Below are 72,089 nucleotides of genomic sequence, written 5' to 3'. Positions count from 1 at the left end.
ACTTTTTTTTTCCATTTTCACATATAAAGCTTGTCAGTTTATTTCATGTCAGCCCCTCTGTGTATCTTTACTTCTTTATCTACTCATCCACCTTCCTCACCTCCTTTGAAATTGATCTCAGTTACTATGTATTTTTCTCTAGTCTCTCCTGAATTTCTTCAAGAAAGTTCTGTATTATGGTATCTAAAATTGTATTCTTCCACAAGTGAATATTTCTTCTCTAGATTGATCATTTCAAATCTCCTTATAATTTTAAACCCTTTGATCAGGTAATCTCTCAGTTCTCTTTCGCAGAAAAATGGTCAGTTAACCTGTTCATTGTTATAGTCTCTGGGAAACCCTTGTGAGAATCCTGGCTTATTATGTTGAAATTTCTGTTGTATAGTGGTCCTTTTTAAAACATTGCCTGTCAACCTCCCCAAATATTACCTCATTTCTTTAGATGCTCACATTATCCCAAGCTTCACAGCTTTCACAAATACAGTAATGACCCCTATTTATTAGCAGTTAGTTAGGTACCAAGAGGAATAGACAGAGTGGACAGTCAGTGCCTCTTTCCCAGGGCACCTCTGCTCTCAGTACATGGCTTTAAGTTAAGGGGAGGGAAGTTCAAGGGGGATATTAGAGGAAGGTTTTTCACTCAGAGAGTGGTTGGTGCGTGGAATGCACTGCCTGAGTCAGTGGTGGAAGCAGATACACTAGTGAAGTTTAAGAGACTACTAGACAGGTATATGGAGGAATTTAAGGTGGAGGGTTATATGGGAGGCAGGGTTTGAGGGTCGTCACAACATTGTGGGCCAAAGGGCCTGTAATGTGCTGTACTATTCTATGTTCTATGTTCTACCAGTCCACTTTACCTGTTTGTATTCACAGTAACTTGAAGCGGCGAGAGTGGCAAGCTTCTCTTCAAAATCCTGTCGTTCCTCAACAGAGAGCAATGCATGTCTGCACACCTCCAAGTAGGACCATTCCTTTCCACAGCCTTCATTTGTGTCATCTATTACTGCAGGGCAGTGGAACTTGAAATGACCCTGTAATAGAAATTGAACAAATATTGTAAAGCATTCCCATTTATAAAGTGAATTGAGCATGAGATATAACAGAAAGGATTGTTGGTGATATCCACCTCGCTGATACGGATCCGACACCATTCCGTGAGTGAAATGGGATCCACAGTGTGTCCACAGGACATTTCCACTCTGTAAACGTTTGGGTCATCATCTCCTGCAATAGAACATTTTGTTGGAATTACTACAAAATTTGTTTAAGGATTTAAGTATACACCAACCACAACTTCTTGAACAGTGCTTTCATTAAAAGTATTTGCTTAGATAAAATAAAATGGTTCAATAAATTTGATCTGATTGATAAAGAGACTACTAGAACTATGAGTGAAGAAATGAACAGATTTACCAATGGTTACAAAACATTTATTTTCATTTTAACTGGAGTGTATCTTGAGGTGATTTGAAGGAGCTCTGGGTTGTTTTCTGTTATGGAACATAGAAAAGTACTTAACAGGAAAAGGCTTATAGGTACATCTTGACTGCATCAAGCATGAAGCCAAGTTAAACTCATCGCATCTGCTTGGGTCTGTGTTCTGCCAAACTCTTCCAGTTCATGTGTCTGTTTAAATACTTCTGAAATGGTGCTGTATTCTGTTTCTATCACATCCATTGCAGCACGTTCCAGACATCTAATTTCTGTGTTCTCCCTGAAGTATCCAAGGGTTTTAAACAAAGGCAATGTAATAGTATCATCTTAAGTTTAGTGTTTATATTTTTTAAACATTAGAAGCAAGAAACATTTGATTAAGGTTATTATGATTTGAAAATCCTTTCAAATTATTAATAGTGACTGGTATGTCAAATTATTTCTGCCATAATTAGGCAAAGAAATCACAATATCTTTCTCTATATATGCTGACTAGATCTCAATTTCCCACTCCCCACCCGAACACAGCTCCCCTGATAATAATCTAGGGACCCTCTTCCCTTCCAGGATCTTATTTGGTTTGTGTCCTCTTGTCATTCAGTGTGCCAAAACCCTGCAGGTCAAGTCTGCATCACTGGAAGAGGGGATTGTATTGATGGTTGGGACATGAGGTTGGAATGTCAGAGCTGTTATATAATGATGATGTATTCCTACCTGAAAGTATATTCGTAGAACATTGAAATCTTAGCAACATTGCTGAATTCCCATCAAATATAGCAGACTTTCCTGGCAAATACTGCATCATAGGTCTGTGACTTAGGATATAGGACTGGGCCTTTTCTGGGCAGAGGCATATAGTTAGGAAGCCACACCCAACCCAAAGGGACAGATTTTTGAACTTTGTTACAAACCATAACTGACATCTCAAACGCAACAGGCTTTCCATTTTACATTCAGAAACAAAGAACACCAGATGTAGCATGGTAGGGTACCACAGACACAAGAGGGATGAGTAACTCAACATAAATCATCCATGTTTGATTGCTAATCCACAGAAGGACAAGTACAAGTACCAAAAATAAAACACACACAAATTAGAAATGATAACAGTAAACAATAGTTCGCCTAATACTTGATCGAGTACGTAAACCATTAATGGGTTTATTGACCTATAGGCTATCATGCGGTTATTGGGAGAATGTACGAACTCCTTCCAGGGGGAGCCCGAAATGAACTCGGAAGTTCGACGCCTTAAACTGTAATAACTCGCGCTCACCGCTAAGGTACCGTAGCGGCTTCAAGTTCATGAACAACATGATCTGCGAAAACATCAACTTTCACTAAGACAATGATAATAAACTGATTCGGATTTAACAGGGGAAACAAAACTCAGAAGACTTAAAATGCATTGGAAGCAACTCAGGGAATGTACAGTATATTGAACTAATTCCCGGAGCTAGCAGTTAATCTTTTGAAGACAAGTTGAACAGTCGGTGGTTTGTCTGTACTGAGTTCAGAGGAGCATGTGAGAGGGACTTTAAATATAAAAAATCCTGAAAGACCTTGACAGGATGTGGAAGGGATTCTCTTGTGGGAGAATCGAGAACTGGTGTGGGCGTGGGGGTTGCTATTTAAAAATAAGCGTTGCCCGATAAAGACAGAAAAAAAGATAGTTTTTTTTTCTCAGACTTTTGAATTCTCTTCACTGAAGCGTAGTGGCTTCAAAATCTTTGAATATTTAAGGCAAGTTTAAATGGGTTCTTAACATACAAATGATTGAAAGATTACCGCCGGTCGATGGGAGTGGGGAATTGTGGTAACAATTTTTTTTGCGTAGCAAACAAAAAATAGTTCACGTATACGTATCACAAAACATTTCGGATTTTAAGAGCTCGCTAAACACACCGACCTCTCACTATCCAAGCCGACCTACTTCGATCAGCCAAAGACCCACCTAGAAACGCCCGTACGCTTTCCGCTCCGAGCTGCACCGTAATCTGGGACAGCAGCAACTTGTGAACGAGCACTAGAGAGAGTTTGCCCATCCAAACTCGGCGTTGGGGTGGGGGTCTGTCCTTACTTTACTCATGATGTGATGTATGTTTTACCTGTGATCTCGTCCGGTCGCTTAACAAATTTCAATCTGTAGTCAATGGAATCACGGCTCATTCCTCCGCAGTTGTTCCTATCCGATGCACCTACGCAACAGGGGAGTTTGTGTAGATCAGAAACTACGATTGTAGGTTACGCCAAACAAGTGCGCTGCAATGTAAACCCTCTGACCACGCTCTCGAAAAGGAGGCGGTTAATTCCTTTAAGTGCGGTTAATTCCTTTAAGTTCCTTGCTGGTGCAATTTTTCTCCGGATTATCCCCTTGTGTTTAATATTTTATTTGGACTCACTTCTTGTTGTTCTGTTAAAAATGCAGGAAAGTTTGCCCTGTTTTATGCCCACCTCTCCCAGAGATATACCAGCATTATGCCCCCTTCTGACATTGACTTCCTGACCTCGTTCCCCTAATCCGGTTTACAAAACATCGAACAGCCCAGCCCTTCAGCCAGAGTTCCGTAACGCAAGTGAAACTAAATTCAGTTCACTTAAACAGACCTTCACGGGTATTACAGCAGCAAACGAAGTTGTTGAAACCAAAATGGGAAAGATCTATCAAGTGTGCGTTATTGGTTTGAAAGGCGAAAGAATTATGGTTGATATATCGGAGTCGGAAGCTGAATTTAATGCGATGAAGATCGTTAACTTAAAAAAAAAGCTGATAACCACAATACCATCTTTATTAGGTACTTGAATAACATACCATGTCAGTTTCTGAGGTGAAAACTGGTTAGATAGTCTAACGAGGAAGTTGACAATGGGCATCTAGATATTCCATGTAGCTTCGCCGATCGAGGCAGAATTGTTTCCTTTACTGTGAATTCAGTTTTCAGGAGTCAATTCTGTACATGAAAATGTTTAATTTTAAATCTCTAACTATTTATTAATCAGGGTTCCTTAACGGTTCGCTCTTTTCTCAATTTCTCTATTTTTAAGGTCTCGAGAATGTGGATGATTTGCGCCTCATTTTTAGTGACAAGCAACTGGAAAACGAGAAATCATTCTCCCATTACCAGATCAAGGACAAATCCACAATACTCGTCATAATAGAACTAGTTGGAGGAGCAACAGAACAGAAGATTGAAAATGCACTCTGAAGAAGAATTGAATTGTAGTGATCTGTGTTTATATCGCATGTGATATTATTCAGAGACATGAGACGCAATCCTGGCTTTAATGTGTTTATATAAACTACTGCTTCCGAAAGCAAATTTGGTTTATATTCTGCTGAGGGATCTGGGCCCAGAACGTCGACTATTTGCTCCTTTCCATAGATGCTGCCTGACCTGCTGAGTTCCTCCATTATTTTGTGTGTATTGCTTGGTATAACTTTAGTGTTTATGTTGTCCTTAGTAATGAGAAATTGGGTTCAATTGAACACTTTGTGTAGAAGAGACGAAAGAGAGCGCAGAGGGTGGAACCTGGACCCATACGGGGACGGGGTGTAAGGTGGGTTGGAGGAATGCAGCGAATCAGGCAGCATCTATGGAAGAGAATGAACAGTCGAAGAAATCAGAAGAGATTGTTCATGTGGAGTGTTCTGTTTTTTTTTTCTTGTGCAAATCTTTGCTTAGTTATGACTAAATGTAGTTTTTATGTCATAATTAGAATATTTTCCATGTTTTGTTTCTACAGTTGCACATTTTCAGAGAGGCGGTGACATTACTTGTTTGGTGTGTGATGGGTGCTGATACATCCAGCTGAAATAAGTGGGGAGGGGGTTGATGTTCTGCTGCTGTTTGTGCATGGGAGGAGAGAGGGAGCTTTGGGTTCTAATGTTTTACTGTTATTCATTATTTGGGGTTCTTTTCTGTTTTCAAGGATGTCTGTGAAGAGCAAAAATTTCAGGTTGTATACAGTATATATTCCCTGCTATTAAATGAAACCATTGAATCATTTTCCTATTCAATTTTATTACTTCAATCTTGATTTTTTTTGTGTGCAAAGGCTTTATTTTCCTTAAAAGGCAGTGAGTGTTGTGTTCCAATGTGTCTGGCAACTGGCGATTTGACAAGAATGGGCCAATAGGATTAATTTGGATCCTAATTTAGATGGTGCCAATGGGATTGTTTTCAATCCTAATTTCCTGGATGGAAATGACTGAAGTCTCAGATTCCACTTCAGCTCTCATCTTCTATCGGATCTGAGAGTCAGTTCCCCAACGCAGTGCTGGAGAACCCAAGCAAGGCTGGTTCTGTAGCTGCATCCACTGTGAATTAGCAGACAGGTGATTGATAAGATGTCAAGAAGGAACATAAAGGAAAACTGGACAAAGGGGACAAAATATCCTGTAAACAATCCCGGGAGCGCAATGGGCAATGTGATTTGGGTTTTATTTTGTTCTAAATGGAACCTTCTCTTGTATTATTTAGTATCGTTTATGTTTAATATGTTTTCCCTGTGAAAGTTTTGTCTCTGATTTTATGTGCCGCTAACACAGCTGCAAGTAAGCATGTGCATATGTATACTTGCGCATATGATTGACTTTCATAAAAATAAAACATTACTTCAGAAGCCTTGGGCTTGGAGATGATCTGCTTGTGTTTGAAGCTTCTGTCTGAATACACTATTGGTGGAGCATTGTTTTTCAGATTGGGTAACTGTTCTCCAGTGTTATGCCTCAAGATTCAATGCAGGATCCTTTAAATTTCATCAGATATTTGAGTGACTTGTAAGAGAATATAGGTGTCATGATTGGAAAGTTTGCAAATGATACTAAACTTGGTGATATTGTACTGCGAAGAATGTTGTCTATGTTTGCAAAAGGATCCAGATCAACTGAAAAAGTGGGCAAGGGAATGGCTGACAGAGTTTAACACAGACAAGTGTGAGGTGTTGTATTTTGGTTGGGTAAAATGTGGCTGCACCTGCACAGTAAATGATAGGGCCTTGGAGAATGTTGTAGAGCAGAGAGACCTAGAGATACAGGTACAAAAGTTCTCCAAATGTGGTAACACCGGTAGACAGGCATGAAGAAAACATGGGTATGGTTGTTTTCATTAGCAGATAATTTGAGTAGAGGAGTTGGGACATATTGTTACAGTGGGACAAATCGTTGGTTTGTCTACACTTGGACTATTGTGTTTAGTTCTGGTTGCCAATGTACAAGAAAGATGTGATTAAGATTTGCAGAAAAGATTAATTGAAATCTTGTCTAGACCAGAGGGTGTGAATAAGAAAGAGGGATTGGATAAGCTGGGAACAGTTTCCCAGGTGCAAAGGAGGCTGAGAGGTGATCTTGTAGAGATTTATAAAGTTATGAGAGGCATAGATAGTGGAGATAATACAATCTTTTTCCAGGGGACCTGTGTAAGTGGTGACAGGAGAAAGATTTAAAGGGGATCTGAGAGACAAGTTTGTTTTACAAAGTGCATGGTGGCTATGTGGAACAATCTGCCAGAAGAGACTGCCATTTGAGATACTGGCCAAGGGACATAAGGTGGCAGCAATCTGTGATCTATTGAAGTTGCTTCTTTCTTTTTGGGTTCATGAAGATGATTTTGTGCACAAAGAGGGAAGTGAGGGATCCGGTTTGAGTTTAGAGACAGAGATATGGGGTAATTAGAGGACAGGCTAGATTCAGCAGTCCCTGCTGCACATTGAAGGGCCAGAAATGTGAACTTGGGGCACCCACAGGTTGGGCCGGAGAGTCCAACCAGATGTTGGACCAGCAGGCTAGTGTGGACAAAGCCTGGTAGCATCACCCCCACCCCCAGCTCAGCGAGTTCTCACCGGGTTCCAGAGTTGGGATCCCATGCAGATGTGAAGAATGAGGTCGATGACCCGTTGGCTGAATAGACCAAAGTTTGAGGCCTAGTATTCAGGCTTCTGACATCAGTGAGTGCAGAGATCAAAGCCTGGTGTTTGGTGATTGGTGGGTTCTGGGATCAACGATGAGGATCAAGCCCTGAGGGTTCAATCAGAGCTCCAGGGTTTGAGGAGCTGTGAATTGATGCGAGTCCACTGGGGTAGATGACGACCCAATATCCGAGTCTGAACCTGGGTCTGCTGGAGGCTGAATGCCGATGAAGACGGACTATCTTGGGGTTAAAGGATTGTGTTTGTCTGTGGATGGGGGGGGAGGGCTTTGTTGTTGTTTTGATGATGTTGTGTCATTGTTCTGCCAAGCTTTGTGGGCATTGTACGTTGGTGCCCCAGCACACACTTGGATGTCTTGGTTGTTAACACAAATAACACTGCATGTGTCAATGTACATGTGATAATAAACTTCAATTTTGAATCATGGCCTTTACAAGCTGAGGCACTGAGTGTAATTATTGTGATGTCCCATTACAAATGTACAAAACTTTAAAGAGACTCCACTGTATTCTGTATTCTGTACAGTTCTGGTTGCTACATTGCAGGAAAGATGTGATAGCCACAGAGAGAGTGCAGAAGTGATTCACCAAATGTTCAGTATCTGGATGCAGTATTTTCACCCAAAATGCTGACAATTCCTTTCCTCCCACGAATGCTGCTCGAGCCATTGATCGGAGTCCTTGTTACTCCAGATTCCAGCAACTGCAGTCTCTTGTGTCTTCATCAATCGTTGCCTGAAATGTAGGACTGTCATTATAATGGGAAAAAGGAGAGGGTGGGTTAATTCCCATATGAACGTAGGAGGTGGGGGCTGATCTTGTAGAGGTTTATAAAATTATGAGGAGCACAGATGGGATAGGTAGACAGAATTGTTTTACAAGGTTCGGGTAGTCTGCTATGCAAGTTCACAGTTCTATGGAGAGAGAAAAAGAAATTAAGGACAATCTGATGAATAGATAATTCAGTCAAAGAGTAGTGGTTATTGGAAGATGCTGATGAGGAGATATACAGGCATGAGGTAGTTTATTTGGCTATAACCTTGCACAGTATCAGTTAGATCAAAGAAGTGATTATGAACTTTAGGAAGAGGAATCTGGAAATCACATTCTGATCCTCATTGAGGGGTCAGCGGTGGAAAATGTGAGCAGTTTTAAATTCCTGGGCATCAGCTTCTCAGAGCATCTATCCTGGACCCAAGACTTTGATACAATCCTGAAGAAAGCAGGTTGACAGCTGTGCTTCATTGAGATTTGGCATGTCACCAAAGACTCCATCAAGTTTCAGGAGATGTACCAAGGAGAGCATTCTGAGTGGCTGCAGTCAGCAGCGCATAGTGAGGAGGTTTCTCGCAGATCAGCAGCGCTCATTTAAAAGGAGAGTTTCACTGGCATTTGGTCTCACTCTGACAGCCCAATCAGCGGTGGGAGCAGCTCACAGTAAGTAGGTTTCTCACAGGTAGCATCAAGCTTTGGATCAAAGGAGGCTTCGACTCTGGGTAAGTTGTATGTGTAAGTCTCTGTTTTTCCCCTTTTTTTGCTGTGGCGGGGGTACTTAGTGTAGTTTAAATGGACATCGTTCACTTGGAGACTTGGGAGGCTCTGTGTCTCCCAGCGAACTACATCTGCAAGAGGTGCATCTCGCTGCAGCTCCTTGAATTCCATGTTAGGGAACTGGAGCAGCAGCTGCAAGACCTTCAGCTTGTACAGGAAAGTGAGGAGATCACCGATCAGAGTTACAGGGGAGTGGTCACCCCTACGTTGCAGGAGGTGGGTAGCTGTATGACTGTCAGGAGAAGCAATGGGACGGTGAATAGCTAGTTAGTGCATAGCATTCTCTTCAATAGTAAGTGCACCATTTTGGATACAGTTGTGGGGATGACTTCCCAGGGGAATGCTATGGAAAGCAGGTTACTGACTGAGCATGGGTCTGTGGTGCAGAAAGAACAGAGGGGGAAGAGGGAAGTGTTAGTGATATGGGACTCGATATGAGAGGAATAGTTAGGTTCTGTGGACCTGGACAGGACACGGGATATGTTGCAGCTATTTAGGACCTTGGTCAGACTCCACTTGGAGTACTGTGCTCAGTTCTGGTCGCCTCACTACAGAAAGGATGTGGAAGCCATAGAAAGGGTGCAGAGGACATTTACAAGCATATTGCCTTGATGGGGGAGCATGCCTGATGACAATGGGTTGAGGGCACTCTGCCTTTTCTCCTTGGAGCGACGGAGGATGAGAGGTGACCTGATAGAGGTATACAAGATGATGAGAGGCACTGATCATGTGGATAGTCAGAGGCTTTTTCCCAGGGCTGAAATGGTTGCCACAAGAGGAAACAGGTTTAAGGTGCCGGGGAGTAGGTACAGAGGAGATGTCAGGGGTAAGTTTTTTACTCAGAGAGTGGTGAGTGCCAGCAGCGGTGGTGGGGGCAGATACGATAGGGTCTTTTAAGAGGCTTTTAGATAGGTGCATGAAGCTTAGAAAAATAGAGGGCTATAGATAAGCCTAGTAAATTTCTAAGGTAGGGACATGTTTGGCACAAATTTGTGGACCGAAGAGCCTATATTGTGTTATAGGTTTTCTAAGTTTCTATATGTTGCACCCCAGGTGCCAGGGTCAGAGACATCTCAGATCGCATCCACAGCATTTTGGAGAGGGAGGGAGAGCTACCAGATGTCTTGGTATATATTCATACTAGGCACCTAGGAAAGGAAAGCAAAGAGGTCCTGATTAGAGAATTTGGAGAGCTAGGCAGAAAGCCAGACCTCCAGGGTAGAGATTTCTCAATTGCTACCTGTGGCATGTGCTAGTGAGGGTAGAAACAGGATATCTTGGCAGATAAATGTGTAGCTGAGATGCTGGTGTGGGGGTCAGGGATCATTGGGATCTCTTCTGAGGAAGGTATGAGCTGCACAAAAGGAATGGGTTGCACGTGTACTGAAGGGGGTACCAATATTCTCATGGACAGGTTTGTTAGAGCCCATGGTATTACAGGAAAGTTACCAGCATGGCTAGAGCATTAGCTGATTGGTTGGAGGCAACAACTGGGGAAATAAAGGATCCTTTTCTGGTTGGCAGCTAGTAACTAGAGGTGTTCTGGAAGGGTCGGTGTTGGAACTGCTTCTTTTTATGCTATATGTCAATGATTTAGATGATGGAATATATGACTTTGCTGCCAAGTTTGCAGATGATATGAAGATCAGTGGAGGGGCAGGTAGTGTTGAGGAAACAGGAAGACTGCAGAAGGACTTGGTTTTGGAAAATAGACAAGAAAATGGCAAATGAAATACAATGTTGAAAAATGCACAGTCATGTACTTTGTTAGAAGAAATTATGTGCAGACTATTTTCTAAATGGGGACAGTTTTGGGCTGTTATTTAAGAAAAGATGTGTTGGCATTGGAAAGGGTTCAGAGGAGATTCACATGGATGATTCTGGGAATAAATGGGTTATCATACGAGAAACATTGGAAGGCTCTGGGCCTGTACTTACTGGAGTTTAGAATGGTTGAGGGCTGATCCCATTAAAACCTTTTGAAAGTTGAAAGTCATAGACAAAGTAGATGTGGAAAGGATGTTTCCCATGGTGGGGGAGTCTAGGACAAGAGGGCACTGCCTCAGGATGGAGGGGTGTCCATTTAAAACAGAGATCTTCAAAAAATTTCTTTAGCCAGAGGTGATGAATTTATGGAATTTGTTACCACAGGCAGCTGTGGAGGTCAGGTCGTTGGTTGTATTTAAGGTGGAGATTGATAGGTTCTTGATTGGCCATGGTGTCAAAGGTTATTGGGAGAAGGCCGGGGCAGGGGAAAAAAAGGATCAGCCATGATGGAATGGCAGAGCAGACTTGATGGGCCAAATGTCTAAATTCTGCTCCTATGTTGCATTGTCTGATGGTCTTATCACCTGCTAGTGTAGAGTTTCCAATACGCATGACTGGAAAAAGGTGTGGAGGGTTGTAGACTCATCCAGTTCCATCACAGGCTCAGCTCTCCCACCAATGAGTATATCTTCAAAAGGCAATGCTTGACGAAAGAGGCATCCATTATAAAGGACCCTCACCATCTGGGACATTCCATCTTCTCATTACTAACATCATGGAGGTACAGGAGCTTGAAGACTCATAGTCAATGTTTTAGGAACAGATTCTTCCCCACCACCATTGATTTATGGATGGCCCATTAATTTATGAACTGTACTTTATGATTTCCTTTTTGCACTATCTATCTATCTATTTAACTTTATAGACCAAAGAACACAGAATGGTAGAGCCATGGTGCAGACCATTTGGCCCACAATTCAGAGTTGAACCAATTAATTTAATGAGACAAGTGGCTAACTGAACTATTGTCTCCTGCCTGCACAATGTCCATATCCTTCCATGTTCCTCACATTCATGTGCCTTTCTAAATGTCTCTCAGCTATCTCTAATGTTTCTGCCTCTACCACCACACAGGCAGAACATCCCAGGCACCAACCATTCTCTGTGTAAAAGAAATTGCCCCTCATATCTACTTTGTCCCTCATATCCCCCTTTCACCTAAAATGCACAACTTCTGTTATTAGACATTTCAACCCTGGGAAAAAGTTATTGTCCATCCACTCCATCCGTGCCTCCCTCAATCTTGTAAATCTCTATCAGATCTCAGATCATCCTCTGCCGTGCCAGAGAAAACAACCCAAGTTTGTCCAAACTCTTGTGATAGCACACGAATCCAGGCAACATCCTGGTAAACCTCTTCTGCACTCTCTCCAAAGCCTTGACATCCTTCCTGCATATAAACTTGCCTACATATCTGTTCCTCAATATCCCAGTGACTACTGTGAGTCTAGTACAATCCCATCAGAGTGACTCCTATTTTTTAAGTTCTACCCATTTATACGAGCCCTCCATTATGTCCCCTCTGAGTTCAGCTATGATACTGTTCCTGATTAGTCATGCAGCTCCCCCTCCTCTTTTATATCCCTCTCTATCTTTCCTAAACCATTGAAACCTTGGGATATTAAGCACCCATTCTCTCAACTGAGTGTCTGTAATGGCCACAACACCACAGTTCCAGTTACTGATCAATGCTAAAAGTTCATTCCCTTTATCCATAAATTTTAATCCTAGCATTAAAATACACATATTTCACACTATCCATCCCATCTTATCTATTACTATGCTCCTGTCCATTTTGACTTGCCTTCCTCTCCATCCCTCCACTTTCTGATCTGGTGCTCTGCTTCCCACACCCGGCTAAAGTAGTTTCAGACCTCCCCAATAGCATTCATGAACCTCCCAGCTAGGATATCGGTTCCCTTCCAGTTTAGTTGCAACCTATCCATCTTTTACAGGTTAACTTTGCCCCAGAAAAGGTTCCAGTTATTCAAGAAACTGAAGCCCTGCCCCCTGAACTCGTTCCTCGGCCACTCATTAATCTGTTCCACTCATCATTCTATTCCTACCCTGACTAGCACGTGACACCGGGAGTAATCCAGAGATGACTACTTTGGAGGTCCTGCTCTTCAGCCTCTTCTCGAACTTCCTACACTCACTGTGCAGAATCTCTTCAGATATTGTGACTATAGTGACTGTTCACAACTTGCACTGTACTGTTGAAACAAAACAACAAATGCCATAACATGTCAGTGAAAATAAAACTGACTCTGATTCTGGAGGGAGCAATAGAGGCAGTTTCAGTTACAAAGCTTAAACAAATCATTTGGACAAGCTGCTTGGACAGAACAAGTATTGAGGAATACAGACCTAAGATGGACAAATAGAATTGGTATGGATAGGCATCATGATCAACATGGATGACATGGGCAAGAGGCCTGTATCTGAGTGATATGATTCCAAGAAATCTCATTTATCTGGGCTTCTCATTAAGTTACTTCAACTGCACCTTCTGAGCCAGTGAGTTATACCACTCAGAAGAACAAATACAGCATTTAGCACAAACAAAGTCCTGTTTCTAGCTAATGTGATATCACCCCTTATTTTCAGCACCACCTCAGATTCATAGGGTGGGAAACTTTGCATCTGGCTGAATGGTCGGGACCTTCTCAAAGTCCCATTCCATGTTTGGTACTCTCCTGATTTGATCAAGAGTGAAATTTACTGAGGATCTGCAAACTTCTGAACAAACTTAATGAGTTGTCAGAATTGACCCAGGACTTCAGCCCACCAGCCCGGTGTTTTTGTGCATAATCAACCTTGGTCGCCTGACCGTACGTGCGCCATTTGCGGTCTGCCAAGTTTTCAGCTCTCTGGGGAGGTTGTCTCACCCCTGCCAGTTGTCAGCAATGTCCTATCGGCCAATGAGTTTCCTATCCAAATCGCTTAACTTCCTTCTCGTTACAACTCGGCTGCTAGCACTTGCAAGAGGCCCAGAGATAAAAAGACTCACGTAACTGCATAAGATTTGTGTGAATAGATGCACTCAAAGGCAGGTGGGGTGGATTAAAGTCGCCCTCCGCTCTCACACACGGAATTGGATGGCCAATACTACTGGGTCCAGGACATAATCGATGGGGTCCCTGCTCCTGATATCCAAATCAAAACTAATTGGTTTTAAATCCCACCTGAAAAATCCGGCGACAATCACCTATAAAGCAATATTTCTCTGTACAACATGTTTGTAACAAGCACAAATGGGCGCCATAGTATACTAAACCTGTAACTTCCTTGTTTTTTCTGCTCTGTAGAGACCACCCCATGAAACAGAAAGTGTAAGGTGCTAACAAGAGACAAAAAGGCATTAGTAGAGAAGTAGATATCCTGAATGAATGTTGCAGCTTTCAACTCGTAATTCATGATGATGCCCTTAGAGACTATTAACGGAACTTTGCAGTGACTCCTATGTTGCTTTTACAGTTGGATACCTGCCAGTGCCAGGCACTATTTGTTTAACTGGTTCCCCTGGTTCCAAGAGTCTTTCAGCTATCAAAGTATGAAGTGTAAATCACCAGTAGCCATCCACGTATTACTGGAAAGACAAATCTTTTGGATTTGAGCTCTTGATAAGATGAAATCTCTGGTTGAATTTAAGCATGATGCATTGCAGAATCTCCCTCTCTCTCTCGCTCTCACACACACACACTCACACACACACACACACAGTGACTTTATAACTTAATGTTATTGGTACTGTTTTACAGACCGCAGGAAAATGATGGACAGTAACCAAGGTAACTCAGTAAGGCGATGAAAGCAGCAGCCCCGTGTGGAGTTGGGGGGGTGGAGGTGTGGGGGGCGACGGGCGAGGGTGAGAAGTCAATTCGAAGTGGAATGGCACGTCACAACTCAAGGATCAGCATTCAGTGCTGGGCGAAGAAATTAAAAGAACGTGATCAGTAGTTAAACCACATTCATGTTGTAGCTGTTGGGCATCATTTTGGAAGTTCTTAAATGATTTCCCTCTGCCCTAGTCTTACATGCTCTTCAAGAGTTTCTGTATTACTGTAACACTAAACTTCAAACTGCTCATTTCACTGTTTTAATCTGGTAGTCATTTATTCAACCTTTGCATTCTTGGTGCTTGACATTCCCCGAATAATTCTCAAAAATGTGCCATCTTTCTGTTTCCGAACTCCTGTTTAAAATCATTTATTTTTGTGTGTCTGGTTCAGTTACTGGCAGAACATCTCTAATACTCTCACACAACAGTTGGTAAGTTAATTGCTGATGGTAAATTGTCATCTGATTGGGTTAGGATTAATTTGGGGGTTGCTGGGCTGCGCAGTTCGAACGGTCTGTAGGGCATACTCTGGGTTTTATCTCAAGCAATCTACAATAAAATGTATATCATCTTCTTTTACCCAATTATACTTTGTCCTTTCACAAACAAGAGAAATCTGCAGATGCTGAAAATCTGAGCAAAGATTTCAGGCTGAGACATTTCAACAGAACTCTTCCATAGATATTGCCTGTCCTGCTGAGTTCCTCTAGCATTCTGTGTGTGTGGTTTTGAAATGTCCCTGTTTATCATAAAGCTTTTTGTTATACTTTCTTACATTGTGAGGATTGTTATAAGGAACCACTTGAAACAGAACTGACGTTATTGAGATATTGAACAACTTTTCCATTTTCTTCCTGGTTTTATTACAGGTAAACATTTTGTTGGATTGAAAAATCAGAGAACCACGTGTTACCTGAACACATTACTTCAAACATGGTTCATGACCCAGGAAGTTAAAGAATGCATTACCTGGTAGGATTGAGAATTGCATTATGACTACTATATTTGTAGCATTTTTATATAGAAATAGTGTGTATAAAGGTACCTCAGTAAGAAACACTTAGAGGGATATTAACTGAGAGCTGATGGTTGAAGGGTAATAACTGTTCCTGACCTGGCTGGGTGAGTCCTTGTGTTCCTGTACCTTCCTGATGGCAACAGGATCAGACAGCATGTCCAGGGTGGTGAAGGTTCCTAATCATGGATGCAGCTTCCCTGTGACAGAACTCCATGTAGATGTGCTCACTGGCAAGGAGGGTTTTACCTGTGATGGACTGGGCTCAATTCCCTACTTTTATTTATTGGATTTTCAGTGAAATGGCATTGGTGTTTCAGTACCAGGACATGATGCAGCCAGTCAATAAAGTCTCCACTACACAGCTACAGAGGTTGGCTAGAGTTTTAGATGTCATCGTCAATCTTTGTAATTGCACTGAAATGCTGGGCCAGGACATCTGAAATGATAGCATTACGGAGTTTAAAGTTGCTATCCCTCCAAGGGGTTTTAAGCAAAATAAAATTTCACTGTTTCATATTTTTTTGCAGCTGCAGAGAACAAGATTCATTAATTTACAAGTTGTGGTGTCTGTTTGAATGATTATCAGATGGGAATGAATGGTTCTTGAGGTCAGAACAGTTGACCTCCCAATTGAATTTGAATGGTAAGCAATAGGCACATCCGTGCTTTCATTAGTTAGCAGTATGCCAGTTTACTGATTTAAAAAAAAGTTTCTCAAATCCATAGCATTCTGCTGCTTGATATATTTATGATTGAAATCTTCTGTAGTTGGGGTCAGTTGAACTCACAAAAGAAAAGCAACTCAATAAACTATAAATTGTTTCAAACTCCATATGCTCAGCAAGTGTATGTGTAAATTAGCTTGTTCATCAGGGTTGAAATAATAGGGTGGCACAGAGGTTAAGTTACCAGAGATCTGGTCTCACCATCCAGAGAGCTGAGATCAAGTCCCATTGCAATATTTATTTTAAAGTTTCAACTGCAGAATTTCTTATGGTATTTATCGAGATTTGCAACTGTTAACTGGCAGATTTGGGTATTAAGCAAAAGGTGAGATCAGTATAACATCCCCAGTCTGTGTGACAGAATTACCATTAGTCCCAGAAGTTTCCTGCTGGGCTTCAGCAAGACCAGACAGAAAGTGGTGGACGGGAGGAAGGGGGGATGTGCACAAGGAATCTGGCCAGGATTCCAGTAAATCAGAAATTTACCGGTGGTACATAATGTAGTAATTGTTGTCCAGACACTCAGTGAGGGAGTCACTGAACAAATAAATAAATAAATGGGATTTGTGCAACTGGGTGGTTGGTGCAGATTTGATATACTGAAGGGATTTCTGCAAATACAAGGGGTGATTGCTAAGTTCGTGGCCTAAGGTAGAAGGAGATGAGTTATTAACTTCAAACTTACTGCATTTTCACTGACAGAGTTGAACTGCACGTGCATGAAATGAGAGCTGTATAACTGATCTCCTTCTACCTTAGGCCATGAACTGATCAATTACCCCTGCTGTGGACCATCTGGAGATCCAAGATGCTGTTATTAAATGTTCAACTCTTTGAGTGATAATGAAGAAAGTTTGAAGTTAATAACTCCTTCTACCTTAGTCCACAAACTTATCAATCACCCCTGCTGTGGACCACTTCTACAAAGAAGGTCCATGACTGCTCCACGACCGCTGGACCAAGTGTGTACATGAAGGAGGGGACTATGTTGAAAAATAAATGTGCTAGGTTTTCTAAAATTTACTCCTTCTATCTTAGCCCACGAATTTGTACATAGCAAAAATTTCAAGTTGATGATTTTTCATCAAATTCTGATGGAAGGTCGTCAACCTGAAACATTGGCTCGACTTTTCTCCCTCCAGGGAGGCTGTTTGACCTGCTGAATGCCTCTCTCATTTTCAATTTATCACTTCAAATTCATACATCTGCAATTTATATTATAAAATTAATAATCACTGAAACACTAACTGGGAAATCAATGTTAATATAAGCAACTGTATTGTTTGCATTTGTATGTTTACTTTAACACTTTTTTAAAACCATTTTATGAAGTTCACAAACAGAAAGATATAGAGGAATGTTTTCGCAGTCTGGTGAACAAACTGAGTAGCAAAATGGATCAGGAGCATAATATTCTGAAGGTAAAATTGATCTGTTGTGATACTGATAATCGATTTGTTTATAAAATGTGCCTCGGTTTACCTGTAATTCGATCTATACTTTTCAGTTTAATTTTTCTATTTCCTTATTTAGCATCATTTTTATACAAATGCCTGCCATTCTTTACAACCTATTTCCTTGAATGTTCTTTCAACTGTTTGCTCACTCATTCTTCCACGTTCTAGGACATACTGTAAATAATTTTTGAATGTTTTTAAGATCCTGGGTATGATGTGAAGCCAAGTGGTTAAGTCATCTACAATAACAGCCTTGAAAAGATGGTGGGACAAGTACATGGATAGGAAAGTTTTAGGAGGATATTGGCCAAATATTTTCAAATCGGTTTAGCTTGAATGGACATATTGGTCAGCATGGTTCGATTGGGCCAAAGGGCCTGTTTCAGTGCTGTATGACTCTGTGTCCAATGAACGATTTGTATTGTACTCAAAAACTGATTTTATTGATGTATTTCTACCATCGTTACAATTCAGTCACTGATCTGGTCTTACTCTGCCAGAGCCTCTTGACTACTCATGTGCTGACCTTCCAGAGAGTGACCCACCTTATGGCCTCCTCTCCTTCAGTCAGCTCAAGTTTCCATGTCAAGTACACACAATGGACACAGAGTGTCTGACAGTCCTCAAGGTTAACCACACCACCTTTGCACAGTGAAATGTTCTGTGGCTAAAAAGTGCTGAGAAAGGTGAAGGAGGAAACACAGACAATTGATTGACAATTATCTATCGCTATACCTTTATCACCTTTGATCACTTTTGTTATCTCCCTGATGAAAAGTTAATCTCCTCTTCAATGTACTGATTGATTGTCTTAGGCCGTACGCCTGGAAAAAAAAAGATATTTATCCCATAAGTCACTTTTATAAGGCAGTTATACAATTCACACATTCAAGTCTTGAAGTATAGATAGGCCATGAATTCTCCAGGTAATAGAGTGCACTAGTCACAGCTCAATCACCATCTATAAGTTCACTGATGACACAAGTATTGTTGGCAGAATCTCAGACGGCAATAAGACGATAACGGGAGTGAGATAGAGTCTGGTATAGGCTGGTTGAGTGATGTAACAACAACAATCTTGGACTTAATGTCAGCAAGACCAGGAAGTTTATTGTGGACATCAGGAAAAGGGAGTGGGGAGAACACATCAATCTTCAGCGTCAGAAGTGAAAAGGATGAATTGCTTCTAGTTCTTGAATATCAACATCTCAGGGGATCTACACTGGGCCCATCATGTTGATACAATCATGAAGAAGGCTGCAGAGTTTGAGGAGATCTGCTATGTCACCAAAGCCTCTAGCAAATTTCTACATATGTACTGGGGAAAGCATTCTAGCTGGTTGTATTGCCACCTGGTGTGGAGGCTCCAAGGTGCAGGATGGAAAGGGGCTGGAGAGGGTTGTAAACTCAGCCAGCTCCAGCACAAGCCTTCCTCCATCATGGACTTCTTCAAAAGGTGGTGCCTCATGAAGGCGGCATCCATCCTAAAGGATCTTCACCATCTAGGACATGCCCTCTTCTCATTGCTTTCATTGGGAATGAGGTACAAGAGCCTGAAGACCACATGTAGAATTTTAGACAATCCTCATAGAAGGATCAGAAGTAGAGAAAGTGAGCAGTTTCAAGTTCCTGATTAACAATATCTCTGAGGACTTAACGAGGCCACAACATATTGATGCAGATATATGAGGCAAGCCAGTGGTTATATTTCTTTAGGAGTTTGAGGAGATTTGGTTTGTCAATGAAAACACTCAAAACCTACAAATGTACCTTGGAGATCTTTCTGACTGGCTGCATCACCGCCTGAAATGCAGAAGGGGGGCACTGCTGCACAAAATCAAAATATATTGCAGAAGCATGGAAAATCAGTCAGTGCCATCAAGGGTACCAGTCTCTGTAGTATCCAAGACATCATCAAGGAGTGGTGTCTTAGGAAGGCAGAATGCATCATTCACGATTCTCAGCAGCCGGGACATGCCCTCTTCACATTGTTACCACCAGAAAAGAGGTGCAGAAGCCAAAAGGCACACATTCAGTGATGCAGGAATAGCTTCTTCCCCTCTGCCATCCAATTTCTAAATGGGCACTGAACCCATGAACATTACGTCACTACTTTATTTCCAGTATTTTGCACTACTTATTTTAATTTACCTATTTAATAGATATATGCATATATATGCACTGTAATTCAGTTTGTTTTCACTGTTTATTTATCATGTATATCAGTGTACTGCTGCTTTAAAACAGCAAATTTCACTCCATTTACTGGTGATATTAAATCTGATTTTGATTCCCCTCTGCCATCAGATTTCCGAATGGCCAATCAGCCCATGAATGCAATCTCACAATTCCACTTTTCCACAGTTCTTTTACTTCTTGTACAGTATGGTAATTTTTGCATCTTTTTGCCACTGTAAAACAGCAGACTTCACAACAAGTATCAGTGATAATTAACCTGATTGTGATTCATGAGAGCAATGATTCCAGTGTCAGGGGGAGAATGATGGCCGGTCACTTCCTCCTTGTGCCACACTCCTGTGAAGCTGAACAAGAGCAGCCAATTAGTGTTGTTGCCAAGGTATCATATTCACGTGGTGTTCAGCCCTTAAGGATATTTATTGTACACCTTAATCAAACAAATGAGGAATCTGTATTTTTGAGAGCAATTTATAAGGTATCAGTTTTCTTGTACTAAATTCCAACTGATTGATCACAGGCTCAGTTCTCATTGGGTTATGTCTTGTAGATTTATCAGGTCACCATGGTTAACTCATTGAAGTGTTTAAAATGCAAACAATCCATGGATGAAGACACTGTTTTCCTGGATATACCTCTATCTGTTTGCTCATCTAATGCTGCAGAAAATTTTGATTCCATGGTAAGTTAAAAAAAACAAGGAAAATAAGGTAAATATTTCTTAAAAATTAGAGTGATTGATTACTCTCCGGCAGTGAGTTTAACATCACATTTTTATTCTTGATTCCACGAAGATGAGTCTGTAGTTCTTCATGCTGCAAATCAGAGGAGCAACAGAAGCAGCTGAATGGTAAAAATAATATTTTTTCCTGGACAAATCATTTCCTTGAGCCCTTTAGTACTGCCAGATGTCAGTGCAATGTCTTCACTGGTGAGACGTTTCAAGTACATACAATGTGGAATTCCATATGAAATGTATTCACATGAGGATTTACAACATGGAGAGTGGATGGCTGCAACATTTGAAATGTATAGCAAAGAGATCTTCAGCTAATCTTCAACTTTGTATTGATGAAACAGGAAAAGTAAAACTCATCTCTACCTTACATTTTTCAGAGATACTATTTTCAGCACTTGCCACAAATTCTTACTGTGCTGTCTTTACGACAGTTATTTAGTTTATAATATTTTCGCTTAGTAATTCATTCAATAGTATTTTCTAGTTAGAATTAGAAGTGTTTAAAGTATATTCATTGCATGTAAAATATATCGGCATGCGATGACGTCACATCCGGTTTCGCCGCGTCTTGTGGGAAAATACCGGTTTGAAATTAACGCGAGGGTGGGGGCTCACCACAAGGCACACCTGAGCAGAAGTTGTTTTGCAGGCATGAGAAATCACAGTGAGAGCAACGCTGTAAGTTAATAGATAATCGATATATTGAACTAAGATGTTAATGCCGATCCTGTTAGAAGTAACGACGGTAGATAATGTTTATGCTTTCGTTAGTTAAAGAGTCGCGGATAGTTTGCATGGAAGTGTATTTAAAGTAGTCAATGGAGCAGGTAAACTCTCCCCGTATACTGCACCTTAGTGTAATGTAGTTATAGTCACCTTTGCAAGTATTTACACTTGAAATGTGATATTAAGGAAGGAACAAATACTGTATCAATCTTGTATTGTTTTATCAACAGTTTTCACCATATGTTAATGTGAAGAGTGAACAGTAAATGGTTAATCTTACTGCGATCTGGTTCTTATTAACTGTGGTTTATCTCGACGTTAAATTCGGCGTTCGTGACACGCGAAGGAGAACGTTACAGTGAAAAAGCGGCATTATCAGGTGTTTCAAGTGCTGCAATGTCAGCTCGATCCAGCATCAAGTTGACGCCGCCCAGCGACAAGGGCGGTAAACCGATATCAAGTAAGCCCACCCAGGCGTCATCAGGTGTTCCAAGTGCTGCAATGTCAGCTCGATCCGGGATCAAGTCGATGGCGCCCAGCGACAAGGGCAGTAGAACGACATCAAGTAAGTCCACACAGGCAAGAGCCAAGGCAGAAGCCGCCAAGGTGCGACTGCGTTACGCCAGACAAGAAGCAGTTTTGAAAATGAAACAGGCCACCAGAGAAGTCGAAATCCAGAAAGAAAGGGCCGCCAGACAAAGAGAAGAGGCTGCCAGAGAAGCCGAAATCCAGAAAGAAAGTGCCGCCAGACAAAGAGAAGAGGCTGCCAGAGAAGCCGAAATCCAGAAAGAAAGGGCCGCCAGACAAAGAGAAGAGGCTGCCAGAGAAGCCGAAATCCAGAAAGAAAGGGCCGCCAGACAAGGAGAAGAGGCTGCCAGAGAAGCCGAAATCCAGAGAGAAGGGGCCGCCAGAGAAGCCGAAAAGGCCGCCAGAGAAGCCGAAACCCAGTTGGAAATGGCAAAAATATCGACAGAGTTGCAAGTGCTGCAGCTGGAAAGAGAAGAAGAAGCTGCCATGGCGGAAGCAGAGTACATAGAAGAACCTGAAGGGTCGCGTGATCTGACCGAAGAAAGATCTACTTTAGAAAGGACCAGACTGGAACGCACAAGCGACTATGTACAATATCAAACAGACAGGCAGGCTCGTCTCCCCTCTCCATATGTATTCGATAACTTCCCCAGCTACGAGAAACCTCAGAGAGTCACGATTGCATCACATCCATACGAGGAAGAAAATTTACCCTCGCGGCTCCGTGATGAAGTCAAGAATGAAAGAGCTGACAACCGATATTCTTTTACACCAAACTTACAAAGTTCGATGCGAAGAGACGCGGAGGTCGAATCCAGGATGGCAAATTCCATGAGAAACGTGCGCTCTCAATCATATAGGCGCCAATGTACTTCTCCAGCCCGCATGCCGCTTACAGCCAATCCCACGCTGCAGTATTTAGCACGACGGGATCTCGTCACTTCGGGACTGTACCAGTTTGACGATAAACCCGAAAATTACCGTGCATGGTACTCCACATTCACCAACGTGATCGACGGAGTCCAGCTCAGTGCAACCCAAAGGTTGGACCTTATGGCGAAATGGCTGGGGAAAGAATCACGCGACCAGGTGAGACGCATACGTTCAGTGTACATCAACAAACCCGAGCTAGCCTTAAGCGAAGCGTGGGAGAGACTTTGGGAGAGATATGGGGCCCCCGACATTATTGAAGTGGCGCTATATCGACGTCTGGAAAACTTTCCTAAGGTGTCAGCCAAAGATCACTTTAAGTTAAGAGAATTCGGAGATTTACTCATGGAGATCCAAGGCGCCAAAGAAGATGGCTACTCAGCTGGTCTAGTATACCAAGATACTCCATCCGGGATTAGACAAATCGTGGACAAACTTCCATTTGGGCTGCAGGACAGGTGGCTGACTGTTGCCTCAGAGTACAAGGAAGACCACAGTGGTCGATTTCCTCCCTTTAAGCACCTCACTGAGTTTGTGCGCAAGGAGGCGAAGAGGCGAAACGACCCTAGCCTCGTGGATCCAGGAAGCAGTTCGATTTACACCAAGCCAGGTAGATCCTCTTCGAATGTTTTCAACATTGATAAACCCGTGTCAGTGCTCAAGACTGAAGCCCTTACAACTAACAACGACCCTGGCAAGTATTGTCCATTGCATAACAAACCTCACCCCCTGAAAGCATGCAGAATGTTTAGGGAAAAACCCCTTGAAGAGAGGACGGCTCTTCTCAAGGAGAAAAGAATATGTTTTAGATGCTGTTCCTCAACCTCTCACCTCGCCAGAGAGTGTACGATCGCCGTGAAGTGTCCGGAATGTGATAGCCCAGATCACGTCGGGGCCATGCATCCCGACCTGTCACTGCAAACCGACAGCGCTCCTTCACCCCCACAACAGGACGGCGGGGAGGGAGAGGCTCACTCTAGGTCAACAGCTGTCAGCACGAACTGTACAGAAGTTTGCGGTCAAGCTCAGTCAAGTCGTTCTTGTTCCAAGATCTGCCTCACTAAGGTGTACCCTAAAGGAGCCAAAGACAAGGCCATCAAAGCCTATGTGATTCTGGACGATCAGAGCAATCGTTCACTAGTCAGTCCAGAGTTCTTTAAATTGTTCAACATTGAGAGTGAGCGGTTCCCATACTACCTCAAAACTTGCTCTGGCAACATGGAAACCCAAGGAAGGAAGGCAGAAGCCATCCAGATCGAGTCCCTGGATGGTAAAGTCGTCATCTGTCTCCCTCCGCTCTTAGAGTGCAATGAAATCATGAATAACCGCGCTGAGATCCTGACACCAAGTGCGGTGCTACACCAGCCGCATCTCCACCACATCGCCAAACACATCCCAGAACTGGATCCAAAAGCAGAAATACTCCTGCTATTAGGAAGAGATGTAATCCGGGTACACAAGGTTAGGCAGCAGGTCAATGGACCACACGACGCCCCCTTTGCACAACGCTTGGATCTAGGCTGGGTGGTGATAGGAGGGGCGTGCCCTGAAGACGTACACAAACCGATGGTTAACACACTCAAGACCAATGTGCTAGAGAGTGGCCGCCATTCAATCTTTCAACCCTGCCCGAGTGTCCCATGCATTAAGGAAGCAAAACAAGACGTTAACAAGCGTAAAGTAACCGGCGAGATGCTAGGTCAGTCAGTTTTCGTTCAAACCGAGCACGGAAACAAACTTGCACAATCAGCTCAAGATACCATTTCTTTAAAAACCAAAGACACCAAGGTCTTCAGAGATGAAGCAAATAATGGGGTTGCCCCATTGCCTTTCAGAGAACCACGCCAGCGCTCACCAGATAACAAAGAGCAGGCAGTCAAACGGTTCACGTCCTTACGGAAAACCCGGAAAAGGAAACCTGAGATGCAGCAACGCACCCGATTGGCCCACGAGGTACTGTGCACCCTAATGGCAGAGGTCACAGCCATTATAAACGCACAATCACTCCTACCCAGAAAACCCCTTTATACTTTCGCCATTAACGCTCCTTACGCAGAAGGCAGGAGCACCTCCTCCACCAGGAGACTTTTCAGACAAGGATTTGTACACAAAGCAATGGAGACAAGTCCAGGCTCTGGCAAATCAGTTCTGGCCTCGCTGGAGACAAAAATATCTACCTTTGTTGCAACAGAGACAAAAGTGGACAGAACCCCACAGGAATCTTCAAGTTGGAGACTTAGTCCTGCTCAGGGACAAGCAAGCCACCCGCAACAGCTGGCCAATGGCCAGAATCACTGCTACATTCCCTAGCGAGGATGGACATGTCAGGAAGATCGAATTGAAGACTACCGACCAAGGCGATGTGAAAATTTATCAAAGGCCAGTTACAGAAGTTATTCTACTTCTACCCAATGACTGATTAAGAGACTAAGTTTGTACTCTGCTCATTGTGACCTTACGAAGGTCAAGCGGGGAGTGTGCTGTCTTTACGACAGTTATTTAGTTTATAATATTTTCGCTTAGTAATTCATTCAATAGTATTTTCTAGTTAGAATTAGAAGTGTTTAAAGTATATTCATTGCATGTAAAATATATCGGCATGTGATGACGTCACATCCGGTTTCGCCGCGTCTTGTGGGAAAATACCGGTTTGAAATTAGTGCGAGGGTGGGGGCTTACCACGAGGCTCACCTGAGCAGAAGTTGTTTTGCAGGCATGAGAAATCACAGTGAGAGCAACGCTGTAAGTTAATAGATAATCGATATATTGAACTAAGATGTTAATGCCGATCCTGTTAGAAGTAACGACGGTAGATAATGTTTATGTTTTCGTTAGTTAAAGAGTCGCGGATAGTTTGCATGGAAGTGTATTTAAAGTAGTCAATGGAGCAGGTAAACTCTCCCTGTATACTGCACCTTAGTGTAATGTAGTTATAGTCACCTTTGCAAGTATTTACACTTGAAATGTGATATTAAGGAAGGAACAAATACTGTATCAATCTTGTATTGTTTTATCAACAGTTTTCACCATATGTTAATATGAAGAGTGAACAGTAAATGGTTAATCTTACTGCGATCTGGTTCTTATTAACTGTGGTTTATCTCGACGTTAAATTCGGCGTTCGTGACACGCGAAGGAGAACGTTACACTTACATTTCAACTGAAACACTTTGAATTCAAATACAATTACATGGCATTTCAGAAAATTACAGATTGCATTACTGTTTCCCCTGGTTTGGAATTTACAAGATCTCAGGTAACATTTTTGTCATTAGGAACAATACTGCAGTTTAAAATAATACTGAATTTTAAATCGAGGTGCATTCCAGAATGTTGTAATTTGCATCATTCATTTTCAGAATGATTAACTCAGCAACCCCAGGGGATTAAAAAGCATTGTTCTGTTGGGGCTCCAGATTATGGTTGGCAGTAACTATCAGGTAGTTCGTTGTAGTACAGTTTTTTAGTTTTCCACAGTTCTTCATTGTTAACAGTAACTCTTAGCCAGTTACTGTTGTTTCTTCCACTCCTTTAGTTTTATTTTATTTGGAATTTTAATATTTGATGTATCAAATATTAATAAGAATTAATATTCAGTTTTATCTCAGAGAGTTTGGAGTGTTTCAATTTTTCTTTGAATGTTCACTTTGCTTTAGGTAGGACATAGAACTGGGCTAATACCGTATGTATGGCTCTGATACATTTGGTGCTAGAATTTGTAGTTACTCTGGTCCATCTTGCCTGCCTTTAATATTTATGATACCTGGGCAACACAATGCTCATATTCTGCATTCTATCTGAAACCATGTGATCTCTATAAGAGGTGAGAAAGAACAGAACTGTGTCACTGATAGATTGTGGTTTCAATGTTTGATCTCGTCAGTCTGTCTTGTGTTGACAAGTCTGTTACAAAACACATCTAACTGTGTTTGCCATGTGAGACCATTGGTTGCACCCGTCCAACCACTGAAGTTAACAGAAACAATACATCTGGCACATGATCCTCTCATCTCCTCTGAGATTATCTTCAGTGATTAAGTTGAAAATCTCCACTGGTATTTACAATCACATTAATTATATACCTTAAATGAGGTTTATTTTTATTTTCAGGATGTTCACAATGAATGGTGTGTAAAATTTACAGTGAACAGGGTAAGGCATGCACATAAATGTATTCATGTTGTAGGAATTTGTGGCTCACTTGAAAAGTATTTTCTCCTTTAGATGGGGATTGCATGCACATCTTTAGTTGCCACAGTGCCACACGATGGCATAAATCCCTGTGTAAGAATGGGAGGAGAGAGGATAGGGTAATCTTTTCCATACAAATACATCTATTGTTCAAAATTTGGAAGTTTAGACTCAGTTGTAGCATTCTGGGGGCAGCTATGCTTCATGTGTTTGATCACATCAAGCTACAATGTGAACCAGTGTTTGTACAGAGCTCGGCAAACAGGGATCCTTGTGGTAGGAAGTCTTCACCATCACCACTGTTAGCAGCAGTTAGGTATCATGATGACATTATTTATTTCAGCTGATCAGTTAATAGTAGAAACATACTGAGGTAGTCTTCACATTGAATGATAGATGACCTAAGACTGAAGTAAATTACACAGTATATGACTACTGTCCATTGACCTACCAGTGCTCCCCTAATAATTAGTCAAAGAAATGTATAGATCAGAAAAAGGCCCTTAAACCAATCTGGTCCATCCTGAAATCACTTTAACTGCTTTTTCCCATTGACCTGCACCAGAACTATATCTTTCCGCTACCCCAACCATCCATGTACCTATCTAAACTTCACTTAAATGCTGAAATCAAGTCCGTCTGCACCACTTATGCTGGCAGATTATTCCACACTCTCATGACCCTCTGAGTGAAAAACTTTCCCCTTGTGTTCCCTTTAAACTTTTCACCATTCACCCTAAGCCCATGACTTTTGTTTCTAGTCCCAGCCAACCTCAGTGGTAAAAGCCTGCTTGCAGTTATTCTATCTATACCCCTCATGAGCTTGTGTGCCTGTATCAAATCTGCTCCCAATCTTCAATGTTCTAAGGAATAAAGTCCTAACCTATTCAATCTTTCCTTAATAACTTAGATTCTCCAGACCAATTAGCATCCTTGTGAACACCCCTCATAATTTTGTATACATCTATCAGATCTCCTCTGAATCTTCTATGTTCTAAGGAATAAAGTCCTAACCTATTCAATCTTTCTTTATAACTCAGGTTCTCCAGACCTGGTAGAATCCCAGTAAATTTCCTCTGTACTCTTCAACTTCTTTCCTGAAGGTAGGTGACCAAAACTGCACAGAATGCCCCAAATTAGGCCTCACCAACATCTTATGCAACTTCAACAGAACATCCCATCTCCTGTACTCAATACATTGATTTATGAAAGCCATTGTGCCAAAAGCTTTCTTTAAAATTGAAGTACCTCTAATGATTCAAATTAACACCAATGTCACTGGAAATGAAAAACAGAAGGGTTGTTTAAAGGGCCAGGCAAGGATAATGCTGTTTACATGATTGCCAAAGTTAACAGCATTCCCCATCTTCCACTTCCTGAAACATTTTTGGGACGCTTAACCAGAAGCATTGTTTGATTAGGTACTTAATGAGATGTTTCATCAAATTCCACAGGTGTTAGCTCTGTTTCAAGGAATAAATGACATTCAAAATGAAGAGAATCCCACATCCATGTGTTGCTGAGTTCCAATTTGATTCTAGATTAAGTTTTATTCTCATTTCAACCCTTGTGTTAGTACGAAATAAAACTATTTTACTTAATGCGGTAATTAAGGTATATTTGATCATTAAACATTCAAAGCACAGAAAGACTTCAAGGAAATTTTAAGCATACTGTCACTTTTAGATTGTGACAAGCCAACAGGAAGTGAAACAGCGTCGCTGGGCAATTATGACATGGGTTTTGTGGTTTGGAATCTGCAAAACGTTGATTTGAAGTACTGGATGTGTTGGAACTTGGAATGTATTAGAATGTGGACAGAGGCAGATCAGATTACCCAAAATGAGCAGCAGATGCTGTTCAGAAACTCCATGTCCCAGTTGGACAATTAATATTCTGCACTTTTATAGGAGAATAATGTCCCGAGTAACCACTGTTCAAGGGCTTTGGAAGAAAGACAAAGTTCCCTTTCATTCCTGGGGGTACAGAATGGATCTTCTATGGATTATGAAGGAAAACATCCTGAGGCAGTCAAAAGTTTGTTAGAACCATCAGGAACAAATCACATGCTCCAAAGCTGCTATTTAATAAACTTGATTGATCTTATGATTATGAGACAGTCAAAAGCTGTTTTGACATGTTTGTTACTCTCTCCTTTAGATCAGTCAGAGGAACTTTCTAAAGACAAGGAGATAAGGTAGCAGAAAATATTGAAAGTGGGCTAATGTCCTGTCTATCTTTTCTTTAACAAACACTTGTAGTTCTTTCTCCCACTGTACAGTAACAGTACAATGAAATCTACCCATGCTGAAATGATTCAATAAACGTTGTGGATTTGTATCCTAGAAGTGATGCTGTTAAGAAATGCTTGCAGATACCAAACAAAAAGAACCTTCCTGGCCAACATCTGTCAATCACCAAAGTGGAGAGAGAGTTCTATCAACCCCAGTCCCTGACAATTTGCTGATCTGTAACACAACACTGCATGTTATGTTGCTTAAGACAATCAAGGACATAGAAACTCTAAAGACTAATTGACCAAGATTTTCCTCCATTAGAGATCTTGAGATTTTTAGTATTTTTGTGATTGGATGGAAAATAATTCCTGCAAAAATTTTCCTTCAGGAAGATTTTTGGTAAGCTTGGATGTGTCAGTCCTGTTCATGGGTTGGGTGGAGGAAGAGAACTGTTTCACCTGCAATGAGCTATCTATTGCCTCTGTATTTTGCATTTGATGTGATGGTACTTGGGTCACTGTAGGTTCTACATACTTAAAAACCTGAGTATGTGATCTGTATAATTCTGCAATTAGATTTATACTTAATATGCAATTAACATTTGAATAGATATTCTGTTTATAATGCCAGTCCACTTTTCTGTATATAGACCTGCATATTCTATACCTTGACTGGTATTTCCCAGAAGAAATGAGTTAGCAACAAAATTAATCTTGAAATGCACTCACACTACCATTTTGGCAATGGTGCAAAGTGGCTTTGACAACTTAACCGGGTTAAAATTGTGGAGTGTAAGTGAGGTGTTAGCGTTTGAAATGATTGATTTTAACTTGACAATCTAATTCAGGTTACATTCAGCAGTGTTAGTATGTTGACAAAGTGATGAACGTTGACACCCATAAAAACACCTGTAGTACCAAAGCTAGTGAATCATTGCTTCACATCTCTTCCACTCTGGTGCACTACATTCATGTGAGCAACAGGGTCCCCTCTAAAAATAACTTTACTCAGCACCAATGGTCAGGAAGTTGAGGCAACTCTTCTCTGTTTCCACTTGATTTTTCAAACCAAACTTTGACACTGTCTTTTGACCTTTCCTGTTACAGTGAGGGCTCTTGCAAGCCTGAGGAATAGTTCCTCATCTTCTGTCTTTAATTGTCTCATGTTTTTCTCCATTGATAAACATAGACATGCCTGCTGACTATAAACTCTGCAGGCCTGGTAATTGGTTTACTAATTCACATGCACTGAGATATAGTGATACACTTCTGTTTGCATGATATCCAGGCAGATTGAGCCATACACAGCAACACACACAGTTCATAATTTTCTTACTGTGTCTTTCTCACCAACTGTCAGTGACAAAAATCACTGCTTTATGAACACTAGTGCATGCAGCTGATGCTATTTTCAGAACAATTCACTTGAACATGGTGTAGCGTCCAGTGACCACCCAAGGGCACACATCTGACACTAGTTAGACACTCTTCAGCAACAGTCTCTTCCCAAATTAAACGAGGGTAGATTTAGTGTTATTTCTCTTTCTAGCCTTCTTCTGGCTCAGTCTTGGGTCCTTGTGGGTGGAGGGTGGAGAGTCTCTCTGTATTTTTAATTTTTTTCATTTGGGCTGACTTAGAACTACAAAGATGTCTGCAGTGTCGTCAGTTCAGGTTCCTCCCTGAGCTTTTGTTCCTCTTCCGGGTTCATGAGTTTGCATTATGGCTAACTCTTTACATACCAAAGGGTTGATTCTATGAAATTATGGCTCAGATTATTAATTTTGTCTCTTGGAATACAAATGATTTTAACCGTCTGATTAAATGGAAGAAGACTTTTAAAGTATTCCAAAGACTGAATGCTCATATTATTTTTGTACAAGAAACTCATGTGAGGAGAGAGGATAATCAGCATTTTTTCAGGTTTTGGAAGGTACAACAGTTTCCCTCAAATTTGCATGCTAATGTGAAAAGAGTTTCAATTTTTATTCATCCCTCAATTACATTTGTCTATCATGATACAGTTTCTGATCCGAATGGAGATTTTTGTTTATTACTGGGTTACTTTGTAACAGAAAAGTGGTTATGGCTAATGTTTATGCTCCAAATGTGGATTATCCCAATTTTTTAATAATTTGTTTACTGTTTTCCCAGATCTAAATGAATATATGCTGATAATGGTTGGTGATTTTAATTGTTGTTTGAATCCTTCGATGGATAGATCCATATCTACTCAAGCCTTACCAAACAAGTCGTTTACTCTTGTCAATTCCTTCATGAATGATTCTGGAATTTTGGAAATTTGGTGACTTCTACACTCCAAGGATAAAGTGTTCTCATTTTTTTCACACGTTTGTCATTCTTACTCTTGAATTAACTATTTTTTTATTGAATCTCATCTCATTCCATCTGCGATTGACTGTGACTATGACATTATTGCCATTTCTGCTCATGCTCCAATGAAACTTCCTATCAAATTAATGGATACAGCTCCTAGTATTAGACAATGGCGATTTAATTCCAATCTGCTTCAAGACTCGGATTTTGTTAAGTTTATGAAGGAACGGATTGATTTCTTCTTTTCAACTAATTTTACAGAAGAAATTTCCAATGGGACACCTTGGGACACTTTTAAGGCATATATCCGTGGTCAGGTTATATCCTATTCTGTTGGTATGAGGAAACATATTAAGAATGAAACATTATTATTGGTTGATATGATCAAAGAAATAGATAAGAAATATTCAGTCACTCCTAGTAAGGAGCTTTATAAACAGAGAGTCGAGCTTCAAATGGAATATAATTTATTGCTTACATCCTCGATTGAAAATCAATTAATGAAAACTAGAATTGATGTTTATATACATGATGATAAATCGGGTAAATTATCAGCTAATCAATTGAAAATTGCCATGGTTAAACGCCAAATCATTAAAATTTGTAAACAAGATGATAACGTGACAGTTAAGCATGACGAAATAAACAAAACGCTTCAAGATTTTTATACCTCTTTATATAAGTCTGATTTTCCCAATGATCCTAATCTCATGCATGACTTTTTAAGGAAATTGAATTTTCCAAAATTATCACCCGAAGAACATTTAATATTAGAAACTCCCATTACAGATGAAGAAATAAAAGGTGCCATTCTTTCAATGAATTCTGGTAAAGCACCAGGTCCAGACAGTTATACAGTAGAATTTTCTAAGTGTTTCTCTTCCACTCTCTCTCCTTGGCTAGGTGGAGTTTTTAAAGAAGCAATTAGGTTAGGTAAATTACCACAATCATCTTATAGGGCTTCTATTTCCTTAATTTTAAAAAAGAATAAAGATCCTACTGATTGTGCATCATATCGACTGATATCTTTGTTAAATGGAGATTCTACACAAAATGCTGGTGGAACACAGCAGGCCAGGCAGCATCTATAAGGAGAAGCACTGTCGACATTTCGGGCTGAGACCCTTCATCAGGACCCATAATTTTAACTTTGTTGGCTCAGTTTAATAATGTTTTGGGTTACATACTGAACCGTAATAAGAGCGAACTGTTTCCTCTAAATATGCAGGTTCCAATTTATGGATGTTTAGCCTTTAAATTGGTTACTGACTATTTTATATACTTAGGGGTTAAAATTACAAAAAAACATAAGGATTTATTTAAGGCTAACTTTTTACCTTTAATTGATCAGATTAAACGTGTATTTACCAATTGGTCACCATTGTCTTTATTTCAAGTGGTACCAATTTTTATTCCAAAATCTCTTTTTGATAGTGTTGATTCTAAAATTTCTTCTTATATTTGGCAGAATAAAAATCCGAGGCTAGGCAAAAGGTACTTACAGAAGTCTAAAAAGGGAAGTGGTCTGGTGCTGCTGAATTTTAGATTTTATTATTGGGCAATTACTATCCGCTATTTCAAATTTTAGCTATGGGACTTGGATATAACTTCAAACCCTCATTGGGTAAATCTTGAATGTAAATCGGTACAAGGGTTTTGACTGGGTTCTATTTTAGGGACTTCGCTTCCCTTTGCCCTTTCTAAAATGTATAAACAATTAGATAATCCAATAGTTAAATACACTTTATGAGTATGGATTCAATTTCAGAATTTTTTTGGGTTGAATCAATTTATTTTAGCAAGTCCTATTATATCTAACATTTTTTTCTATCCCTCTATTATGGACCAAGCCTATTTGTCTTGGAAAACTAAAAGTATATTACGATTTTGTGATTTATTTTGGGATAATTGTTTCATGTTATTTGAACAATTATCTAACAAATATAATTTACCTAGATCCCATTTCTTTAGATATTTACAGGTTAGAAACTTTTTAAATACCGTCTTTCCTACTTTCCAGAATCTATACTCTATGGTTAGTTTGGAAAAAAGTTTAGACATAAATCCTTTTCAGAAAGGTGAAAATTAATTTAGATGCATCTAATAAAATTAAAATTGATTGGGAAAGTGAACTTAAGCTTATTTTACCTATCAAAAAATGGGAAAAAATTCTTCAATTAGTTAACTCATCCTCTATATATGCTAAACATTTGTTCTTACAGTTCAAAGTAATACACAGGGCCCATATACCTAAGAATAAATTAGCTCGTTATTATTGTCATGTAAGTCCAGTGTGTGATAGATGTCACGCTGAGACAGCCTCTTTAACTCATATGTTTTGGTCATGTTCCTCATTGAAAAAATATTGGGAAGATATCTTTGACATTATTTCAACTGTTTTGAATATTGATTTACAACCTCATCCTACTACTGCAATTTTTGGTTTGCCAATGATAGAACCACACCACTTAACCTCTTCAGTGTGTTGGATGATTGCATTTCTTACATTAATGGCTAAAAGATCTATTTTGCTGAATTGGAAAGAGACTAATGCTCCCACCACATTTCATTGGTTCTCTCAAACTATGTTATGTTTAGACTTAGAAAAAAGATAGAAGTGTTAGATATGATCCATCTATTAAATTTGAAAAGACTTGGAAAACACTTTCATTTGATGTGATTTGACCTCTTTCCAAACCTATTCTCTTGTATTAATATATGCAGGGAGGTTCAGAGTTGATGACACTAGTGGTCCTTCCTTTTTTTTTGATGTTATAAATAGCCCATGTTCTTTTTTTTTCTTAGTTTTTTATTTTTGGTTAGTATTGTTTAGACTAGTTTTTTTTGGGGGGTATATTTTCTTTTTTTTTCATTGTTTTTTTTTCTTTTTGGAAATGTTAATCCTTTTTTTATGTGTTCCACATTTGTACTTGAACATTTTTGTGAGGTTTATTACCTTTGTATTAACTGAATATATAATTATATATGTTACCCATTAACAATGTAATCCCAACAATTGTGTAACAATATTATGTTATATCCATTATCTTGATATTAATAAAAAGATTGAAAAAGAAAAAAAAGAGAACCCATCGCATTCACATTTAGTATCTTTAAGCTCTCTTCCTCCTCCATGACAGCATCATTGATGCCAACAGTGGCATGTTCCGAGCCCCACTTCCTGCAGTGAATGTTCACTTCCTTCATTCTATTGACATTACTGTCTTGTCTCCAGCATCTGGCATGAAGAACATACTGCAGCCATTTAATTGGTACAATAAGAGATAAGAAAAACAAAAAGGAAACCTTAACAGACACTTAACACAGAGCCAGTGCGTCTTCTGATCTGAAGCCTCTTTTCAGCCAAAACCTGATGTTTCTACTCTTCCCACTGGTCTACTCATGCCAGTGGCCATTCAGCTTTTCCCTTCTGTACTACTATATATTTCATAGAGTCCTGTTGACACGGCTGACAGGCGTACATGTGAGAATCATGTGCTGGTCAGAGTAAACAATGTACTGAGTGCATTGGAACATGAAATATATCAGAACCCTGGAGCACTGCACACAGGCAAATGAATTTCCCTGAGATAAACTGTGAGTGAGCAGGACATCCCTGTTCAGGGACTCTGTCCCATTATTGAAAAATTAATATCCCACTTTCTTTCTTTCATGCTCTCACACAGGTGAATAATGCAGAGAATGATTCCCTTGTGGATGTTGTGGAAGACAAAGAAACACCTGTTCAACATCAAGAAGTGAATCGGGGAGATTCTGTGGTGTTTACAGGAAGAAATCCTGAGACCCCTCAAGGTACGTTGGAAGCTGCAGGCACAATGCATCAGCATGGCTGGTGGGCTCGAGCACCTGCTGCAAGAAACATGACTGACCACGTGGGAATATTCATAAACTCTTCTGATGTGTTCAATTCATTCTCTCCTTTAGATCACACACAGCCAGTTTCCACAGGACAAGAGGTAAGGAAGCAGCAAATATTGAACATGGACAAGTCCTCTTCTATCTTTTGTTTAATAAACCACTCACAGTTCCTGCTACAATTAATCCTTTCTCCCACAGTCACCAAGTCGCCAAAATCCACCCAGGCTGGATCAATTAAAAAAAAATTGCATAATTTTACTCTTGATAATGGCCAAACACTCTTTCACCTTTAAATACAGTGTGAAATGTTTTATTCTTTTTCACTAACTCCACAACTCTGAGAAATACTGCCGTTTTTGGGATGTTTTCTGAGAAAAAGGCTCTGTCAATTAGGAAAATCTGCAGATGCTGGAAATCCAAGTAACACACACACAAAATGCTGGAGGGAAAAATAATGCAGTCAATAACTCAGTCCAGTCCTACCAAAGGGTATCAGCCCAAAATGTCAAATGTGCTTTGTCCCATTATTGGAAAATCAATATCCTGTTTTCTTTCTATCACACCCTCACACAGGTGGTTAATGCACAGAATGATTCACTTGTGGATGTTGTGAAAGATGAAGAAACACCTGTTCAACCAAAGGAAATGAAGCTGGAAGAATCTGTGGTGTTTACAGGAAGAAATCCTGAGACCCCTCAAGGTACGTTGGGAGCTGCGGGCACAAAGCATCAGCATGGCTGGTGGGCTCGAGCACCTGCTGCAAGAAACATGACTGACCACGTGGGGATATTCATAAACTCTTCTGATGTGTTCAATTCATTCTCTCCTTTAGATCAATCACGACAAGTTTCAACCGGACAAGAGGTAAGGAAGCAGAAAATATTGAACATGGACAAGTGCTCTTCTACATTTTCTTTAATAAATGCTGAAAGTCCCTGTTATAACCATTTCTTCCTCCCAGAGTCACTAAGTCTCTGAAGTTCATCCAGGCTGGATCAATTCAGCAAATCAGAGTAAATTTAAACCACTTACTTGTGTGTAATTTACAGAAGCCAGTTAAGCTCACTGCCAGCATATCCTTGGACCGTGGGAGTAAACCAGAGTGCCCAGTGATTCCCGTGCGGAGTGTATGCAAATTCCATGCAATAGCACGAGGGGTCTTAATCAGTGATCAGTGTCACTGGAGCTGTGACTTTTGGTAATTGGGGCAGTTTGTGAACAGTGTATATTTGCCCATTTGAGCGGCTGTCCCAGTAAATATGCATTTCATGAAAATCGTGAAAAAGGAATTGAAAAGACAAACTACGATTTAAGATGGTAACAAATGATGTATTTTAATGAAACAGAGAATAGCTGTCAATACTATTGCAATGCTACAAAACTGGATTGGTGCCTAATAGTTTTCAACACAAAAATTTATCCAGTGTACGTGTTCTTTTGATTGACTGTAAGTGATCAAAATCAGTGAGGTGTCCTAGTGTAGATAATGCATGAATTCACCCACTGCTTTTACCAATTGCATTCTGGTAATCCTCAGTTTCATTACAATATGCAAAATAATTGTCAACATCTTCAAATTCTGTGCAGTTCTTAACTTTCTGAAGAAGTGCAATTATTTCATTTTCACAGCCAGCCATTTCTGGAATCTCTAGGCCTATATCCTTGAAACATCAGTGAGCAAAATAGTTCATTATTGACTTGCTCCTTATTTCCTGCCAACTATCAGAGACAAAAATTGATGCTTTTTCAACAGAAGTGCACATAACAGACACTATTTTTTAAAAAAATGTTTGCGCTAAGCATGGTATAGTGTCTCTGACTCGGCACTTGGACCATATCTGAACCTGGTGACAGTATCCGGGCCAGGTGCATGACAGATGCTGTGGTATCTGTTGTAAAGTGTTTCTGTGAATGTCTAATGTTGCAGGAATGGTGGGTTGGAGATGTGCCATTGCCGGTCATTCAGAGTGATTCATGATTACTGGTGACTCTGCCACTATTTAGTTCTGCAGGTGTAGATTTCTTTGGTTCAGGGATGATGGTGGCTGACTTGAAGCATGCGGGGGTAGCAGACTGGATGAGTGATGAGTTGAAGATACTCATGAGGTGTCTGTGAGCTGGAGTGTACAGACCCTGAGTATTCAACATGGAATGTCATTTGGGCCAGCCATCTTATGGAGTTTGATTCTGCAGAGTCCTTATCACATCTGTTGTTATAGAGAGTGGCTGCTCACCTGGAAAAGGATTACATTTCATGGCCAATGTTATGTTACATGCTTCAAAGCATGCAATGAAGTTGCTGGAGTGTCAGGGAGGGAGCCATCACTGGTGAAGTCAGTGCAGATTTCCTTGTGTAGTCAGTAATGCCCTTCGTGATCAGCAATATATGCCAGGGTTCGGTACTGGACAGTTGTTCCTAAATTTTTTGTGTGAAGGCTCTCATTGCCCACTTGATACCTATGATGAGGTTTCTCCTGGTGGCCCTGAGAGCTGATTGATCACCATGACGTAAATAAATCAGTGATGCAGTCAACATCGATCTAAGCAGCATCCGTTATGGTCACATAACTACCTCAAAGGCCACAACATATTTTTGAGATAAGATGAGAAAATGTCCAGGCTAGATAAAACAACAACCATCTAATGTAGGAATATTGGGCATTTATTGCCCTATTTTAAGAAGTATGTGTTGGTCAATGTACTGAGCGCACTAGAAAATGGAATGTATCAGAATTCTGGAGCGTTGCACCCAGGCAAATAAATTTGCCTGAGATAAAGTGTGAGTAAGCAGGACATCCCTTTTAGGAGACTCTGTCCCATCAAAGGAAAATTAATATCCTGCTTTCTTACTTTTGTACTCACACACAGTTGAATAATGCCAGGAATAATTCCCATGTGGATGTCATGGAAGATGAAGAAAGACCTGTTTAGCATCAAGAAGTGGATCAGGAAGATTCTGTGGTGTCTACAGGAAGAAATCCTGAGACCCCTCAAGGTACGTTGGAAGCTGCGGGCACAAAGCATCAGCACGGCTGGTGGGCTCAAGCACCTGCTGCATGAAACATGACTGATCACGTGGGATTTTAGTTAAAGAATATTCATAAACTCTTTTGATGTATTTAATTCATTCTCTCCTTCAGATCAATCACACAAGTTTCCACAGGACAAGATGTAAGGAAACAGCAACTATTTAACGTGAAGAAGTGCTCTTCTACATTTTCTTTAATAAACGCTCGGAGTCCCTGCTATAATCAATTCTTTCACCAATAGTCACTAAGTCTGTAAAGTCCATAAAGGCTGGATCAATTCAGAAGATCAGAGTAATTTCATGTCATTTACACATGGGTAATTTACCGAAGCCAATTAACAATTAAGCTGACCGCCAGCATATCCTTGGACTGTGGGAGTAAACCAGTGTGCCCAGTGATTCCCATGCAGAGTGTATGCTAATTCCATGCAATAGCACGAGAGATCTTAATCAGTGATCAGTGTCACTGGAGTTGTGTCTTTTGGTAATTGGGGCAGTTCAGGAACAGTATATATTTGCCAATTTGAGCGGCTGTCCCAATTAGGCTGCATTTCATGAAAATCGTTAAAAAGGAATCGAAAAGACAAACTACAGTTTAAAATAGTAACATATTATATAATTTAATGATACACAGAACAGCTGTAAATACTATTACAATGTCACAAAACTGTATTGGTTCCCAATCGTCATCAACACAAAAATTTATCCCGTGCACGTTTTCTTTTGTTTGACTGTAAGTGATCAAAATCATGCAGGTTCCTTGTATAATAATGCCTGGCGCTCTCACACCATGCTTTTAACAATTGCTTTCTCCAAATCTTCAGTTTCATTACAATATTCTGCACTTGTGTTAGATGTACTTTTCCAAATATATTTTGGAGATGGTGTTAATCACATTTGAGCCATAAAGATTCAATATTGTTCAGTATCATTTCCAAAGAAAAGGTGAAAAGCAGAAGGAATAATTGTTTCTGTGGATCTGATACAACAAAAAATAAACACAATGAGATAAAGGATATAATAATAAAAACACAATAAATATAAATACCCAAGACAGCTTATATAGATTGAATGTTTGTCCTTAAAGTGGTGCTACGCACTGGAGTGTCTAAACATAAGGGGTCCTGACAGGAAACGATAAAGTAGGGTGGTGGGAGGTGTGGAAGCATTGGTTAGTCACTAGAGGTGTTGATTAGCTTTGCTGCTTGGGGTAAGTAAATGGTTTTGAGTCTGGTGGTTCTGGGATGGTGATAATTCACCTCATCCTTATGGGAATAGGATAAGCAATGCATGAGGAGGGTGGGTGAGAACCCTTTTCCACATCTTTCTCTGTATATACCCTTGATGGTGGGTAGGCTGGTGCAGGAGATGTGTTGGACAAATTTCTCTACTCGTGGAGTCCTCCTGTCTGCCATGTTGCAGCTTGCTTACAATGCAGTATTGCAAGAAATTAGGAAGCAATTTTCTGTCGATCTGTAGAATGCCGTATGTGTAGATGTGCATAGTCCAGCTCTCTTCAGCCTCCTCAGACAGTCAAGGCATTGGTGAGCTTTCATAGTTGTGTAGGATATGTTCTGGGACAATGAGAGCCTGTGCAGGATCTGAACTCCCAGGAGATTAGAACTGCTCACAGTTCCACTGCTATGCTGTCACTGTAAAGAGGGGTGTGAGTTCTCCTGGAGTAAATAACCATCTCCTTTGTCTCATTGACATTGAGGAAGATGTTGTTTGCCTGCTACTAGGCCTCGAGCTCTTCTACCTCTTCTCTTTAGGCTGTCGCATTGTTGTTGGTGATGAGCCCCACCACTGTCATGTCATCAGTGAACATGACTACGTGATGACATAGGGGTTTGGGTTTGTAGTCATGTGTGAGCAGTGTGTACAGCAAACGCCCTGGAGGCCCCTGTGTTGAGGATGATGCCAAGGGAGGAGCACTTGTACATCCTGACTCTCTGAGGTCTGTTGGTCAGGAAGACCAACACCCAGTTGCACAGTGGTATTTTTAGACTGAGGAATTAGAGTTTGTTCACCAAGGTCTGTGGAACAATAATGTTGAATGCTGAACTGAAACCCAGAAACAGTATTCTGGCATGTGTCCTTGATTTCTAGGTGTATCTCCCACTTCAGCAGTGCAGTAGATACGCCAACTGCCTTTGTGAATATGCACATGTCAGCTGATTATTATTTCATTGTGATAGTATTTAACTCCATTCATTCCGTCGTAGTATTTATTGAGACTTGGACGCAGCACAGCAAATCTTCGCTGTCTGCTTACATTCAGCCTTGCCTGAGAAATTGGACTGTTGAGTCAACTGACTCTGAAGACTAGCAGTGTTCATTCTATATTTGGTTGTTCTTTTCAGCCGCAGTGAAGGTTTCATTTTGCTTTTGAGAGTTTTAGATAACTTCTCTGTTTGGCCAAGCGTTTATTGTTTTCACTTCCCTTTAACACAGTTCGCATTAAAGTCTGTGAACTATCGATCCGCTTCAGTGTCTCTCACTCCACACTTGGGCCATATCAGAACCTGGTGATGGCAAGTCTTGACCGCATATAGGTGGACCCAGCGGAGAGAGAGCAGGTGACCTTGGCAATGAGATTCATTGGTCAGGGTGATTTGGCAAGGAATAAATGTTCCGTTAGAATTCCTACGTATAAACTCTTGTTTCTGTCTCCATCATGACTGAAGGATCTTGCCAAGTAATGGACCCAGCAAAGTTTGAACAGTGACGTTTTGACATTGGTGGCTTGAGGAGAGGGTGACTTTATTCTCAATGCATGTCCGAACTTTACATTCCAAGCTTCTCTAGTCTGCATAGACTTTCTCCAATGACCATGTGAAGATTCTGTGTAATTTTATTGTTGAAGCAGGTGCCCAATAAACTACAATTGGAGGGTTCTCATTTCGATAAGGATTCATCTCACAGAGTCACCTCTGTATCAGCTCTTGTTTCTGTCTCTACATGTAAGTCTTTGACTCCAATGTTGGCAGTACACATCATGGAACTTATTTAGCAGCATCACTGAAGGACATTTTGGACAAGTTCCTCATCCTGGACTTCCGGTGGACACAGGTCTGTGGCACCTCAGAGGCCCAATGATATACTTCTGAAATGGCATGACAAAATTTCTAACAACTTAGAGACTGAAAACAACAACCGATTAATACAGTAGAACATTGAGCAATTATTGCTTTGTGTCTGGAACCATGTGTTGTTCAGAGTAAACTATGTACTGAGTGCATTGAAACAGTTAACATATCAGAAACCTGGAGCACTGCATGCAGGGAAATGAACATACCTGAGATAAACTGTGAGTGATCAGGACATCCCTATTCAGGGACTCTGTCCCATTATTGAAAAATTAATATCCTGCTTTCTTTCTTTCATGCTCTCACACAGGTGAATAATGCCCAGAATGATTGGCATGTGGATGTTGTGAAAGACAAAGAAACACCTGTTCAATTGCAAGAAGTGAATCGGGGAGATTCTGTGGTGTTTACAGGAAGAAATCCTGAGACCCCTCAAAGTACGTTGGAAGCTGCGGGCACAAAGCATCAGCCTGTCTGGTGGGCTCGAGCACCTGCTGCAAGAAACATGACTGATCACTCATCTCCATTATAAAAGGATGCCCCTCCATTCTGAGGCTGTGTCCTCTGGTCTTCGACTCTCCCAACATAGGAAACATCCTCTCCATATTTCCTCTATTTAAAGGCATTTCAGTATTTGAAACTTCTCAATTAGGTCATCCCAAATTCTTCTGTAATCCAGAGAATTTTGGGTCAAAGCCATTGAGAGCTCTTCATATGACAAGCCACTCAACCTCCTTTGAACCCCGTCCAGTTTTAGCATATCCATTCGAAGTTAAGTGGTCTAAACCTGCACACAATATCCCAAGTGATGTCTCACCAGTGTTTTATAAAGTCTCAACATTACATCCTTGCTTTCATGCTGTACTCCACTTGAAGTGAATGCAAAATTGCATTTGCTTTCCTCACCACAGTCTCAACATACAATTTAACCTTCAGGGAATCCTGCATAAGGACTCCCAATTCCCTTTTTACCTCAGTCTTTTTGACCTATAATGTAAAAAGAATTGATCCCAACACAGAACCCTGTGGAACACCATGAGCCGCCTGCAGCCAGCCAAAAAAGGCTCCCTTCATGCCCACTCTTTGCCCCCTGCCAATCAATCATTGCTTTATCCATGCTAGAATAATTCCTGTAATACCATGGGTTTGTAGCTTGTTAAGCAGCCTCACATGTGGCAATGTCAAAGGCCTTCTGAAATTCCAAGTACACATCAAACAATTCTCCATTCTCTATCCTGCTTGTTATTTCTACAAATAATTCCAACTGATTTGTCAGGCAAGATTTTCCTTTGAGGAAACCATGCTGACTATGGCCTATTTTATCATTGTGAGAGTTAACCTGAGACCTCATCCTTAATAATCGACTCCAACATCTTCCCAACCACTGAGGTCAGACTAACTGTCCTATAGTTTCCTTTCTTTTGCCTCTCTCTCTTCTTCAAGAGTGGAACAACATTTACAATTTTCCAGTTTTATGAACCATTCCAGAATTCCGTGATTCTTGAAAGATTATTATTAATGTCCCCATGATCTCTTCAGCCACCTCTTTCAGTACACTGGGGTGTCCAACATCTGGTCCAGGACTTATTGTCCTTCAGTCCTTTCAGTTAGAACCATAAGATATAGGAACAGAAGTAGGCCATTTGGCCCATCAAGTCCACTCTGCCATTCAATCATAAGCTGATCCAATTTTTTCAGTCATCCCCAATCCCCTACTTTCAACCCATACCCTTTGATGCCCTGGCTGATCAAGAACCTATCTATCTCTGCCTTAAATACACCCAATGACTTGGCCTCCACAGCCACTCATGGCAACAAATTCCAGAGATATACCACCAGCTGACTGAAGTAATCTGACCACATCTTAGTTCAAAAGGACATCCTTCAATCCTGAAGTCATGCCCTCTTGTTCTAGAAACCCCACCATGGGAAATAACTTTGCCATATCTAATCTGTTCAGGCCTTTTAACATTCAGAATGTTTCTGTGACATGCCCTCTCACTCTACTAAACTGCAGGAAATACAGCCCAAGAGCTCCTAAATGTTCTTCATTCAGTAACCCTTTCATCCTGGAATCATTCTCGTGAATCTTCTCTGAACCCTTTCCAATGTTAGTATATCCTTTATAAAGTATAAACTGCACAATATACTCCAAATATGGTCTCACGAGTGTCTTATAGAGCCTCAACATCACATCCCTGCTCTTATATTCAATACCTTTAGAGATGAAAGTCAGCATTGCATTTGCCTTCTTCACCACCGACTCAAACTGGAGGTTAACCTTAGGGTATCTTGCACAAGGACTCCCAAGTCCCTTTGCATGTCTGCATTTTGAATTCCCTTCCCATCTAAATAATATTCTGCACGTTTACTTCTTCCATCAAAGTGCATGACCATACACTTTATAGCATTGTATTTCATTTGCCACTTCTTTGCCCATCCCCTAATCTATATAAGCCACTCTACAGGTTCTCTGTTTTCTCAACCTACCCACTCCTTTACCTATCTTTGTATCATTGGCAAATTTAGCCAAAAATCTACCAATGCCATAGTTCATTGACATACACTGTAAAAAGCAGTGGTCCCAACACCGACCTCTGTGGACTTCCACTCGTAACAGGCAGCCAGCCAGAATAGGATCCCTTTATTTCCACTCTCTGTTTTTTTTTGCTAACCAGCCAATGCTAGTAACCTCCCTGTAATTCTATCAGCTCTTATCTTGCTAAGCAGCATCATGTGTGGCACCTTGTCAAAGGCCTTCTGAAAATCCAATTACACCACATCTACTGCCTCTCCTCGTAATTTCTCTGTAATCTCCTTGTAAATTACCCAGCTTGTAAATTGCAGTAGGTTTGTCATGCAGAATTTTCCTTTCAGGAAACCATGCCGGATTTGGCATATCTTGTCATGTGCCTCCAGTTGCTTCGTAATCTCCTCCCGAACAATCGATTCCAACAAATTCCCAACTACTGATAGTAAAAAGCCACGGTCCTAACACCGACCCCTGTGGAACTCCACTGGTAACCGGCAGCCAGACAGAGTAGGATCCCTTTATTCCCACTCTCTGTTTTCTGCCAAGCAGCCAATGCTCCACCCACTCTATTAACTTTCCTGTAAATACATGGGAATTTTATCTTGCTAAGCAGCCTCATGTACAGCACCTTGTCAAAGGCCTTCTGAAAATCCAAGTACACCACATCTCCTTTGTCTACCCTGCTTGTAATATCCTCAAAAAGTTGCAGTAGGTTAGTCAGACAGGATTTTCCTTTCAGGGAACCATGCTGGCTTTGGCCTATCTTGTCATGTACCTCCAGGTACTCCATAATCTCATCCCTAACTATCAATTCCAACAAATTCCCAAACACTGATGTCAGGCTAACAGGTCTATAGTTTCCTTCTTGCTGCCTCCCACCCTTCTTAAATAACGGAGTAATATTTGCAATTTTTGAGTCATCCAGTACAATGCCAGAATGTATTGATTCTTGAAAGATCATTGTTGTTGCCTCCACAATCTCTCCAGCTACTTCCTTCAGAACCCAAGGATGCATTCCATCAGGTGCAGGAGACTTATCCACCCTCAGACCATTAAGCTTCCTGAGCACCTTCTCAGTTGTAATTTTCACTGCACAAACTTCACTTTCCTAACATTCTTGAATGTCCTGTATACTGCAGATATCTTCCACCCTGAAAACAGATGCAAAGTACGTATCCAGTTTCTCTGCCATCACTGCATCTCTCATTACAATATCTCCAGCATCATTTTGTATAGTTCCTGCATCTACCCTTGACTCTCTTTTAGCCTTTAATCTTTTCCTTCTGAATGACCTTCTTAATTTCCTTCTGCAAGTTTTTAAAAGCTCCCCAATCCTCCATCTTCCCACTAGTTCTGGTTTCCTTGTATGCCCTCTCTTTTGATTTTACTTTGGCTCTGACTTCACTTGTCAGCCATGGTAGTGTCCTTCTTCCCTTTGAAAATGTGGCAATCATTTTCTATCTCCTGTTGTAATTTGTAGGCCACATCATTACAACTGTTTGGGTTTTCCCTACAACACACATCAGGGTCTTTTTACACTCTCAGTTCCTGTTGACCCCCCTTTTCACTGGGCATCTCCAAGATACGACTTGTTAGCCTCTCACTGACAACCACTTGACTCAGTAGTGAGAACACCGCCTTTTTTTTTCAAACTCCATACATCTAGGTTGGTATGACTTGGGTCCCACCAAAACCATGAACTTGGGATGTCTCAACCACCTGAACCCCGATCTGTGTGAATACTGTGTAAATACTGCCCCATGCAATTAGCAGTTGGCAGGAAAATACAGCTCGCACATGGCATACAATTGTAAAGAAAGTATATTTCCAAATTTGAACATTATCAAACAATAGAAAAATAAAATAAAATAAAATGTCCATTACGGTTAACCCGGTCCAAATGTTCACGTGTTGGAGCTCCTCTTGTAGTTGTCTTTGGCTCTTACTCTGGACTCAGGTTCCGGGTGAAAGTACACTCCACTTTCCGAATGTCTCTTGAACAGACGGGCTCCCCCACGGCAGCATTGGTCCTTCCTGCTTGAAGCCATTCATCTGCACAAAGCACCTTGTGCAACAGGGACAGCATCCCCAGACATCTTCCCTCTTGTCTTCTCCCAGCTTCCACCAAAAAGACTTCAACCCACACCAGTGACCATCAAAAGACTTCTCCACCCAGTTTACTCTAGAACCTTCTCCCATTTCCATGTCCAGAATGGCTGACACAACATACCTTAATTCAACAACATAACCCCTTTTCGTTAGCTCAAATCTAAAGATGCTGAAAGCAGAGCAGACTCTTACAGAACTGCTAAAATGAAATACCTACAGCATCGCGGTAAAAATCTTATCCAGGGTGTTACACTTAGCTCTGTTTACAATGATTTAACACCTTCTGACCCTATGTCACCTCTTTCTAATGATTTGATTTCATTTTTTAACCAACACAGCAAAGCCACCCCCTCTGCCTTCCTGCCTATCCTTTTGATACAAAGTGTATCATTGGACATTGAGTTCCCAGTTCTAATCGTTCAGCCATGATTCACTGATGTCTGCAACATCATACCTGCCAGTCTGTAGCTGTGCTGCAAGTTCATCTACTTTATTCTGTATACTGCACACATTCAGATATTACTTCAGTCCTGTATTCACCCTATATTGTTGCACCATGTTCAATGTTTTGATTCCTAACTTTATCTGCAGTCTTACCAACATCTGCCTCCACAACCTCTCCACTATCTGTTCTGGCACTTTGGTTCTCCTGCAACTCTTTTTAACCCCACCATACAGCATTAATATCAGAGAATATATATTGTATACAAACTGAAATTCTTGCTCTTACAGACATTCACGAAAACAGAAGAGATCCCCAAAGAATGAATGACAGTAAAATGTTAAAACCCAAAGCTCCCTCTCCCCCTCCCATGCACAAACAGCAGCAGAGCATCAATCCCCCTCCCCCACTTACTTCAGCAGGAAGCCTCAGCACCCCCCACCTTCCAGACAAGCAATTACAAAGCCCCAAAGAGAGACCATGATCTGCTGTCCAACAAAAACTAATCTTTCCCCAGACAATCCAACATGGCACAGGCTCACTCACTCCATAACAAGAGGCAGACCTCTCTATCTCATCACCTCTCTGAAAATGTGCCAGCTGTTGAAAAGAGAGATGAAAAATATTCCAATAATGGCATAAAACTATATTTTGTAATATCTAAGCAAGGATTTGCACGAGAAAAAAAAACAGAACACTCCACATGAACAATCTCTCTGATTTCTTTGACTGTTCATTCTCTTCCATGGATGCTGCCTGATTCACTGCATTCCTCCAACCCACCTTACACCCCGTCCCCGTATGGCTCCAGATTCCACCCTCTGCTCTCTCTTTTGTCTCTCCTACACAAAGTGTTCAATTGACAACAATTTCTCATTACAAACGTCAACGTATACACTGAAGGTATACCAAGCAACCACTCAAGATGCTGGAGGAACTCAGCAGGCCAGCGAGCATCTATGGAAAGGAGTAAATAGTCGACGTTTCGGGCCCAGATCCTTCATCAGAATATAAACCAAATCTACTTTTGGAAACATTAGCTTATATAAAAACATTAAAGCCACGATTGCATCTCATGTCTCTGAATAATATCACATGCGATATAAACACAGATCACTACAGTTCAATTCTTCTTCAGAGTGCATTTTCAAACTTCTGTCCTGTTGCTCCTCCAACTAGTTCTGTTGTGACGAGTATTGTGGATTTGTCCCTGATGTGATAATAGGAGAATGATTTCACATTTTCCAGTTGCTGGTGTTTAAAAATGAGGCGCAGATCATCCACATTCACACCACCTTAAAAATAGAGAAATTGAGAAAAGAGTGAACCACTGAGAAACCCTGATTAATAAATAGTTAGATTTTAAAGTTAAACATACTCATGTCCAGAAATGACTCGAGAAAACTAAATTCAAAGTAAAGGAAACAATGTGCCTCGATCGGCGGAGCTACATGGATTATTGAGGTTCCCATTCTCAACTTCCAAAACCTGGCAGGTCAGACTACCTAGCCAATTTTAATCTCAGAAACCCCGTATAATATGTTATTGAAGTCCCTGTTAAATTGGCAATTTGGTTATCAGCATTTTTTTTTAATAAGGTAATTATCTTCATCGCATTAAATTCAGCTTCCGACTCTGATAGATCAACCATAATTCTTTCGCCTTTCAAACCAATAACGCACACTTGATAGATCTTTCCCATTTTGGTCTCAGCAGCTTCGCTTGCTGCTGCAATACCCGTGAAGGTCTGTTAAAATGATCTGGATTAAGTTTCACTTGCGTTACGGAGCTCTGGCTGAAGGGTGGGCTTTTCGATGTTTTGTGAACCGACCAGGGGACCGAAGTTAGCAAGTCAATGTCAGAAGGGGGCATAATGTTGGGATATCTCTGGGAGAGGTGGGCATAAAACAGGGCAAACTTTCCTGGGGAGCGTATTTTTAACAAAACAACAAAAAGTATCCAAGTAAAATGTTAAACACGGGGAAAAGGGATAATTCGGAGACAAACTGCACCCGGAAGGAAATTAAAGGAAGACACCGTCTCCTTTTCGAGGGCGTGGCCAGAGGGTTTACATTTCACTGCACTTGTTTGGCGTAACCTACAATCGTAGTTTCTGATCTGCACAAACCCCACTGTTGTGCAGGTGCATCGAATATGAGCAGCTGCGGAGGAATGAGCCGTGATTCCATTTACAACAGACTGAAATTTGTTAAGCGACCGGACGAGATCACAGGTAAAATATACATCACATCAAGAGTAAAATAAGGAGTGACCCCCAACACCGAGTTTGGGTGGGCAAACTCACTCCAGTGCTTGTGCACAAGTTGCCGTCACAGATTTACGGCGCAGCTCACAGCGGAAAGCGTATTATTTGGAATATATTTCTACATGGGTCTTTGGCTGGTCGAGGTTCCAGAATGGAAAGGGATCTCCTGGTAAACCCGGACCTGGTTAGGTAGGCTTGGATAGTGAGACGTCGGTATTAATACTCCAAAGTGTTTATGATATATTTGAACAATTTTTAGTTACCACAATTCCCCACTCCCATCTACCGACGGTAATCATTCAACCATTAGTTTGATGAAGAACCTATTTAAATTTGCCTTAAAATATTCAAAAGATTTATGATCATTGTCGAATGAGAAGTAAAAAATGATGCTTTCGCCAATCATGTTGTTCATGAACTTGAAGACACCAGGATAGCTTAGCGGTTAGCGTGAGATATTACCGTATGGGGTGTCGAAGTTCCGAGTTCATTTCGGGGTCCACCTGTCAGGAGTTTGTACGTTCTCCCCGTGATGGAGTGGGTAGCCTAACGGTTAGTAGCCTAACTAGTAGTTGTAATTTTCATGGAAAGTAATATAAATGACTTTTGCAACAGTTTCATGGTATGTGGCTGCAAATTGATTGGTTTTATTTTAGTTTTCATCTGCCTGATTAAAATCATTCCATTGAAAAGAAAAGACCTTGAGAGCTGAACTTTCAAGGATATATGGTGTATCAGAAAGATAGGTTAGTGGACAGAGGGGGTGGGTGGCCCTGTGTATAAGAAATAATATTAAATCACTATAAAGGGATGACATAGGGTTGGAAGGTGTAGCGTCTCTATGGGTTGAGTTAAGAAATGACAAGGGTAAAAGGACCCAATAGCAGTTGTTTACTGGCCTCCAAACAGCAGTCAGGATGTGGATTACAATTTACAAAGGGACTAGCAGGAAGGAGAGCAGAGCAGTAATGGCCGGAGTTTCTGCGAAATATGAGGCAAGTGCAAGACAAATATATTCCAGATAAGAAGAAATTTTCAAAGGGAAGAAGGAAACTACTGTGGCTGGCAAGTGAAGTCAGAGCCAAAGTAAAAGCAACAGAGAGGGCATACGAGCAAGCCAGAGCTGGTGGGAAGATAGAGGATAGAGAAGCTTTTAGAAACTTGCAGAAGAAAAGTAAGAGGGTCATTCAAAAGGAAAAGATGGATTATGAAAGGAAGCTAGTGTCTAATATCAAAGAAGATACTAAAAGTTTCTTTAAGTATATAAAGAGTAAAAGAGACTTGAGGGTAGATATAGGACCAGTACAAAATGACACTGGAGATATTGTAATGAGAGATGCAGAGATGGCAGAAGAACTGAATGCATATTTTGCATCAGTCTTCACAGTAGAAGACACCTGCAGTATACTGAACATTCAAGAGTGTCAGGGAAATGAAGTATGCACAGTGAAAATTACAACTGAGAAGGTGCTCAGGAAGTTTCATGGGCTGAGGGTGGATAAATCTCCTGGACCTGATGAAATGCACCCTTGGGTTCTGAATGGAGTAGCTGGAGAGATTGCAGAGGCAATAACAATGATCTTCAAGAATCAATACATTCTGGCATTGTACTGGATGACTCGAAAATTGCAAATATTACTCTGTTATTTAAGAAGGGTGGGAGGAAGCAGAAAGGAAACTATAGACCTGTTAGCCTGACATCAGTGGTTGGGAATTTGTTAGAATCGATAGTTAGGGATGAGATTAAGGAGTACCTGGAGGTACATGACAAGATAGGCCAAAGCCAGCATGGTTTCCTGAAAGGAAAATCCTGTCTGACTAACCTACTGCAACTTTTTGAGGAAATTACAAGCAGGGTAGACAAAGGAGATGTGGTGTACTTGGATTTTCAGAAGGCCTTTGACAAGGTGCTGTACATGAGGCTGCTTAGCAAGATAAAATTCCCATGTATTTACAGGAAAGTTAATAGAGTGGGTGGAGCATTGGCTGCTTGGCAGAAAACAGAGAGTGGGAATAAAGGGATCCTACTCTGTCTGGCTGCCGGTTACCAGTGGAGTTCCACAGGGGTCGGTGTTGGGACCACAGCTTTTTACTATGCATGTCAATGATTTGGGCTATGGGATTAATGAATTTGTGAAAAATTTGCTGATGGTACAAAGATAGGTGGAGGAGTGGGAGTGTTGAAGGAACAGAGAGCCTGCAAAGAGACATAGATAGTTTAGCGGAACAGGCAAAGAAGAGGCAAATGAAATACAATGTTGGAAAGTGTATTTCATGCACATTGGTGGAAGAAATAAACAGGCAGACTATTATTTAGATGGAAATATATTCAAAATGCAAAGATACAAAGGGACTTGGGAGTCCTTGTGCAGGATACTCTTAAGGTGAACCTCTAGATTGAGTCGGTGGTGAAGAAGGTGAATGCAATGTTGGCATTCATTTCTAGAGGTATGGTATATAAGAGCAGGGATGTGATGTTGAGGCTCTATAAGGCTCTTGTGAGAGCAAACTTGAAGTATTGTGTGCAGTTTTGTGCTCCTTATTTTAGAAAGGATATATTGACATTGGAGACGGTTCAGTGAAGATTCATGAGATTGATTCCAGGAATGAAAGGGTTACTGTATGAGGAACATCTGGCACTCTTGGACTTTATTCCTGGAGTTCAGGAGAATTGGGGGGGATCTCATAGAAATACTCTGAATGTAAAAAGGCCTGAAGAGATTAGAAATGGCAAAGTTATTTCCCATGGTAGGGGATTCTAGTACAAAAGAGCATGACTTCAGGATTGAAGGACGTCCATTTAGAACAGAGAATGGCCTACTTCTGCTCCTATATCATATGGTCTTATATTCTTTCATTCAAACAAAATTACTTTTTACTTAAAACCCGAAAATGCTTCTGTACTCAGTCAAATTTTAGGCTAACTATTGTTTACTGTTATAATCATTTATAATTTATCTTATTGTTACTTGTGCTTGCCATTCTGTGGATTAGCAATCAAACATTGTTGATTTATGTTGAGTTACTCTTTCCTCTTGTGTCTGTGGTATCCTGATGTGCTACATCTTGTGTTCTTTTTCTCCAAATATAAAATGGTAAGCCTCTTGGTTTTGAGCTGTCAGTTACAAGCTGTCAGTTACGAAGTTCAGAAGTCTGTTCCATTGAGTAGGGTGTGGTTCTAAACTGTATGCCTCAGCCGAGGAAAAGCCCAGTCCCATATCCTACATCACGGACCTATGAGACAGGATTTGCCAGGAAAGTCTGCCATATTTGATGGGAATTCAGCTATGTTGCCAAGATTTCAATGTTCTACAAATATTACTTTCAGGTAGGAATACATTATATATCAGCTCTGACATTCCAACCTCATGTCCCAACTATCAATAGGCAATGGGCTCTTCCAGTGATGCAGACTTGACCTGCGGGTTTTTTTGGCATGTTGATTGGCAAGAGGACAGCAGCCAAGTGAGACCCTGGAAGGAAAGAGTGTCCCTAGGTTATTGTCAGGGGAGTTGAGTTCGGGTGAGGATTGCGACGTTGAGATCTAGTTAGCAGATATAGAGAAAGATACAGTGTTTTCTTTCCCTAATTTTGGTAGAAATAATATTACATGCCAGTCACTATTAAAAATTTGAAAGGATTTCCTAATCATAATAACCTTAATCAAATGGATCATGCTTCTAATGTTTTCAGAAATATAAACACAAAATTTAAGGTGATACTATTACATTGTCATTATTTAAAACCCTTGGCTACTTTAGGGAAAACACAGAAATTAGTAGATGTTTGGAATGTGCTGCCATGGAGGTGATAAAGACAAATATCCGCAGCATTCAAGAAGAATTTAAACAGACACATGAACCAGAAGAGTATGACAGAACACAGACCCTATGCAAGCAGACGGGATTAGTTTAACTTAGCTTCATGGTTGGTGTTGACATGATGTACCTATGAGCCTTTTCCTGTTATGTACTTTTCTATGCTCTATAACAGAAAACAACCCAGAGCTCCTTCAAATCACCCCAGGATACACTCCAGTTGAAATGAAAATATATGTTTTGTAACCATCAGTATATCTGTTCATTTCTTCACTCACTGTTCTGGTAGTCTCTTTACCAATCAGATCAAATTTATTGAACCATTTTAGTTTATCTAAGCAAATACTTTTAATGAAAGCACTGTTCAAGAAGTTGTGGTCGGTGTACACTTAAATCCTTAAACAAATTCTGTAGTAATTCCAACAAAATGTTCTATTGCAGGAGATGATGACCCAAATGTTTACAGAGTGGAAATGTCCTGTGGACACACTGTGGATCCCATTTCACTCACGGAATGGTGTCGTAGCCGTATCAGCCAGGTGGATATCACAAACAATCCTTTCTGTTGTATCTCATGCTCAATTCACTTTTTAAATGGGAATGCTTTACAATATTTGTTCAATTTCTATTACAGGGTCATTTCAAATTCTACTGCCCTGCAATAATAGATGGGATAAATAAAGGCTGTGGAAAGGAATGGTCCTACATGGAGGTGTGCAGACATGCATTGCTCTCTGTTGAGGAACGACAGGATTTTGAAGAGAAGCTTGCCACTCTCGCCGCTTCAAGTTACTATGAATACAAACAGGTAAAGAGGACTGGCATCTAACTAACTGCTAATAAGTAGGGGTCATTACTGGGTTTGTGAAAGCTGTGAAGCTTGGGATGGTGTGAGAGTCTGAAGAAATGAGGTAATATTCGGGGAGGTTGACAGGCAATATTTTAAAAAGGACTACTATACAACAGAAATTTCAACATACTAAGCCAATGTTCTCACAAGGGTTTCCCAGAGACTATAACAATGAACAGGTTAACTGACCATTTTACTGCAAAAGAGAACTGAAAGATTACCTAATCAAAGGGCTTAAAATTATAAGGAGATTTGAAATGATCAATCTAGAGAAGAAATATTCACTTGTGGAAGAATACAATTTTCGATACTGTAATACAGAACTTTCTTGAAGAAATCCCATCGGGAATTCAGGAGAGACTAGAGAGAAATGCATAGTAACTGAGATCAATTTCAAAGAAGGCGAGGAAGGTGGATGAGTACATGAAGAAATAAAGATACACTGAGGGGCTGACATGAAATTAACTGACAAGCTTTATATGTGAAAATGAAAAAGTAGTCTGTGTTTCAGGCTGAGACCCTTCTTTAGGATTGGAAAGGAAGATGAAGACACCAGAATAAAAAAAATGAGTGGGGTGTGTGGAAGGAGAACTTGCTAGAATATGATAGATTAACTCAGATGGGTGGAAAAGGTAAAGAGCTGGAGAAGAAGGACTTTCCCATCAAACTCGCAGACAATTGATTTTTGGACTGTTACAGTGTAGTGGGCGGACCTCTACCTTGCAGAGGCCAGGAGGCACGACCCCACTCCAGTCCATCAAAGAATTGTATCCAACACCATCACAAGTCAAGTCAAAATTTTTATTGTCATTTCAAGCATAACTGCTATGGACAGTACATAGTAAAAATGAGACAACATTTTTCAGGACCATGGTGTTACTACTGAACTACATAAAAAACAACACAGAGAAAAAAAACAACAACTATACTAGATTACAGACCTACCCAGGACTGCATAAAGTGTGCAAAACAGTGCAGGCATTACAATAAATAATAAACAGACAATAGGGCAGTAAGCTGTCAGTCCAGGCTTTGGGTATTGAGGACTCTGATAGCTTGGGGGAAGAAAATATTACACAGTCTGTTTGTGAGACCCCGAATGCTTTGGTGCCTTTTCCCAGATGGCAGGAGGGAGAAGAGTTTGTATGAGGGGTGCGTGGGGTCCTTCATAATGCTAACCTCATCAACTCTGGAAAACTCAAACTTTCCTTACCCTGCACTGCTCATGTTTAGCTCCCACCCAAAATCCAGAAATCTGAGTGTCTGAGTCTCTTCTCACCCTGTCTCCTGTAGAAATGCTGTTGTCTTTTCTCAGTTCCTTCAGTTCCACTGTATTTGTTCCAGGATGAGGCTTTCCTTTCCAGGACATCAGAGATACCATCTAGGTGTCTACATGGTGTCCACAGGATCTCGTATCTAACGCTCTAACTATGGAATCCTTGATCAATACTACATTCCTCTTCTCCTCCATTCTCTTCTGAGCCACAGCACCAAACTCTCCTTTCCTAGGTTGTTGGAAATAAGATATATAACCTTCCTTACTTTATATTGTGGAGATTAGCAAACATGATGAACCAAGAACAGGAATGATCTAGAGAAACACAAGCAAATGAGCTTCTCTGTCTGGTATGGTGGGGTGCTACTGCACAGGATCAAAAGAAACTGCAGGAGGTTGTGAACTTAGTCAGTTCCATCATGAGCACTAGACTCTGTAGCATCCAGGACACCTTAAAGGAACAATGCCTCACAAAGGCAGCATCCATCATTAAGGATCTCCATCACCCAGAACATGCCCCCATCTCATTGGTACCATCACAGAGCTTCATGAGCCCGAAGGCGTACACTCGATGGTTCAGGATCAGCTTCTTGCCTTCTGACATCCAATTTCTGAATGCACATTGAACCCATGAACTCTATATCACTACCTTTTTATTTTTTATATTTTTCCCTATTTAACTTGACTTTTATATATATAAATTTACTGTAATTCATGTTTTTCCCCGTTATTATTTATTGCATGTTACTGCTGCAGTAAAGACTACAAATTTCACGACACATGCCAGTGATATTAAACCTGATTCTGATTCTGAAATGAGATCAGTTTAGATGGATGGCTCAGTTTGCAGGGAGCTGTTGGACGAAAGGGCCAGCTCACGTGCTGAATGAATCTTTGACTCTATGACTCAGATGCGTGCCTCCGTTGTAAATCAGTGTAAGGGTACACAGTCTCACTCAGTGATTGTGGTATAAACCCATTTGATCAAAGAATTGATCATCAGTTGAATATAACTCCAGAAATCTCTCAATGTATTTAGTACTTAGCCAACTGCTTGGGTATAACACTTCCGGGGGGTGGGGGAGGTTACTGCGATAATGATTTCATGTCTAAGTTACAGAAAATTTAATTTGTATGGAACATCAAAAAATATCAATACAGGAGATGCCATGACATTTACAAGCTAAGACTACATTATTATTTACAGTGGATGATCAGAAGTGTATGTCCTTAATTACTAATTTCATCATCTGTCTTTGTTAAGTGTCCTAGGTGTGGGAGCAATGTGGGACGGAAAGATGAGATGAACGTATCAGTGACTTGTTCAGTCTGCACGGCCATTGATGGAATCCCTTTTGAATTTTGCTGGCAATGTATGAAGAAGTGGAAAGGCCCAGCTCCGCGATCTGATAAATGTGATAATGAAGGATGCATTAATGAGCAGCTGAAATGCTTGAAGAATTGTGACACAAAAACTTTACCTGACAGCAATGTTCAAAATTGTCCTATACTCCGTGCTTGTCCCACTTGTGGTTTGCTTATAAAACATAAAGCTATGTGCAAATATGTCGTGTGCATCAGATGCAATAAGGAATTTTGCTTTGCCTGCCTTAACACAAAGGCAAATTGCAGGGCATCTTCTGAGTATTCTTGTTATTGTGCTATACCTGTAGCCCCAAGGCAAACAAGTATTCCAGTGTGGAATCGTACTCAAGTTCAGACCTCCAATTCCACCTCAGATTCCTATTCAATTGGCAGTCCAAGTCCCACTCCACCACCCGCTCCAAGGCTCACTCCATCACGAGCTCCAATGCCACATCCCGCTCCAATGATACGTTACGCTCCAATACCACGCTCTGCTCCAAGTCCCACTCTTAATTATATTACATTTACTGAACAAATCATTCAGATTCATGTTCAGGATTCTTCTTTAAATTCTAATTCTAATTGCACAATTCTATAAGTAAACAATCTATATCAGACATTGCTGAAGATACAAAAATGTAGTACAGTCAGTTAAATGTTGTTAGAGCGTATTATGTAATTTGCTTGACCCTTTGTTCTCTTGTGATGGATTATTTCATTCATTGTTCCAATGGTGATGTGATCTGAGAATACATAAGTAGAATAAATAATTGTCATTTCATCTTCCATAAAACATCCAGCCCTGGTTTAAAGTGGATTAATGCATTATATGTATATACAGTTTAAGTGCACGATAATCATGTCTCTTCATTTTTGTGCAACATTCTGTGTATAATGTGAGGAAAACATAACTGATCGCCTTTGAATTTACTGTTCTTCTGCAAGCACTTCTTGCTTTAGTAAGTTTATAAGTATTAACCTGTGAAATGGATCAATATTCAAATATCCAAAAATAGGCTGGTGCATTCAGTAGTGTATCATCTTGTGTGGTAATGTCATTAAAATATTTTCAACTATTTTATAATCTTCTGTAAAATAAAATTTACGTTGAGCAGAGTTGCACAAAACGGAATGTGGGGCAAGTCCATTTAAGTGAATAAATGGAAACAAAAAACAAAAATAAATTGTTCAAATCACAAGATGTAGCCCAAAACATGTCACCCACTCACATCCATCAGATGCTTAATCCATAATAATGTACTTGCAATGAGTCTTTATAATTTAAATTATTCACTTCAGAAAAAAATGTTGGTTACTCACTGAGAAACACACCATCACAGGAGACAGAGCTTATCCTTCAGTGGTGTACACAGTCTTTAGGCATAGGTTGAAGACGTAAAGGGAAAAATCTAACAGACACCTGAAGAGCAACTTCTTCATGCAGAAGGAGGTGAGTGTATGAAACCTGTTGCCAGAGAAATTACTTGATGAATGAGTTGGGTGAAAGGGCCTGTTCCGATGTTGATTTACTCGATCACTCTGTGACTGTTGCCCTTCACAGTTGTTTAAGTATGTACTGTTTGCATTTAAGAATGCTGTCAATATGTTTAGTAATTCCATAGACCAAAATAATCTTACAATAATACAATTAACAGATAATGATATTAGAATATAGTTTATAGTTAAAACACTGCTAAGGCCCACATTTCTAAGAAATGTATCAAATGTTTACATCATTTTAATCCGTGGTGAACCTAATGTTAATCTGCTGACAATGTAGTGGTATGGTTAACATTTGTAATAATAGTGTTACCCACTTCCTTCTGCTGTACTGCTCACATCAACTTGCTTACTTCTCTGTGTCCAGTCACTGCACCAGAACTTTGGCTGGCTATCTGACATGCACACCAGCTGTGTTCTGCAGAGATTTCAAGGCGGGCAGGCTGGCGTACAACATGTATGTAATGCCTGAGAAACTTCGGGTGAGATGCATTGCCAAATTTTGATCTTGACTTCTCTTCTTCACAGCTTACTCTTGTTGTAGCTTCATTGGGTAGGGTGACATCTAATGTACAGACATCATTACAGGCTTTGATTGACTTCAAACATAGAAACATAGAAAACCTACAGCACAATACAGGCCCTTCGACCCACAAAGTTGTTCTGAACATGTCCCTACCTTAAAAATTACTAGGCTTACCCATAGCCCTCTATTTTACTAAGCCCCATGTACCTATCTAAAAGTCTCTTAAAAGACCCTATCATATCCGCCTCCACCCCCTTTGCCAGCAGCCCATTCCATGCACTCACCACTCTCTGAGTAAAAAACTTTCCCCTGACATCTCCTCTATACCTATTCCCCAGCACCTTAAACCTGCGTCCTCTTGTGGCAAACATTTCAGCCCTGGGAAAAAGCCTCTGACTATCCACACGATCAATGCCTCTCATCATCTTATACACCTCTGTCAGATCACCTCTCATCCTCTGTCGCTCCAAAAAGAAAAGGCAAAATTCACTCAATCTATTCTCATAAGGCATGCTCCCCAATCCAGGCAACATCATTGTAAATCTCCTCTGCACCCTTTCTATGGCCTTCACATCCTTCCTGTAGTAAGGCAACCAGAACTGAGCACAGTACTCCAAGTGGGGTCAGAACAGGGTCCTATAGTATGAGACCCTTTAAGCATCAACTTTGTTCAATCTCTCAACATTTCAAACACTACTTTTCTGTATTGTGCCACATTCCTGTGCCCTCAGTCAGTTTGTCTTTATCCCACTGAAACCCCTTTTCATTCTGCTTCAGAATCTTAATCCAACCCATATATGTCATGTCAGCAAACCAAGAAGTACAACATTTGACTCTCTCCTTCAAAATGTTGCTGTAGTTCCTGAATTATTGAATGCCATGTGTTGATCCATGCTGTAACCAATCAGACACAGACTGACCACCTGAGAGGGACATTCATTCCTTCTCTTAGGCTTCAGTCAAATTAGCAGTTCGCAGATCATGTCAGAGTATTACACCTAACTCCAATCATCTTGACAAGGTCTTCAATGGGACTTTATTGAAATCCTTCAAAAAGTCAAAACATGATGTCTGCTGGATCCCTATGATCTACTCTCTAGGGAGAATAGATCTATTCTCGAGGGAGTCTTGATCATAGGCTGGCCGAAACTCCTGAATGCAGGTGGCAGATCAACTGGTGATCCCACTGATGATAGCACAGGACAGTTAATGTCTTAGTCCACACATATTTTCAATTCTTTTGTCCTGGACACCTGTGACTACCAGGAATAGTCTGGTGGCAGTGTGGAGAGACAGCGGACAGCCAGGAAAGTCTGGCACCGGGGGTGTCGGGATTGGCAGTCCGGGCACCAGCTCAGAAGAGCACCCATTTCTTGAAGCTTCTAGTTTACATTGAGAAACATACCCTTGGGGTCCTCCGAGAGCGGGGAGAATGGTGGACCCAACTGGTTGGATACAGTTAATTACAGGGAACAACTACGACCAAGAGCTAGGATAAGAGGCTCTGACTGTCCAATGTGTTGGTGTGGGAGAGTGTTTTCCAACATTAAAGGTTTACAAGTCCATCAAGCAAAGTTGAAGTGCTATTCCATCCCAGTGGATGAAGATGAAACTACTTCACCAAGCACAGAAGATATTGGTCTTTTCAGCCATTGATACACAAGCCACAGCGATACGCTCTGGACAGAGTCATCATACTCCAGGTCAGGTTGCAGACCACAGTACCCAGGTAGATTCTTCGCATGGTGGCAGTGGTGAGGTGGTAGAGAAGAAGAGGGTCAAGTGGCCAATAATGGCAGATGAGAAGGCTTGGCATGTATTTGTTGAGGATATCAGTATGATGTTGGAGAACACTCTCAGGGGAACATCAAAGAGAAAGTTTGAAGTTATGGGCAATATGATATATAATGCTGGAAAGTACAGGTTTGGTTTAGTTGAGTTGAAGAAAGCAAAGCCTACACAGCAATCAAGCAGGCACCAGAAGGAGATTAGTAGGTTGAGGAGAGAGCTTAGATCGTTGAGACAGAGATGGTAGGTAGCAAATGAGGGTGACAAGCCAGGGCTTGCTGGTCTCCGAGAGCAGTTCCGAACAAAGTTAGCATCAGTCCGTTGTGCATAGTCACAATCTAAAAAGAGAAAGAAGAGAGCGAAGGCAAGAGTGGCGTTCTTTGAGAACCCTCACCAGTTCACAAAGAGATTGTTTGAACAAAGTAGGAGCGGGCAGCTTAATATCTCTCAACAAGAACTTGAGGATGACCTGGCAGGCACGTACTCTAACGAACAGCGGGAGGCTCCTTTGCTTGACATTTCTGGGCTTGTGAAGCCTACCGAGCCAGGAGTGAAGTTCAATCTGTCAGAACCCAAACTGGCAGAAGTCGAGCAGTTCATCAGAAAGGCAAGGTCAGATTCAGTGCTGGAACCTAATGGAGTGCCATATAAGGTGTTTAAGAAGTGTGATGTGTTGAGGAAATACTTGTGGAGATTGTTAAAGGTGGTGTGGAGACAAGGTGTTGTTCCTTTGTCATGGAGTGAGGCTGAAGGAGTATACATCCCGAAGGAAGAGATTTCTATTACATTGAATCAGTTCCCACCAATTTCACTCCTGAATGTAGACGGGAAGATTATGTTTGGCATTCTAGCAGAAAGAATATCTTCATTTGTGATAGAGAATGGATTGGTAAATACATCTGTGCAGACGGCTGGAATACCAGGCTTCACGGGATGCCTTGAACATACTAGTATGATATGGCATACCATCCAGGAGTCGAAAAGGTTGAGAAGAAATCTGGCCATAGTTTGGCTTGATCTTGCAAATGCGTATGGTTCCATTCCCCATGTCCTGATTGAGTTTGCGTTGGAATTCCTATGGATTCCTGCTAAGGTCAGGAACTTTGTTATGCAGTACTACAATGACTTCTGGATGAGATTTTCCACTCAGCAGTTTACAACTAGGTGGCAGAGCTTGGACTTTGGTATCCCAATGGGATGTGTGATATCCCAATGGGATATCCCATTCTTTTTGTATTAGCCACGGAGGTCATTGTGAGGGCTGCAGAATCAATGGGACCAGATGTTGCACTTGATGGCGGAGGGAAGTTACCACCAATATGAGCATTCATGGGCAATCACACCCTTTTGGGTCCTAGCACAGAGGCAGTGGGAAATGTACTATCTGGACTCGAGGAGCTAATGGATTGGAGAAGAATGAAGTTCAAGACCAAGAAGTCAAGGAGCCTTGTTCTTAGGAGAGGAAAGCTGGTTGACTTTCATTTCACCCTTTGTGGAGAGGAAATTCCATCCATTCAGGACCGCAAAGCCTCGGGCAATGGTACACAGAGGAGCTGAGTGACAGCAAGAGGGCTCAAGAGACAGGAGAACAGATCAGCAGAGGTCTGATGTCTGTCGACAAGTGTGGCTTGCCTGGCAAGTTGAAGTTGTGGTGCTTGCAGTACAGACTGATGCCATGGACAATGTGGCCACTAACTGTCTATGAAGTGGCAATGTTCCATGTTGAGACAATGGGATGGAAGATCAACAAGTATGTGAAGAAGTGGCTTGGAGTACCGAGCAACCTCACTAATGTTGCAATCCACAGTAACCAGAGAAAGCTTACCAACCCAGTGCAATCCCTTGTTGAAGAGGTCAAGGTAGCCAAGGTAGGATCACTCTTGATGCTTCGAGACTCAAAAGACCCTGTCATCAAGAACGTCCAGCCGGATGTGAGATCAGGCAGGAAGTGATCATCCCGGGCAGCAGTTGATGAGGCAGAGTCTAGACTGAAGCACAAGGAGACAGTTGGGGCTACCCAGCTAGGCCGCCAGGGACTTGGATGGACAACCCACAAGTGGTGGTCATCTTCTACAGGTAAGGAGCGTCGTGAGCTTGTAACATAAGAAATACGATAGGTAGAAGAGGAGAAGAGGTTAGATAAAGCAGCTGGCCTGACCAAACAAGGGGCTTGGACCTGGTGGGAAAGTGTTGAACAATGACATCTATCTTGGAATGTTCTGTGGCAGATGGAACCACTCCACATTTCTTTTCTATATAGTGCAGTGTATGACCTGCTCCCAACACCTGCCAACCTCAGCACCTGGTATGAAGATAAGACAGACAGGTGTGCTGCTTGTGGCGAAAAGGGAACAATTCAGCATATTTTGAGTGCATGCAGAGTCAATCTTTCCAGCAGAATGTACACTTGGAGACATAACAACGTTCTCGAAGTTGTAACAGAAGCAGTTGAGCAGAGAGTACTGCAGCACAACGTATCTCATACTCCATGCTGCACAGAACATCGCATACCATTTGTGAAAGAAGGCTCCAGGTCAAGGGTGTTCAGCGCAGGCCCATGATCAAGCATACTTTCTTCAGCCAAAGATTGGTGTGTCAAGGCCGACCTGGATGGGAAAGGCAGTTTCCCGGAGCAAATAGTTTTCACCACATTGCGTCCAGATATAATCGTCTGGTCTGACACCAGTAGAGAAGAGGTTATTGGTGAACTCACAGTCCCCTGGGAAGACAACATTGATGAAGCCCATGAGTGCAAGTTAACCAAGTATGCAGAATTAAGATCAGAGTGCAGAGACAGAGGGTGGAAGGTCTCACGCTGTCCATTCGAAGCAGGTTGCCGTGGCTTTATTGCGTTCACTTTCCAGAAGTGGCTGCATGACCTTGGCTTTACTAGAAGAGAAATCAAGTTAACCAGCAGGGCTGTAGCTGAGGCAGCAGAGACAGGATCAGCATGGGTGTGGACCAAGTACGTCCAGAGGGGCAGATAGTCGGACAGTGTATCCATCTTTTGTAAAATCTTCAGTAGTTGCATAGATACCTGAAGAGTAGACTATCTGTTGGATGGAAGCGACCAACAACTCTGATAGAGGCTGATGCCATGTTGTTAAGCTCATCAGTGGGAGGTGGTGCTTTAGCACTGCTGACCCACCACCTCGAGGGAGTCTTGAAACTCCTGAAGACAGGTGGCAGATCAACTGATGATCCCACTGATGATAGCTCAGGACAGTTAGCATCTTAGTCCACGTGTATTTTCATATCTAATTCTAGTCACATGCTGTCAGGTTCCAGTGGTCCGGAATCCGCGTTCAGGGTCTCAATCCAGTCTGAGTGCTCCGGTCTCCGGGTCTTGCAGCTGTCCCTCCCGGCCCCTTTGAGCCTGTTAAGTTCATCCTGAATCAAGGAGACACACCTGTGGCCAATTCGGCTGCAGGTGTTTATAAGGGGCCATGGGACGGAGACCAGGTGGGTGGTTGTTTTGTTCTGTATCCTGTTCTGGTTGCTGGCTTGTTCTGTATATGGTCTATCTGGTTGATCTTGTTCCCCTGCTTCTCTCTGATGTACGGGTCCTGCTGTTCTGTTTTATTCTCCTTGCTTGTGCTGCCATGCTGTTGGTTGCCTTTCCCAATTTACCAATGTACCTGGTGGATCACTGTAGTTTTGCAGCTTACCCTGGACCCAGCTTCCTACCCGTTGCCCCTGTCGGGTTGTTCTGGCCGGACTGCCTTTGTCCGGTGGGGGTTCTGCCCCTTCCTACCTGTTGCTTCTGTCGGGCGGTTCTGGGTGGACTGCTGCTGCCTGCTGGGGGTTCTGCCCCTTCCATCTATTGCTCCCTAAGGGTTGCACCCTGCAACTGCCCTGGTGTCTGTGACTGACCCAGGGTTCTGTGTTTTCTGCCTGGGGAGGCAGCCCTGCCCGGGATCCATGTGGCCCTTCCTAGGGACTCCTACCCTTGCCTCCCCTCGTGTCCCATGGATTGTGTCCCGCACCTGCCCAGTTGTCCGTGACTGGCCCAGGCCTCTGTGTTCCCACCTGGGAGGCGGACCTGCCTGGGATCCCTGCAGCCTGCCCTGAGGAATCTGTCTGCCTGCCTGCCCTGAACCGTGGGATCCTCCTGCCTCGTCTGAACTCTGGGATCCCCCCGCCTGCCTGCCTCGTCTGAACTCTGGGATCCCCCCGCCTGCCTCCCTCGTCTGAACTCTGGGATCCCCCCCGCCTGCCTCCTTCGTCTGAACTCTGGGATCCCCCCCGCCTGCCTCCCTCGTCTGAACTCTGGGATCCCCCCGCCTGCCTCCCTCGTCTGAACTCTGGGATCCCCCCGCCTGCCTCCCTCGTCTGAACTCTGGGATCCCCCCGCCTGCCTCCCTCGTCTGAACTCTGGGATCCCCCCGCCTGCCTCCCTCGTCTGAACTCTGGGATCCCCCCGCCTGCCTCCCTCGTCTGAACTCTGGGATCCCCCCGCCTGCCTCCCTCGTCTGAACTCTGGGATCCCCCCGCCTGCCTCCCTCGTCTGAACTCTGGGATCCCCCCGCCTGCCTCCCTCGTCTGAACTCTGGGATCCCCCCGCCTGCCTCCCTCGTCTGAACTCTGGGATCCCCCCGCCTGCCTCCCTCGTCTGAACTCTGGGATCCCCCCGCCTGCCTCCCTCGTCTGAACTCTGGGATCCCCCCGCCTGCCTCCCTCGTCTGAACTCTGGGATCCCCCCGCCTGCCTCCCTCGTCTGAACTCTGGGATCCCCCCGCCTGCCTCCCTCGTCTGAACTCTGGGATCCCCCCGCCTGCCTCCCTCGTCTGAACTCTGGGATCCCCCCGCCTGCCTCCCTCGTCTGAACTCTGGGATCCCCCCGCCTGCCTCCCTCGTCTGAACTCTGGGATCCCCCCGCCTGCCTCCCTCGTCTGAACTCTGGGATCCCCCCGCCTGCCTCCCTCGTCTGAACTCTGGGATCCCCCCGCCTGCCTCCCTCGTCTGAACTCTGGGATCCCCCCGCCTGCCTCCCTCGTCTGAACTCTGGGATCCCCCCGCCTGCCTCCCTCGTCTGAACTCTGGGATCCCCCCGCCTGCCTCCCTCGTCTGAACTCTGGGATCCCCCCGCCTGCCTCCCTCGTCTGAACTCTGGGATCCCCCCGCCTGCCTCCCTCGTCTGAACTCTGGGATCCCCCCGCCTGCCTCCCTCGTCTGAACTCTGGGATCCCCCCGCCTGCCTCCCTCGTCTGAACTCTGGGATCCCCCCGCCTGCCTCCCTCGTCTGAACTCTGGGATCCCCCCGCCTGCCTCCCTCGTCTGAACTCTGGGATCCCCCCGCCTGCCTCCCTCGTCTGAACTCTGGGATCCCCCCGCCTGCCTCCCTCGTCTGAACTCTGGGATCCCCCCGCCTGCCTCCCTCGTCTGAACTCTGGGATCCCCCCGCCTGCCTCCCTCGTCTGAACTCTGGGATCCCCCCGCCTGCCTCCCTCGTCTGAACTCTGGGATCCCCCCGCCTGCCTCCCTCGTCTGAACTCTGGGATCCCCCCGCCTGCCTCCCTCGTCTGAACTCTGGGATCCCCCCGCCTGCCTCCCTCGTCTGAACTCTGGGATCCCCCCGCCTGCCTCCCTCGTCTGAACTCTGGGATCCCCCCGCCTGCCTCCCTCGTCTGAACTCTGGGATCCCCCCGCCTGCCTCCCTCGTCTGAACTCTGGGATCCCCCCGCCTGCCTCCCTCGTCTGAACTCTGGGATCCCCCCGCCTGCATTAAACCTTACATGCCATGGCATCCCCATCCTGTCCTCCCCTAGTACTTCAGTGTCTGCGTCCTGCGTTTGGGTCCATCCGGCCCCGTCCCTGACACATGCTCAAAAACTCAGCTAAAATCATCAAATATGACACTTGATTCATAAATCTTCTCAATCCTATTATTTTGTTGTGATATGTTATTACATCTTTCATTATAGGTCTCAGCATTTTCCTTGTTCATCAGGCTGTCAGATTGGTATTGAGTATGTTCCTGAGTTGGTACATATTTGACCACAGGAGCAGTGCTGTAATATACTAGGATCGCTTAAGGGCATTTTCTACTAGATAACATCATCTGCATATGATATATTCCAGATACCTTTGCTAGGTTGAAGTAATTTATACCGATGGTCTCAAAGCTTCTGAGGACAACGGTGCAAATAACATAGCTGTCGTTGCCTGGCAGAATGCAAACCTATTAATCTAGCCCCTGTTACAAATGAGGGCATTGGGAGCAAATCCAAGTGCATGACACAGACACAGAGGTAGTATAAACAGAACTGGGTTTATTAATAGTTACTAGGAAGGCCAGGGAGTGAGGACAAAAGGTTAACATGGATGTAAACGTTGGATAACAAACCAGTAAAACCTGGACTAGGACTTGGACAAGGAACCTGGACTTGCACCTGCCTTGGACTCGACTTGGACTAGGAACCTGGACTCGGACTCGACTTGGACTAGGAACCTGGACTCGGACTCGACTTGGACTAGGAACCTGGACTCGGACTGGACTTGGACTAGGAACATGGACTCGGACTCGACTTGGACTAGGAACATGGACTCGGACTCGACTTGGACTAAGAACATGGACTTGGACTCAACTTGGACTAGGAACCTGTAATCGGACTCGGAACCTGTACTCGGACTCGGAACCTGTACTCGGACTCGGAACCTGTACTCAGACTCGGCTTGGACTAGGAACCTGGACTCGGACTCGACTTGGACTAGGAACCTGGACTCGGACTCGGAACCTGTACTCGGACTCGGAACCTGTACTCGGACTCGGAACCTGTACTCGGACTCGGAACCTGTACTCAGACTCGGCTTGGACTAGGAACCTGGACTCGGACTCGACTTGGACTAGGAACCTGTACTCGGACTCGGAACCTGTACTCAGACTCGGCTTGGACTAGGAACCTGGACTCGGACTCGACTTGGACTAGGAACCTGTACTCGGACTCGGAACCTGTACTCGGACTCGGAACCTGTACTCGGACTCGGAACCTGTACTCGGACTCGGAACCTGTACTCGGACTCGGCTTGGACTAGGAACCTGTACTCGGACTCGGCTTGGACTAGGAACCTGGACTCGGACTAGGAACCTGGACTCGGACTCGGAACCTGGACTCGGACTCGGAACCTGGACTCGGACTAGGAACCTGGACTCGGACTCGGAACCTGGACTCGGACTCGGAACCTGGACTCGGACTCGGAACCTGGACTCGGACTCGGAACCTGGACTCGGACTCGGCTTGGACTAGGAACCTGGACTCGGACTCGGCTTGGACTAGGAACCTGGACTCGGACTCGACTTGGACTAGGAACATGGACTCGGACACGACTTGGACTAGGAACCTGTACTCGGACTCGACTTGGACTAGGAACATGGACTCGGACTCGACTTGGACTAGGAACATGGACTCGGCTTGGACTAGGAACCTGTACTCGGACTCGACTTGGACTAGGAACATGGACTCGGACTCGACTTGGACTAGGAACATGGACTCGGACTCGACTTGGACTAGGAACATGGACACGGACTCGACTTGGACTAGGAACATGGACTCGACTTGGACTAGGAACCTGTACTCGGACTCGACTTGGACTAGGAACCTGTACTCAGATTTGACTTGGACTAGGAACCTGTACTCGGACTCAACTTGGACTAGGAACCTGTACTCGGACTCAACTTGGACTAGGAACCTGTACTCAGATTTGACTTGGACTAGGAACATGGACTCAGTCTCAACTTGGACTAGGAACCTGTACTCAGATTTGACCTGGAATAGGAATATGGACTCGGACTTGGCTTGGACTAGGAACCTGTACTCAGATTTGACCTGGAATAGGAATATGGACTCGGACTCGGCTTGGACTAGGAACCTGGACTCGGACTCGACTTGGACTAGGAACCTGTACTCGGACTCGGCTTGGACTAGGAACCTGGTCCTGGACTTGACTTGAACTAGGAACCTGGACTCGGACTCGATTTGGACTTGGAACCTGGACTCGGACTCGGCTTGGACTAGGAACCTGGACTCGGACTCGACTTGGACTAGGAACATGGACTCGGACTCGACTTGGACTAGGAACCTGGACTCAGACTCGGCTTGGACTAGGAACTTGGACCTAGGCTCGGACTCAACTTGGTCCTCTACTTGGACTTGGAACTTGGATCTCAACTTGGTCTCAGAACTTGGACCTCGGCTTGGACTTGGAATTTGGATCTTGACTTGGACTCGGAACTCAGACCATTAGCTTAGACTTGGACTTGACTTAGACAATGAAAATACAGAATACCCAACTCGCAGTAGCGGTAAATAGCCGGACCTACTCAGCTGGAAGGATTTGGACAATTAGGAGACAGAATATCCAACTTGGAATAGCGGCAAATGGCCAGACCTACTTGGACAATGAGGAGACAAAACCACACAATAACAGTCCATTCATATCTTTGCTCGGAGTGGCAGCAAACGGCCAGCAAGTTTCAGCCAGCCATGAAAATCACAGAATTTATACCTTACTCCGATCAGCGGCAAAAGCAGCCAGCAGCTCAACTGGACGTGAAAATGACTGAATTTGCTAAGCAGCCACAGGCATCAAAGCAACGAGAGTCCACGATTCTCGGTGGTTCCGGGATGAGCATAGCCACACTGGATACAGTGAGATGACTGGCTTCCGGTGACTGTTTTCCGGTGACATGCTGCTGGTGATGGTCCAGCAATAACCACTTAACCCAGAGCTTTTATGTTGCCGGTACGAAATGAAGATCAGGTGCCTTAATCAAGCCACCCAAAGGAACACGGGAAAAAGGAAACAACTGGAATGAGGAATCCACAGACCGGACCATGACAGCCCCGTTGTCTACCTCAACTGGTGAATGCAGACAAGAGAACTCATGGTCTCTACACTTTGCAAATCCAATCCTGAGCAGCCAGCACAATCCCCACCATCTGTGCTCTGTAACAATACTGCTTGTAACACTGTACTTTTCACTTCAAACTGATTGCTGCTTGCAATTTCCATGAAGAGATGAAGATCTGTTCTTCTTTAGAAGCAGAAGCTGAGCAAGGAATATTTTGTTAGAATTTTAACTTTGTGAGAAACAACTTCAAACCTTTGGAAAAGTCATGCTGCTGTATTAGAAAACTGAGCTTGGCTATAAGATTTTCAGACCTTAGAAAGTGAATATCCCTCAGACTTCTTCACACATAGCAGTTTGGGGCCCAATAGTTTTACATTGGAATGTTTTAATGTCTTGTGTTTGGCCAATGCAGGCATGAAGTCTCATGAGCACCTCACTTTGTCAAACATATCCATTAGCAACAAACCCAGGTGTCTTTCTAACTTAAAATGAGTTCTGCTAGCAATTTTCATTGAGAATGGTAAACTGGTTCTTGTTCACAACAAGATGTTGAGCAAGGTATGTTTGTTATCATTTCAATTAACTTTGTCACAAACAAATCTGACTCTTTGGGAAAGTCATGCTGCTGTAAAAGAAAGATGAGGTTGGCAATAAGCTTCTCATGTCCTAGCAATAAATATCCATCACACTGTCATGCATTATTTAACAATTCTGCTTTCCAGCTCCAGGGCACTGAACTGCATCCAGACTTCAGGAGCTGTCTGCTCTCTCTGTGATGTGTGGTTTTCCCATTGTTGCTCTGGCTTCCTCCCACAACTTCACTCCGGGCAAGAACCACAGACTGGAACCTCCGCCTTAGATTCTGTCTGCTCCCATGATCTGATCGTACGCTGCCATCGGGCAGGAGGTACAGGAGCCTGAAGACCCCACGCTAACCTCAACTCCAACTCTATCTCAAGTCCGGAATCTTGAGTGACGAGATCAAGAACCACAAAAAGGATGATTTTCACATTACCCACACAATCACAATCTAACATTAACCTGGTTAAACACAGCTTCTTCCACACTGCCACTGGGTTTCTGAGCTGAACTGAAGAACCCTACCTTAGACTAGATTTTTTTTTCTCAGTCTTGACCCTTCCCAAATTTTACTGACGTATCATAGAAAGGATTCTATTTGGATGCAAAGCCGCCTCGTATGGCAACTGCTCTGTACATGAACACAAGAATCTGCAGAGTTGTCAACACAGCTCAGCATATCATGGAAACCAGAGTCTCCTCTGTGAACTCTGTCTACACTTCTCACTGCCTCACTAAAGCAGGCAGAATAATCAAAGGCCCCACCCACCCTGGACATTTTCCCTTCTCCCCTCCTCCATCAGGCAAAACTTACAAAAGCTTGAAAGCACGTATCACCAGGCTCATGGACAGCTTCTACCCAGACTCTTTCATGTACCACTTTTACAAGATGGAATCATGGTTACACAATCTATGTTGTTATGATCTTACACTTTTTCATTTTCCTACTCTGCACTTTCTCTGTAGATTTAATAGTTTATTCTGCATTGTTATTCTTTTCCCTTGTTCTCCCTCAATTCACTGTGTAATGATTTGATCCGTATGAACAGTAATCAAGACCAGTTATTCATTGTGTCTAGGTACATGTGACAATAATAAATCCATGGGGACAAACAGCCGGGTGGAAAATGCTACACTATCTGATGAATGAAGAGAAGCTTACAAGAGAAGAGTGAGCAAAGGACCAGCTTACAATGGAGCTTGTCTTCTCTCCAGGCAAGAACCACAGACTGGAGCCTCCATCTTGTCTGCCTGAGGTTGAAGCAGAATGATGATTGTCTCGGGGTGTGAGCAGATCACTCAGCCAATGCTCCTGAGTTCAGAAGGGATTTCGGACAGACTCCGTGTGGATCATCCACTCATGAGGGTGGAGCTCAGAGCAGCTGAGGGAGTCAGCTGCTGGATTGACTGACTCCGGCTGATGTGGCCAAGAGTGTCACCCCATCATTCAAGCACCAATGGGAATCAGTGTGTCGACAAGACTGAGAGACCGATGAGAGTAGCCATGCAATACCTGCAGATATCTGGACTCTGGTCATAATGTCTGTCTGAACACTGATTTAACTCAGCCCCAAGTCTGGAATTGGATAATGTCACTGTCTGAGCCTATGGAAATCCCAGGTGAACGCATCCATGTCCATTTGCCTTGAAGCCCACTGGTCTACAGGGTGGCCCCACCCAGGTGGCAAAGCATCTGAAGGGCCTGAGAGCAACAGCACCGAGCCGGGAGAAGGCTGGGGTCCTGGGACTCCGGCTCAATCAGATGTTGCGACACAGATCCATGGACACATTCCCCACGTGGAAAGGGCATTATGAGGCTTTGTGATTACTCTTGCTGGATGTGAATAGTCAGAGATCATAACATCACAGGTCAAGATGTCCACCAGTAGAGGATGACACTTAGGGCCAAACCAACCCACATTGTAGCAACATGAGAATATGCTCCCTTCAACAGTCTGCTTGGTCTATCCTCTCCTGATGTGAAAATGCAGTTCAGGAAGAGTAGAAGTTGAAGTTCAAGTCTATTTTCATTTCAATCATATATGTGCATATCGCCAAACAAAACAATGTTCCTCCAGACCAAGATGCACAACACAATACATATAACTCAAACACAACACAACAAGTAATTTTACTCAAGTAGACTAACAAATGTGTTCCTGAGTTGATGCATGTTTGACTGCAGGAGCACTGCTGTAATATACTAAGATTGGTTAAGGGGCTTAAAGCTTCTCAAGCAGCCATTGAATTGGGGGACATTTGTATAATGATGTACATCAATCCCTTGATAGCCTAGCCAAGTCTACCATCAAACTCTGGCTTATCTCTTGCTCCTTTATAAGATAGTGTGATCACATTTCCAAACCTCCAATCTCCAGTCAACCTCTGTGAGAATTTAAAATTCTCTTTTTGCTGGGTGTTCATGAGGCTCTCCCTCACTGCCCACTCTTTGTGATATCTGCTGCTCTCTGACTCACCAAACTCTGGAAAAAAGTAAAGTTGACATTTCAGGTTGAAATCTTTTCTCAGG

General features: G+C 42.4%; 3 protein-coding genes across 5 annotated transcripts in view; 2 read left to right on the top strand and 1 right to left on the bottom strand.

The window, feature by feature from the left end:
• Positions 1–3,746, bottom strand: part of LOC132379945 (uncharacterized protein DDB_G0292642-like) — a 7,985-nt gene extending 4,239 nt beyond the window's left edge. Inside the window, exons 1-3 of the mRNA XM_059948331.1 lie at positions 3,543–3,746; positions 1,127–1,224; positions 858–1,031 (exon numbers count right to left, since the gene is read on the bottom strand). Coding sequence (XP_059804314.1) covers positions 858–1,031; positions 1,127–1,224; positions 3,543–3,603 — 333 coding nt within the window. The 5' untranslated portion in view covers positions 3,604–3,746. The remainder of the gene's footprint in view (positions 1–857; positions 1,032–1,126; positions 1,225–3,542) is intronic.
• Positions 3,747–17,669: 13,923 nt separating this feature from the next.
• Positions 17,670–25,913, top strand: LOC132379933 (uncharacterized). The gene is made up of 3 exons (XM_059948308.1): positions 17,670–17,744; positions 20,527–20,658; positions 21,672–25,913. Exon 3 carries the CDS (start codon positions 21,838–21,840, stop codon positions 25,207–25,209), a length of 3,372 nt encoding a protein of 1,123 aa, XP_059804291.1. The 5' UTR covers positions 17,670–17,744; positions 20,527–20,658; positions 21,672–21,837; the 3' UTR covers positions 25,210–25,913.
• A 22,903-nt stretch (positions 25,914–48,816) lies between these two features.
• On the top strand, positions 48,817–57,448 carry LOC132404958 (uncharacterized protein DDB_G0292642-like). 3 transcript variants are annotated; one of them, XM_059989583.1, is made up of 4 exons: positions 48,817–48,973; positions 53,266–53,363; positions 53,459–53,632; positions 56,215–57,448. In XM_059989583.1, the coding sequence occupies exons 1-4, from the start codon at positions 48,895–48,897 to the stop codon at positions 56,911–56,913; spliced, it is 1,050 nt and encodes a 349-aa protein (XP_059845566.1). In that variant the 5' UTR covers positions 48,817–48,894; the 3' UTR covers positions 56,914–57,448. The 3 variants fall into 3 exon arrangements, with proteins under 3 accessions (XP_059845566.1, XP_059845583.1, XP_059845575.1); XM_059989600.1 differs by lacking the exon at positions 48,817–48,973 and adding an exon at positions 49,519–49,628; XM_059989592.1 differs by lacking the exon at positions 48,817–48,973 and adding an exon at positions 52,152–52,334.
• Positions 57,449–72,089: the final 14,641 nt, after the last annotated feature.

The sequence above is a fragment of the Hypanus sabinus genome, chromosome 2 (genome assembly GCF_030144855.1).
Source record: "Hypanus sabinus isolate sHypSab1 chromosome 2, sHypSab1.hap1, whole genome shotgun sequence".
In the NCBI taxonomy this organism is placed as follows: domain Eukaryota; kingdom Metazoa; phylum Chordata; class Chondrichthyes; order Myliobatiformes; family Dasyatidae; genus Hypanus; species Hypanus sabinus.
The sequence above is the reverse complement of the archived record's forward strand: the minus strand, read 5'-3'. Positions and strand labels throughout refer to the sequence as shown.

Bases quoted from the DNA above. Each gene is read 5' to 3' on its own strand.
- LOC132404958 (XM_059989583.1), top strand. From the start codon at position 48,895: ATGAGCAGCTGCGGAGGAATGAGCCGTGATTCCATTTACAACAGACTG. The intron at 48,974-53,265 runs GTAAAATATACA...GTTCTATTGCAG, and splicing joins GCGACCGGACGAGATCACAG to GAGATGATGACCCAAATGTT. The intron at 53,364-53,458 runs GTGGATATCACA...TTTCTATTACAG, and splicing joins GTCGTAGCCGTATCAGCCAG to GGTCATTTCAAATTCTACTG.
- LOC132379933 (XM_059948308.1), top strand. From the start codon at position 21,838: ATGTCAGCTCGATCCAGCATCAAGTTGACGCCGCCCAGCGACAAGGGC.